This window comes from Budorcas taxicolor, chromosome 12 (assembly GCF_023091745.1).
Source record: "Budorcas taxicolor isolate Tak-1 chromosome 12, Takin1.1, whole genome shotgun sequence".
Classification (NCBI taxonomy): Eukaryota; Metazoa; Chordata; class Mammalia; order Artiodactyla; family Bovidae; genus Budorcas; species Budorcas taxicolor.
Window position 1 is genome coordinate 11827478 of NC_068921.1, and position 71688 is coordinate 11899165.

The 71688-nt window shown below is 46.8% G+C and overlaps 1 protein-coding gene across 1 annotated transcript; it reads left to right on the forward strand.

The window, feature by feature from the left end:
• The first annotated feature begins 22376 nt into the window (after positions 1 to 22376).
• On the forward strand, positions 22377 to 37039 carry RGCC (regulator of cell cycle). Its single transcript, XM_052649951.1, has 5 exons — positions 22377 to 22465; positions 22980 to 23165; positions 32190 to 32297; positions 34906 to 34968; positions 36671 to 37039. Exons 1-5 carry the CDS (start codon positions 22417 to 22419, stop codon positions 36676 to 36678), a joined length of 414 nt encoding a protein of 137 aa, XP_052505911.1. The 5' UTR covers positions 22377 to 22416; the 3' UTR covers positions 36679 to 37039.
• Positions 37040 to 71688: the final 34649 nt, after the last annotated feature.

Sequence of the window (71688 nt, forward strand, 5' to 3'; positions counted from 1 at the left end):
CTGGAGAAGGGAATGGCAACCCACTCCTGTGTTCTTGCCTGGAGAGTTCCATGGACAGAGAAGCCTGGTGGGTTACAGTCCATGGGGTGGCAAAGAATTGGACATGACTGACCCACTCCAGTGTTCTTGCCTGGAGAATCCCAGGGACGGGGGAGCCTGGTGGGCTGCCGTCTATGGGGTCGCACAGAGTCAGACACGACTGAAGCCGCTTAGCAGCAGCAGCAGCAACTAACACACACAGTACACCAATATACGCCTAAAAAAACAGGCTGGAAAGACAGACGCCACGCAGGAGAAGAGACAGTGCAGCGTAAGTGATCAGAAGGCCGTGGGCTTCCCCCATAGCAGCAGATGGAAAGGACGCGAGTAAAAGCAAGCACGACCGACAAACAAGGACTCAGGGAAAGAATGGACTGAAGGATGAAACGTGGAAGCTTGAGTCAGCTCTCAACACCTGAAAGCGGGGAAGATTATGTCTAGAATAAGAAGAATACCAGGTCCAAAGTGGTATAACTGTTAACTAAAAGTGAAAGACTTGGCTGTTCTGAAGAGGACATTCAGTGAGAGTAAGGAACATCAGGAAGATACGTGTTAGATCTAGTACTCAACATTTCTGGGGGCCTACTATGTGCCAGGAGCTGTCCCTTGCCTTGTTTACTTGTTTAGCGTTTTGGCCGTGGCGGGTCTTCATTGCTGCACTCGGGTTTCCCTAGTTGTGGCGAACAGGGGTTACTCTTCGAGCTGCACGGGCTTTCACTGCGGTGGCTTCCCTTCTTGCCTGGCCCGGGCTCTAGAGCTTGGGCGTCAGTAGCTGTGGTTTATGGGCCTGGTTGCTCCAAGCTACGTGGGATCCTCCCGGACCAGAGATCAAACCAGTGTCCCCTGCATTGTCAGCCAGATTCTTAACCACTGGACCACAGGGAAGCCCAGAAGTGCCTTATTTAATCCTTTCCAGAAACCCTGGGACAGGTAAGGGTCAGAAAGACCAGGCGATCTGCTCAAGGTCGCATGAGTATGACGGGGTGGAGCCAGGATCCTGAGACAGTATTGCTAGAGCCCTGTGGCAAGAAAGAAATGACTGGTGACCATAACTTTTGATTGGTAACTATAATTTTTTTCGTTTCTGACCATGCCACGTGGCTTGTGGGATCTTAGTTCCCCTACCAGGGCTTAAACTCGTATCCCCTGCAATGGAAGGTAGGAGTCCAAACCACTGGACTGCCAGGGATTATAACTCTTGGTAATTATACTTTTAAATGATTTTGAACTTAAGCCCCAACAGTGGAGGAAAAGTCCGGCAAACTATGGTATATTATAGATGCCTTATCAGAGTCTCAAAACCAACAATGTTGTGGGCTACTTCTATAGCTAAAAACTGTACATGTGAAATGTCATTAAGTGGAAAAAACAGAACCCAAGATCACCTCCACACAGTGATGAGAGCTCTGCTAAACACATGCGCTCCTATTGACCAAGCGTGGGGATGAGTCAGTATGATATATGTTGATGCATTATCAAACGCGTAACAGGTTTTTCTGCAAGTGAGGAAAACTTCCTTCTCTTGTGCCTTATTTAATGTAACAGTGTATTCTTCTTATATATATTTTGAATGATTTGCTTTCCCTTAGTCATTAAAATTTATATTCTTTCAAATATTTATATGACTTCCAAACTAATAAATTAAAATATTGAATTTTGCCAAATTAAATTCCCCCATTCATTTCAACATTGGTTGAAAATTATCATCCAGTTTTTCTAAACATTTAATGAACTCACCAGTCCAATAGATTAACTCTTATAACTGTTTTAAACATCTAGAGACTTATTCCACATACAATAACACAAAGACTGTACCATTAAAAAAAATAAAAAGGATCATACCATCGGTACTCTTGTCTAGTTTCTTCAGCTTATATATTTGAGATTCGTCTCTGTTGTAGCATATATCAATACTACAGTCTTTTTTATTGCTGAGCACTATTTCATAGTATGGATGGATGTGCCACAATTTGCTTATTCATTCACTTATTAATAAGCATTTGGTAAACAAAATAGTGTCATTTGCCGCAGCATAGATGGATGTAGAGACTGTCATACTGAGTGAAGTAAGACACAGAAAAACAAGTATGATATCACTTTCACTTAAACTTCAGTTCAGTTTAGTCGCTCAGTTGGGTCCAACTCTTTGAGACTCCATGGACTGCAGCACGCCAGGCCTCCCTGTCCATCACCAACTCCTGGAGTTTGCTCAAACTCATGTCCATTGAGTCGCTGATGCCATCCAACCATCTCGTCCTCTCTCGCTCCCTTCTCCTGACTTCAATCTTTACCAGCATCACGGTCTTTTCAAATGAGTCAGCTCTTCACATCAGGTGGCCAAAGTATTGGAGTTTCAGCTTCAACATCAGACCTTCCAATGAATATTCAGGACTGATCTACTTTAGGATGGACTTGCTGTCCAAGAGACTCTCAAGAGTCTTCACCAACACCACAGTTCAAAAATATCAATTCTTCGGTGCTCAGCCTTCTTTATAGTCCAACACTCACATCCATACATAACTACTGGAAAAACCATAGTTTTGACTAGATGGAACTTTGTTGGCAAAGTAATGTTTCTGTTTTTTAATATGATGTCTAGGTTGGTCATAACTTTTCTCCCATGAAGCAAATGTCTGTTAATTTCATGGCTGGAATCACCATCTGCAGTGACTTTGGAGCCCCCAAAAATAAAGTCTGTCACTGTTTCCACTGTTTCTCCATCTATTTGCCATGAAGTGATGGGACCAGATGCCATGATCCTTGTTTTCTGAATGCTGAGTTTTAAGCCAACTTTTTCACTCTACTTTTTCATGTTCATCAAGAGGCTCTCTAGTTCCTCTTCATTTTCTGCCATAAGGATGGTGTCACTGCATATTTGAGATCACTGATATTTCTCCCAGCAATCTTGATTCCAGCTTGTGCTTCATCCAGTGCAGCATTTCTCATGATGTACTCTGCATAAGTTAAATAAGCTGAGTGACAATATACAGCCTTGACATACTCCTTTCCCGATTTGGAAACAGTCTGTTTTTCCATGTCCACTTCTAACTGTTGTTTTCTGACCTGCATACAGGTTTCTCAGGTCAGCTGGGCATGTATTCCCATCTCTTTCAGAATTTTCCACAGTTTGTTGTGATCCACACAGTCAAAGGCTTTAGCATAATCAATAAAACAGAAGTAGATGTTTGTCTGGAACTCTCTCGCTTTTTTGATGATCCAGCGGATGTTGACAATTTGATTTCTGGTTCCTCTGCCTTTTCTAAAACCAGTTTGAACATCTGGAAGTTCACCGGAAGTTCATCTGCTGAAGCCGGGCTTGGAGAATTTTGAGCATTACTTTGCTAGCATGTGAAATGAGTGCAATTGTGCGGTAGTTTGAGTATTCTTTGGCATTGCCTTTCTTTGGGACTGGAATGAAAACTGACCTTTTCTAGTCCTGTGGCCACTGTTTTCCAAATTTGCTGGCATATCGAGTGCAGCAATTTCACAGCATCATCTTTTAGGTTTTGAAATAGCTCAACTGGAGTTACATCACCTCCACTAGCTTTGTTCGTAGTGATGCTTCCTAAGGCCCACTTGACTTCACATTCCAGGATGTCTGGCTCTAGGTGAGTGATCACACCATCGTGATTATCTGGGTCATGATGATCTTTTTTGTACAGTTCTTCTGTGTATTCTTGCCACCTCTTCTTAATATCTTCTGCTTCTGTCAGGTCCATATCATTTCTGTCCTTTATTGTGCCCATCTTTGCATGAAATGTTCCCTTGGTGTCTCTAATTTTCTTGATGAGATCTCTAGTCTTTTCCATTCTATTCTTTTCCTCTATTTCTTTGCACTGATCACTGAAGAAGGCTTTCTTATCTCTCTTTGGTGTTCCTTGGAACTCTGCATTCAAATGGGTCTGTCTTTCCTTTTCTCTTTTGCCTTTTGTTTCTCTTCTTTTCACAGCTATTTGTAAGGCCTCCTCAAACAACCGTTTTGCCTTTTTGCATTTCTTTTTCTTTTTCTGTCTGTCAGATCTAGTCCCTTAAATCTATTTCTCACTCCCACTATATAATCATAAGGGATTTGATTTAGGTCATACCTGAATGGTTTAGTGGTTTTCCCCACTTTCTTCAATTTAAGTCTGAATTTGGCAATAAGGAGTTCACAATCTGAGCCACAGTCAGCTCCCAGTCTTGTTTTTGCTGACTGTATATAGCCATCTTTGGCTGCAAAAAATAGAATCAATCTGATTTCGGTGTTGACCATCTGGGGATGTCCATGTGTAGAGTCTTCTCTTGTGTTGTTGGAAGAGGGTGTTTGCTATGACCAGTGCGTTCTCTTGGCAAAACACTATTAGCCTTTGCCCTGCTTCGTTCTGTACTCCAAGGCCAAATTTGCCTGTTACTCCAGGTATTTCTTGACTTCCTACTTGTGCATTCCAGTACTCTATAATGAAAGGAACATCTTTTTTGGGTGTTAGTTCTAAAAGGTCTTGTATGTCTTTATAGAACCATTCAACTTCAGCTTCTTCAGCCTTACTGGTCTGGGCATAGACTTGGATTACCATGGTATTGAATGGTTGGCCTTGGAAATGACCAGAGATCATTCTGTCATTTTTGAGACTGCATCCAAGTATTGCATTTTGGACTCTTCTGTTGACTATGATGGCTACTCCATTTCTTCTAAGGGATTCCTGCCCACAGAAGTAGATATAATGGTCATCTGAGTTAAGTTCACCCATTCCAGTCCATTTTAGTTCCCTGATTCCTAGAATGTCGACGTTCACCCTTGCCATCTCCTGTTTGACCACTTCCAATTTGCTTTGATTCATGGACCTAACATTCCAGGTTCCTATGCAATATTGCTCTTTACAGCATCGGACCTTGCTTCTATCACCAGTCACATCAACGACTGTGTGTTGTTTTTGCTTTGGCTCCATCCCTTCATTCTTTCTGGAGTTATTTCTCCACTGATCTCCAGTAGCATATTGGGCACTTATCGACCTGGGGAGTTCATCTTTCAGTGTCCTATCTTTTTGCCTTTTCATACTATTCATGGGCTTCTCTAGTCAAGAATACTGAAGTGGTTTGCCATTCCCTTCTCCAGTGGACCACATTCTGTCAGACCTCTCCACCATGACCCGACTGTCTTGGGTGGCACAAGCCCACAAAATAAGAATAAAACCTATAACTGCATAAAGGTCAGCATGTGAAGGCTAATAGCAGATTTATTCATAGTAGCTCTAAACTGGAAACTACTCAATGCTTCTTAAAAAAAAAAAAATTCATTGGAGTATAGCTGATTTACTCTGTTGTGTTAATTTCAGGTGTATAGCAAAGTCCGTCAGTTATCCATACACATCTATCCTCTCTCTCTTTTTTTTTAGATTCTTTTCCTATATATGCCATTACAGAGTATTGGGTAGGGCTCCCTATTTTATACAGCAGGTCCTTATGGTTGTTGTTTAGTTGCTAAGTCATGCCTTACTCTTCTGCCAGCCCGTGCCACCGGCTCCTCTGTCCATGGGATTTCCCAGGCAAGAATGCTAGAGTGGGTTGCCATTTCCTTCTCAAGGGATCTTCCCAACCCAGGGAATGAACCAAGTCTCTTGCATTGGCAGATGGATTCTTTGTCACTGAGCCACCTGGGAAGCCCCAGGTTCTTATTAGTTACCTATTTTATGTGTAGTAGTGTCAATAAACATTGTATATGTCAATCCCAATCTCCCAATTCATCCCTCGCCCCCTTTATTCCCTGGTAACCCTAAGTGTGTTTGCTGCATCTTTGACTCCACTTCTGTTCTGTAAATAATTGTACTTTTTTTTTTTTAGATTCCACATATAAGTGAAATGGCAACCCACTCCAGTGTTCTTGCCTGAAGAATTCCATGGACAGAGGAGCCTGGTGGGCTACAGTTCATAGGGTTGCAAAGAGCTGGACACGACTGAAGTGATTCAGCAGGCAGCCAGCAGCACAGAGACAGAGACAGACTGTGTCTGAGTGTCTCCTGAGGAGGTACAGGTCAGCAGTGGACTGCTGCAAGGGAAGCAGACCTGGGTATGGCATAAGCCCTCTTGGAGGAGGTCGCCATTAACCCCACCATAGAGCTGCCAGAACTTACACAGGACTGGGGAAACAGTCTCTCGGAGGGCACAAAGAAAACCTTGTGTGCACCAGGACCCAGAAGAAAGGAGCAGTGAGCCCGCAAGAGACTGACCCAGACTTGCTGGTGGGTGTTCAGGACTCTCTGGCAGAGGGGTGGGTCAGTGGTGGCCTGCTGCGGGGTTGGGGGCACTGAGTGTAACAGTGAGTGCATGGGACCTTTTGAAGGAGGCCGCCATTATCTTCACTGCCTCCACCACAGTTTAGCCAGGTCAAACAACAGGGAGGAAACACAGCCCTGGCCATCAATAGAAAATTGGATTAAAAATTTACTGAACACGGCCCCACCCATCAGAACAAGACCCAGTTCCCCCTCAGTCAGTCTCTCCCATCAGGAAGTTTCCATCAGCCTCTTATCCTTCTCCATCAGAGGACAGACAGACTGAAAACCACAATCACAGAAAACTAACCAACCTGATCACATGGACCAAAGCCTTGTCTAACTCAGTGAAACTATGAGCCATGCCGTGTAGGGCCATCCAAGATAGATGGGTCATGGTGGAGAGGTCTGACAGAATGTGGTCCACTGGAGAAGGGAATGGCAAACCATTTGAGTATTCTTGACTAGAGAAGCCCATGAACAGTATGAAAAGGCAAAAAGATAGGACACTGAAAGATGAACTCCCCAGGTCGGTAGGAGCCCAACATGCTACTGGAGATCAGTGGAGAAATAACTCCAGAAAGAATGAAGGGATGGAGCCAAAGCAAAAACAATACCCAGCTGTGGATGTGACTGGTGATAGAAGCAAGGTCCGATGCTGTAAAGAGCAATATTGCATAGGAACCTGGAATGTTAGGTCCATGAATCAAAGCAAATTGGAAGTGGTCAAACAGGAGATGGCAAGGGTGAACGTCGACATTCTAGGAATCAGGGAACTAAAATGGACTGGAATGGGTGAACTTAACTCAGATGACCATTATATCTACTTCTGTGGGCAGGAATCCCTTAGAAGAAATGGAGTAGCCATCATAGTCAACAGAAGAGTCCAAAATGCAATACTTGGATGCAGTCTCAAAAATGACAGAATGATCTCTGGTCATTTCCAAGGCCAACCATTCAATACCATGGTAATCCAAGTCTATGCCCAGACCAGTAAGGCTGAAGAAGCTGAAGTTGAATGGTTCTATAAAGACATACAAGACCTTTTAGAACTAACACCCAAAAAAGATGTTCCTTTCATTATAGAGTACTGGAATGCACAAGTAGGAAGTCAAGAAATACCTGGAGTAACAGGCAAATTTGGCCTTGGAGTACAGAACGAAGCAGGGCAAAGGCTAATAGTGTTTTGCCAAGAGAACGCACTGGTCATAGCAAACACCCTCTTCCAACAACACAAGAGAAGACTCTACACATGGACATCCCCAGATGGTCAACACCGAAATCAGATTGATTCTATTTTTTGCAGCCAAAGATGGCTATATATTGTCAGCAAAAACAAGACTGGGAGCCGACTGTGGCTTAGATTGTGAACTCCTTATTGCCAAATTCAGACTTAAACTGAAGAAAGTGGGGAAAACCACTAAACCGTTCAGGTATGACCTAAATCAAATACCTTATGATTACACAGGGGAAGTGAGAAATAGATAAGGGTCTAGATCTGATAGACAGAGTGCCTGATGAACTATGGAATGAGGCTCGTGACATTGTACAGGAGACAGGGATCAAGACCATCCCCAAGAAAAAGAAATGCAAAAAGGCAAAATGGTTGACTGAGGAGGCCTTACAAATAGCTGTGAAAAGAAGAGAAACAAAAGGCAAAAGAGAAAAGGAAAAGACAGACCCATTTGAATGCAGAGTTCCAAAGAATACCAAAGAGAGATAAGAAAGCCTTCCTCAGCAATCAATGCAAAGAAATAGAGGAAAACAACAGAATGGGAAAGACTAGAGATCTCATCAAGAAAATTAAAGATACCAAGGGAACATTTCATGCAAAGATGGGCACAATAAAGGACAGAAATGATATGGACCTGACAGAAGCAGAAGATATTAAGAAGAGGTGGCAAGAATACACAGAAGAACTGTACAAAAAAGATCTTCACGATAATCACGATGGTGTGATCACTCACCTAGAGCCAGACATCCTGGAATGTGAAGTCAAGTGGGCCTTAGAAAGCATCACTAAGAACAAAGCTAGTGGAGGTGATGTAACTCCAGTTGAGCTATTTCAAAACCTAAAAGATGATGCTGTGAAATTGCTGCACTCGATATGCCAGCAAATTTGGAAAACAGTGGCCACAGGACTAGAAAAGGTCAGTTTTCATTCCAGTCCCAAAGAAAGGCAATGCCAAAGAATACTCAAACTACCGCACAATTGCACTCATTTCACATGCTAGCAAAGTAATGCTCAAAATTCTCCAAGCCCAGCTTCAGCAATATGTGAACGGTGAACTTCCAGATGTTCAAACTGGTTTTAGAAAAGGCAGAGGAACCAGAAATCAAATTGTCAACATCTGCTTGATCATCGAAAAAGCGAGAGAGTTCCAGACAAACATCTACTGTTTTATTTACTATGCCAAAGCCTTTGACTGTGTGGATCACAACAAGCTGTGGAAAATTCTGAAAGAGATGGGAATACCTGCCCAGCTGACCTGCCTCCTGAGAAACCTGTATACAGGTCAGAAAACAACAGTTAGAAGTGGACATGGAAAAACAGACTGTTTCCAAATCGGAAAGGAGTATGTCAAGGCTGTATATTGTCACCCAGCTTATTTAACTTACGCAGAGTACATCATGAGAAATGCTGTGCTGGATGAAGCACAAGCTGGAATCAAGATTGCTGGGAGAAATCTCAATAATCTCAAATATGCAGATGACACCATCCTTATGGCAGAACATGAAGAGGAACTAGAAAGCCTCTTGATGAACATGAAAGCGGAGAGTGAAAAAGTTGGCTTAAAACTCAGCATTCAGAAAACAAGGATCATGGCATCTGGTCCCATCACTTCATGGGAAATAGATGGGGAAACAGTGAAAACAGTGACAGACTTTATTTTTTTGGGCCCCAAAATCACTGCAGATGGTGATTGCAGCCATGAAATTAAAAGACGCTTACTCCTTGGAAGAAAAGTTATGACCAACTTAGCATATTCAAAAGCAGAGACATTACTTTGCCAACAAAGGTCCATCTAGTCAAGGCTATGGTTTTTCCAGTGGTCATGTATGCATGTGAGAGTTGGACTATAAAGAAAGCTGAGTGCCGAAGAATTGATGCTGTTGAACTGTGGTGTTGGAGAAGACTCTTGAAAGTCCCTTGGACTGCAAGGAGATCCACCCAGTCCATCCTAAAGGAGATCAGTCCTGGGTGTTCATTGGAAGGTCTGAGGTTGAAGCTGAAACTCAAATACTTTGGCCACCTAATGTGAAAAGCTGACTCATTGGAAAGGACCCTGATGCTGGGAAAGATTGAAGGCGGGAGGAGAAGGGATGACAGAGCATGAGATGGTTGGATGGCATCACCGACTCAGTGGACATCAGTTTGGGTAAACTCCGGGAGTTGGTGATGAACAGGGAGGCCTGGCGTGCTGCAGTTCATGGGATCTCAAAGAGTCAGACACGACTGAGCCACTGAACTGAACTGAACTGAACTGTCTAACACTTTGAAATGAACTATCCAACAATACACACATGCCGACAAAGCAACAGACTTTATCAGCAAGGGGGGCCTGGGCAGAGAGTAGCCGTGTGAGGGAGCCCAGGACTGCTCCACCTCCTGGTCCGCAGTCTCGGGTTTTAAGGGGGTGGGATTAGCTTCCGGGTCGTCTCTGGCCAATCACCGTGACTCAGGGTCCTTCCTGGCGACACACGCATTCCTTAGCCAAGATGGATGCCAGCAAGAAGGATTCTGGGGGGACAGATGGATTGGCCTCTGCTCTCTCCTTTTATCCTTTCCCAGACTCTTTGAGTTGGTGGGAGCTTGTTAGTTCCTTGTCCCTGACCAGGACCTCCTGCTGTAATATAACTCATGCACATGGTGACTCTGGTGCCTGGCCAGGGTGAGCGGTTTCAGTCATTGTTCGCCCTAATAGTTCCACCTGGTTTTCTCAGTGGGAATTTCAAGTCTATTCCTTTCTCATAGATGATGAAACTTGGTGTCTTCCTCGGAAGGGATGTCGGTTTGGGTTTCACATGGCTGATGTTGCCGAACTTGTTGTCTTGCCATTATTGCATATTAACCTTGTTATTAATTGAAAATATATCACTGCCCTAGGAGTGTGTGAACATCTTGTCGGAATGACACATTTCGAGGTCTTTTCCCGAGACAACGAGGCACCAAGTTAATTCTCTTCTTTGGGCCATTTCACTAGTTTACCGTCTTTGAACACAAGGATTTGATGAATTATTGTGCTCTAAATGGTGCTGACTGAGGACTGGATTTCTTTCTATAATGCTATTAAGTTCTTCCTGCTTTTGGTACAGTTTCTACTTTTCCTAGAGTTGTTTCATTAACTTGTGGATTTCTACTCATTGCTTTTACAGATTTTAGAAAGACTATGCTTTATAAACCAACATGTACTTCAAAGGAAGATACAAACATCCATATATATTAATAAACATAATTTTTGTATAACTGCCGTTCTGCACATTTTATAATTGACTTTTTTCCTTTTGGGTAATGGAATGGTGCTCATAGATGCTCACAGAATCACCCAGTTCAGCTAAGGTAAGGTACACCAGTGGTTCTCAAAGTGTGGTCTCTGGACCGCCAGCAGCAGCTTCACCTGGGAATCTGTTAGAAATGCAGATTCTTGGGCCCTGTTACAAACAGGCTGGATTGGAAACTCTGGGGTGTGGGCCCAGTGATGTGGGTTTTAACAGCTCCACATGGTTCTGAGGCTCTCTCCAGTGTGAAAACCACTGATCTACATTGTCTATGAAGAAGATGATATTAAACTGTCATTACATGGCCAGGGAAGCCCACTCTGAGTTACTCCATGGCAGATGTTTTTGAAAAGCGTCCTTGTAAACAGTAAGGTCTTACTGTGTAGCACAGATAAATATACTCAATATCCTATGATAAGCCCCTTGAACAGCAGGGAGATCAAACCAGTCAATCCTAAAGGAAATCAACCCCACTATTCATTGGAATATTGCTGAATGATGCTGAAGCTGAACCTCCAATACTTTGGTTACCTGATGCAAAGAACTGACTCATTGGAAAAGATCCTGATGCTAGGAAAGATTGAGGGCAGGAGGAGAAGGGGATGACAGAGGATGAGATGGTTGGATGGCATCACTGACTCAATGGACATGAGTTTGAGCGACCGCTGGGAGATGGTGAAGGACAGAGAAGCCTGGAGTACTGCAATCCATAGGGTCACAAAAAGTCAGACATGACTGAGCAACTGAACAACAACAATGATAAACAATGATAAACCATAATGGGAAAGAATATTTAAAAAATGTATATATATGTGTGTATGTGTGCATAACCAAATCACCTTGCTTACAGCAGACATTTTTTAAAAGAAGAAAAAGAAAATTAGAAAGCATTTTTGCTTACTAGAAACAGCAAGATGATCCAGATTCCCTTTTCCCTGTTACTCAATAAACTCTTCTCCAAGGAGTCCTTTTTCCACTCAGTGAAATTAGAGGACAAAATCCTGCTGTTAGTTATGTTTGCATGTTTTGGGAAGGATCCAAAGAACAGCTGCGGACGTCGGGACACATTCAGTGAGAAAGCTTAAAGGTTCGATGCTCACACTGATCATTTTTTCCCATTGTTACTGGATTCTACTTACAGTATGAGGTTTTATTGAATGCAAATTTTTCTACTGTGTTGACAACATAGAACCTGCTTTCATTGATTCTTTTTCATGCAAGGTTACCCAAACTCTAAATTTTTAAAAAGTTAAACTGCATTTCCTTCTCGAAAAGTCATCTTTTCGAAGTATTTCAAGAGGGTGAAAGTATCATCTAGAGAGAGAAGAGGATAGCTTTATAGCAAATTCGTCTCCACAGAGTGGGGTCATGAGTAATGTTACTTTTGCTGCCCTGGGAACCCTGTAGCTGGTCTGTTTTTTTTTAAATTATTGAAAACCTATCACTGCCTTATTTATATTTCATTGCAATTAATATGATTATTTTGAAGTTTTCCCTACCAGGGGATTCTGGTAAAATCAAAAGGAAATTTTGTATTCTTCTACTTTTCTCCACATGTACAGTGCTGGTGGTGTGTCTGGTAAATTTGTGTTTCTTTATTTATTCATGTCTTTCTTTCATAAAAATTTACCATCTTAACCATTTAAATGTATTCATTTCTTTATTTCGCTGCTTTGGGTCTCAGTTGCCACAAGAGTGATCTTCGTTACCTCATGCAGAGTGTTTCGCTGTGGCCTGGAGGCTCTCTAGCTGTGGCACGCGGGCTCAGTAGCTACGCGGCAAATGGAATCTTAATTCCCGCAGCCTCTGCATTGCAACTGCTAAGTCGCTTTAGTCGTGTCCCACTCCTTGCGACACTATGGACCGTAGCCTGCCAAGCTCCTCTGTCCATGGGATTCTCCATGCAAGAATAATACAGTGGGTTGCCATGGCCTCCTCCAGGGGATCTTCCTGACCCAGGGCCTGAACCCACGTCTCTTACATCTCCTGCATTAATAGGCAGGTTCTTTACTATTAGCGCCACCTGGGAAGTCCCCAGGGATTCCCTGGTAGCTCAGTTGGTTAAAAATCTGCCTACCAATGGGGAAGATCCCATTTATTCATTTCTACCCATGTGAGATTTTGTGTTAAAACACAGGAAAGAGCCTACTGACCCCGTTGGAATGTACAAAACAGTGTGATGGAATGTAGAAGATGGAGAATCCACTGTCCAGACCTCAGAGGGGCATCACTTGTCACTTCCCATCTACAGTCATGTCCCCTAACCCCAACCCAGATCAAATGTTCATCTAAAATAAACCCTGGGTATTGGGGATGGCCTAGTCACTCAGTCATGTCCGACTCTTTGCGACCCCGTGGACTGTAGCCCGCCAGGCTCCTCTGTCCATGGAATTCTCCAGGCAAGAAAACTGGAGTGGGTTGCCATTCCCTTCTTTAGGGGATCTTCCTGACCCAGGGATACATGTAAAAAAAGCCACATTGTATGACTGTTTTTATTTGCTAATACATTCATATTACAAAGTAAATTTTGTAAATGTAGACATTTTTAAAAGGGGTTTTGTATGTATCATCTTATTTAAATGCCCCCAAAGCTAAAGACATCGTGTTATTTTCTTATCTTATGTTTAAGGAAATTGAAGCTCAGGAAAGTTCCATGTCCTTATCACAGTACACAGGCAGCTTAACAGCAAGACAAGCACTGGAGTCCAGGCCTTCTGAACCCCTAGTTCATTACTTGCTCCTGCCCTGAACCAACTGCGTCTCTGTGTGACTGTGTGGTAGTCATTTGCTTATTCAAATGCAAATTGAGTGCTTACCAGGTGCCTGATGCTGGAATTAAAAAACTCCTCTACAACTTGCCAAGCTGGTTTGGGTTTAAAAAAGAGTGCTAGCTCAATTCCAGCATTCGAAGTTCTTTTTCCCTCTGTAACTTTAAGATGCTACAAAGCGCTGGAGAGTAGGTTTATGCCCATGTTCTTGCTCCTTCCCATAGAGTTATGTTTGTGGCTTTAACCACTCAAATCCACCTCTATAATCAAGTTAGGGGCTTCGCAGGTGGCACAGTGGTAAAGAATCCACCTGCCAATGCAGGAGATGCAGGACAGGTGGGTTCAACTCCTGGGTTGGGAAGATCCCCCTGGAAGAGGAAATGGCAACCCATTTCAGTATTCTTGCCTCGGATATCCCATGGACAGACTCTTTGCAACCCCATGGCTATAGTCCACGAGGTCGCAGAGTTGGACAGGACTTAGTACAACTAAGCATGCGTGAGCGTAATCAAATTAGGCAAATGGCTTATGAATGGGCAGTGGGCTATGGTTATGTGGATAGGGGCAACATAGCTAGAGAGATCAGAGAAAGCAGGACAGATCTTGGTCCCGGGAGTGAACTTATGAGGACAGCTGTCTCCTCTTTTTGCTCCCCAGTTGGTGGCAGCAGAAAATCACAGTATCTGGCAGTAGGGAAAGTCCTGTCTTGAGACTGCCCGAGACTCGCTGTGTCTTGTCTTGGTTTAAAATCATATTAAAGTGCTTTTCTTTCTTTAGTAGTTAAAAGTTCAATGTATACCTACCTTATGATCCAGTCTTTTTACTCTGAGGTATTTCTAAGAGAAACAAAACCATCTGCCCATACTTGTGTACCAGCTTTGTTTATAATACTCAAAACTAGAAACAACCAAAATCTCCATCAACTGGTGAAGAGATAAACTGTGGTATATCCATACAGTGGAATATTATTTAGCAATAAAAAATGAGTGAGTGATTGATACACACTGCAACATGGAAAAGGCTCAAAATAATTACAGAAGGAGGGTACACACTGTATGATTCCATTTATTTAAAATCCTAGAAAATGGGAACTAATCTAGAGTGCCAGAAAGCAGATCAGTTGCCTGGGAATGGGGCTGGAGGGGATGACAATGGGGCAGGAGAAAACTCCAGGGGTGGTGGCTACGTTCCCTACCTTGCGAACAAAAGCCCAGACTTATCAGATTGTTCACTCAAAGCTTGTGTAGTTTATTGTATGTTGATTATCCTGAGATAATTGAAAAAACTCACACAGAGGTAGGTAGTTTTCTTCCTTTGAAAGATCCCTTGTTTCTATGCTGTGACTTCACTTACTGTTTTTTTTTTTTTTATTAGACTTTGTTATGAAGAATGATTTAGGTTCACAACAAAATGTGTGAAAATTTTGAAAATTTACAGAAATTTTTCGTTACCTCCTGCGCCCACACAAGCACAGCCTCCCCCCATTACCAGCATTCCCTTCTGCCACGTGGTCGCAGGGCTTAGAGCTGGATGTCTTTGAGGGGCTGTTATTCCACCCGCTGTAGCATCCTTTGGCGAGCACCGTATCTCTAAGCTTTGTCCACGTTGTTGAGTGCCTCAGTAGTTTGTTTCTCCTTTGCTGAGCTGTATTCTGGTAGACATACACAGTTGTGTGTCTATTCTGTTGACGGTCATTTGGGTTGTCACCAGTGTTTGGTTCTTATGAATAAAAATTCATTCCTACGTATATTTTTTCCTTGGACAAAAATGTATGAGAATTGCTAGATCACAGGGTAATTCCATGTTTGACTTTTCATGTGTTTATTAGTCATTCCTATATATTTTTTTGTGAGATGTATGTTCAAAAGTTTTGTCCATGTTTTGTTCCCCTAGGTTGCTTATCTTCTTCTTAGTTTGTATTAATAGATGATCTTCCTATGTTCTAAAAGCAAATCCTGTGAGATGTATAAATTTCAATATTTTCTTTCAGTCTGTGGCTTGCCTTTTTCTTTTTGTAATGGTATCTAATGAACAAAATTTTAAAATTCTGATGGCCTGATTTCTCAATTAAAAAGTGATTAGTGCCTTTTATATACCATTTAAAAATCTTTCCCTATATCCAAGACTTGAGTGTACATGCTTATGTTTTCTTCTAGAAGCTCTGTAGATGTAGCTTTTATGTTTAGGTCTATGATCTATCTCAAGTTAATTTTTATATAGAGTATACAGTATTATTGTTCATTTTTCTTCTGTACAGATATCTAGTTATTCCAGCACCACTTGTTGAAAAGATTTTTATTTCCTTGTTGAATTGCATTGACACCTTTCTCATAAATCAATTAACCAAATATATGTGCATTTATTTCTGAACTTTTTTCTGGTATTGGCAATCCTTGGCCAATAATACAATTTTAATAACTGTAACTTTAAAGGAAGTCTTAAAATCAGATAGCGTAACTTTAATTCCTTCTATAAGATGATTTTCACTACTATAGGCCAATTTTTTACTTATATTACTGTTGTGAGTTGAATTTAATCCCCTGCTAGCCCCCAGCGATATGTTGAAGTCCTCACCCCTCATACCTGTGAATGGGACTTGTTTGGAAATAGGCTTTTTATAGATGTAATCAAGGTAATACGGAGCTTCCCAGGTAGCACAAGTGTTAAAGAATCTTCCTGCCAATGCAGGAGACACAAGAGATGTGGGTTGGATCCCTGGGTTGGGAAGATTCCCTGGAGTAGGAAATGGCACCCGGGTCCAGTATTCTTGCCTGGAAAATCCCATGGATGGGGGAACCCGCTGGGCTACAGTTCATGGGGGACTGCAGTTGCTACAAGACTGAGCACACACACACACATACTGAACTAGGGTGAACCCTAATCTAATATGACTGTGTCCTTAAGAAGATGAGAAGAGACACAAAGACACACAGGGGAAAGGCCATGTGAACATGGAGTCAGAGATCAGAGCGATGGATCTACAGACCAGGAATCCCCCAGAAGCTCTCGAGAGGCGTGGGACTGATTCTCCCTCACAGCCTTCAGAAGGGACCAACCCTGCTGACCCCTTGGTTTTGCACTTCTGGCCTCCAGAACTGTGAGATAATATAATTTTTTTGTTGTAACCACCCAGTCTGTGGTATTTTGTTATGGCAGCCCTAGAAAACTAATATAGTCAATGAAACACAATCCAAACCTTCTTAAGCAATAAGGAAATGCCTATCTCTTACTCTTCCAGAGATGAGGGAGGGGCTCCTGGTGAGATTTGTGTGAAGTATTAGGTGTTAGGATGAAGTTCAGCTATAAGGGTCAGAAATCCCCACAGTAGTGGCTTACACGGATGGACGCTGTATTCTGTTTTCCTCTCATGTAGGTGTTGGTATTCCTGGATTCGGTTGGTATGGGGGAGGCAGGAAATAAGACTCTGGAATTCTTCTGTCCTTTCACCACCATCCTCAATATAGGGCTTCCACCTCCTCATGGTGTGAAATCCAGCCTCAAGCCTGTCTTGCATCCATCGGGGAGCAGGAAGGACAAGGGTGCCTGTCCCCTGCCCTTGAGGCTACATCTCAAAGATTTGCATAGAATATCTGCTCAGAACCTGTGGTGCAGAATTAAGTCACATGACCACTCACAACTGCAAGGGCAGTTGAGAAATGCAGTCTTTATTTCAGGAATCCACAGGTCTGAAGGGGAGAACCAACATTAGGAAACAAAAGTTTCTTCCATATAACATCTGTAAAGGAATGCTAGGAGTCTTTTGGTGACTGGATTTAAGAGACTTAAGGAGAAAAAAATCTTGTCTGGAGATAAAAATTTGAAAACTTATAAATGTTAGTTACAATCTTGATAGGGGATGAGATGGCCTAGCCAGAGTATAGGTGAGAAGAAAGAGTTGTAGGGGATTCAGCCTTTAATAATACAGTAGAGACAAAACGGTTCTGAGAAGAAATGGAGAGGTGGTCAGACAGATATGCAGAAAAAACTTTCAGAAGAGAGTGGTTACCAGTCTGCAAGGGGAAGAGATGCCAATTAACATAGAGAACTGGTCTTTAAAAATGTAAGAAGTTGTGATTTCCTGTTTCAGAATTATAAGCTACCTCAAGTCTTTCTCAAAGCAGACGTGTGTGACCGAATGACCTCTGGAACTTGACATATATGTAAACTATAGTGTAAAATGAGTGTATTGCCATGCTTAGTTGCTCAGTCGTGTCCAACTCTTTGCAACCCCGTGGACTGTAGCCCACCAGGCTTCTCTGTACATGGAGATTCTCCAGGCAAGAATACTGGAGTGAGTTGCCATGGCCTCCTCCAGGGGATCTTCCCAACCCAGGGATTGAACCCAGGTCTCCTGCACTGCAGGCGGATTCTTTACCATCTGAGCCACCAGGGAAGCCCTCAGAGTGTAAAGACTTCATAGCTAATTTAGGTTCAGGGCTCATGAAAGACAAGGCTCCCCAGCCCTCCTCGGTGAGAGACAAGGTCACACCTGAACAATGTGGTCACTTACCATCTTCATCACTAAGGTCAGGTGACTGAGGACCACAGGGCCCTGGAATAGAAAACGAAACCTGGCCAGGAGGCTCGAAGGAGATAGGGTTTAACTTCTGCCTTCTGTATGGTTCTAGAAAAGGATTCACAGTGAAAGCAGAAGGGGACTCGCATGCTTACACTAAGAGGCAGGTAAGGGCAGCTTAGCTAAGTCCTGTGAGAGACAGAGAAAGACTGGAAACAACCCTAAGTGTCTATCAGCTTGAGAGTGGATAAACACACTGCTCTGCAGTCATCCAATAGAATTCTATTTGGCAGACTTAATGCATAAACTAGATCTGTGTGTATCAACTTACGTAAAAACTGCTGAATGAAAACGAAGCATGTTCAGCATTAGTTATGTAAATTTTAAAACCACACAAAGCAATACTATTTTTTTTTTTAGTATAAATATGATTTAGTTGCACAAATATGGACTGAGAGGGTGCTTCCCAAATTCATGGTAATGTTGATGTCTGGGAGGGAGAGGATGGGACTTGGAAGGATGGAAAAGGAGTTTTCAACTGTATCTGTATTGTTCTACTTCTCTTGCCAAGAAATGTTTGAAGCATATGAAAAGGTGGTTAGTTTACTTACTTACTAGGGAAATATGAATTAAAGTCACAGGAAGAAGAAAAAAGAACCCACAGTAAGATACTAGTACACAGTTACTGCTATGGCTAAAAAGAACAAGTATCATGTATTGACCCAAATATGGAACAACTGGAATTCTTCTACATTGCTGATAGTTCATTCAACTACTTCAGAAAACTCGCTGGCAGTATCTTCAAAAGCAAAACATACACCTATCATGTGATTCTGAAATTCCCTCCTAGGTATCAACCCAAGAGAACTGAGTGTTTATGGGCAGCAAAAGAAATGTACAAGCTGTACATAGCCGCTTACTTATACTAGCCAGTGGCTAGAGATCCTCAAGCCATTTTGGTTATTCCATTTCCAGATACATATCCTATAGACAATGATTTTGTATACCGGTAGACAGGTGCAAGAATACTTGTTACATACATTACAGTAGCAACAACATAACAACTCACATCTCCACCAACAGGAGGGTGGGTTCATACTGCAACAACATGGATGCATCTCATGGTCATAATGTTAAACAAAAGAAGTCAGATATAAAATAATACATACAGTTTGATTTTAGTTGGCAAAAGTCATTCCTGCTGGCAGAATTCAGAAGAGGAGTTACTGTTCTGAATAGGAGTTACTTTTGAGGTGCTATTGACTGGAAAATGGCATAGAGACCCTTCTGGGATGATGACAAACTACTGTCTCTTGATCTGTTTAGTAATTACACAGGTGTATGCATAGGTTCCCTGGAGGTTCAGATGGTGAAGAATATGCCTGCCATGCAGGAGACCTAGGTTCGATCCCTGAGGTGGGAAGATCCCCTGGAGAAGGGAAAGGCTACCCACTCCAGTATTCTTGGGCTTGCCAGGTGGCGCTAGTGGGAAAGAATCCACCTGCCAATGCAGGAGATGCAGGAGACGCAGGTTTGACCCCTGGATCGGGAAGATCTCCTGGAGAAGGAAATGGCAACCCATTCCAGCATTCATGCCTGGAAAACCCCATGGACAGAGGAGCCTGGTGGGCTACAGTCAATGGGGTCACAAAGAGTCAGACACGACTGAGAGACTGAGCATGGACTGAGCACGCGTATAGGCAGGAATTTACCAAACTGTGCACTCAAGATTTGCATACTTCACTGTATACAAGTTACACCTCAAAAAATCTGAAGCAAGAATGACAGAACGTTAACATGTGTTCGTTTTCAGTGGTGGGTACACAGTGCGATTACATTTATAATTAGGAGAGAAAGGAGTAGTTCTCCAGAATGGAAGTGACCCCATCCTAGAGGAGGTGATACTTTGAGTTGAGACCCCTGCCCATCCATCTCCCCAGAGCTTGGGCGAGGGATTTCCCTTACAGTAGGGTGCAGAAGATACCAACCAACCAACCAACTTCTGGTAGAGGTAAGGTGATCCTCATTGTCACCGTCTTAGTAAACTGGCATAGTCACTAAAAAGTGTTCTGTAGGCTCTTGGACTGCAAGGAAATCAAACCAGTCAATCCTAAAGGAAATCAACCATGAATATTGATTGGAAGGACTGATGCTGAAGCTCCAGTACTTTGGCCAACTGTTGTGAAGAGCCAACTCATTGGAAAAGACCCTGATGCTGGGAAAGATTGATGGCAGGAGGAGAAGGGGATGACAGAAGATGAGATGGTTGGATGGCATCACCGACTCAAGGGACATGAGTTTGAGCAAGCTCCGGGAGATAGCGAAGGACAGGGAAAGCCTGGTGTGCTGCAGTCCGTAGGGTCACAAAGAGTGGACATGACTGAGCGACTGAATAACAACAAGGTTCTTTAAAGATTAGCTTAACTGTTCAGCTGAGAGGACCTGACCTCCGAGCCGTCGTGCAAGAGCTGGGCTGGGATGTCCACTGCCCTGCTTCCCAGCCAGGCCAAAGAAAGAGCGGGCTGCTGCATTTGTAAAGCAGCCCTCTTTGCCTCAGCTCCCAGGTGGGCGACTGCTCCTTTATCCTGGGGCATCCCCCCGTGGGTACCACAGCAAGTCAAAGAGTATGAGAGAGGGAAAGAGATTTTTAAAAAGTAATGAAAGTGGCAAAAGGAAGAAAAAAGATGTGTACGCTTTGCCTTGTTGTATCAAGAACCTGGGTTCACTGCACCCTTAACTGGAGCCTCTTCCTCCTGTTCGCTCCATTCTCTACTTTGCTAGAAGCCCTGAGCAGCTCTGAAACCAGACAGACCTGCCTTTCCATCACTAGGTGACTAGCATGCTACTTCAGCTCTCTGTGCCTCAGTTTCCTCACGTGTAAACAGAAGCAGTAATTCTACCTCTCAGGGCTGCTGCGGGCCTGAAAACGGTGCATGCCAAGACCTGCCCAAGGAGGCCTTTGACAACTGGAGCAAGACACCTCCCTTCCCTCCGAGGCTGGTTTGCGGGCAGACACCCTGGCAGCACCGTCCAGCAGGACTTTGAGTGAGGATGGCTCTTAAGCACCTGATAGGTGTCCCGAGCAACTGGGGTACTGAATTGTTCATCTTATTCTACTCTATTTTAGTTACCTATGGGCTTTCCTGGTTGGCTCAGCGATAAACAATCTGCCCGCAATGCAGAAGACCCGGCAGGAGCCCTGGGTTCGATCCCTGGATGCGGAAGATCCCCTGGAAGAGGGCATAGCCACCCACCCCAGTATTCTTGCCTGGAGGATCCCATGGACAAAGGAGCCGGGCGGGCTGCTGTCCATGGGGGTCTCAAAGAGTCAGACACAACTGAGCAACTAACACGCTCAGTTGCTTTACATTTAAGAAGCCACCTGTGCCAAGTGGCTACCGCCTTGGGGCAGCGCACCACGTAGGTCATTTAGGGTCAGGACTGGTCCCCTGCCAGGCGGCTGGGCGGGGTGGCTCAGTGTGGACCCTGAGAGGCGCCGGCTTAGCGCTGCATCCACGTAGTAATTTCTTCCCTGAACAAAGTCCTACCACGAAGACCCAGGACTGGAGTCAGGCCCCGGGCGCCGGGACGGGAACAACTGTAAAACCGCGGACTCTACCGACGTCTGTCCCCCTTGCCCTCAGCACTCCGTGCACCCGAAGTCCTCACGGGCCTTGGGAGCAATGGCGAGGGAACGCGCGGGAGGGACCCCTGCGGCTCCCACGAGGGTCAGGGTCTCCCACGGCTCCTGGCTGCTTTATTCTTCGCATCAAAGCCGGAGGGCTAGGCACTTCCCTTTCACAGATGAGGAAACGGAGGCTGGAGGAGCTTCAGGGCACCGGCAGGGAGGCGCAGCCGCAAATCTTGGGGATTCTGGTGGTGTCGCCAGAGCCACGTCCGTGGGGGCCCGTCGTCAGGGCGCGCGGGGGAAGCGGCGCGTAAATATTTGGGGCTGTAACCCGGGCTCGGGCGACTGGGCGTCACCGCGGTTCCCCGGCGCGCGCGTGGCGAGGGCGGTGCCCGGTGCCCGGGGTGGGGACGGAGGCGTCCGAGGCGCGGCGGCGGGGACAGACCCGGCGGCCCGGCTCCCGCGGCCCCGCCCCGGCCCGCCCCCGCCCGCGGCTATAAGACCTCGGGGCGCTCGGGCCGAGGCGACCCGGGCAAGGGCGGGCGGGCGCGCGGTGCCGGCAGCGGCGCGGCTGGAGCACTGCCGGGCGAGGGGCCGGACTGAGCGGGGCGCTGCCCGGGGAGGGGACGGCGCGAGCAGCACGCCCGTCTGCGCGACCCCGCGCCCAGACCTCGCAGGATCCCGGCCCCCCAGCGACGCGCGCCGGCGGAGCCCCCCATGAAGCCGCCCGCCGCGCAGGGCAGCCCCGCGGCCGCCGCGGCCGCAGGTGAGCGCCGAGGGCGGGGTGGGTCTCCTTGAACCCGGGCCTTGCAGGGGGCTGGGGGCGAAAGAAGCAGGGTCCCGCGTAGTCTCTCTCCATCCCTCCCCCTGCCTCCCCTCTGCCCCCGCCGGGCTGGGGGGCACGTCACGGGCGCCTCCTGACTCAGTCCTCCCGCCGCCCCCGGGGCCGCGAGCGCGGGGACCCGTCCACCACCCGCAAGAGCTCGGCCTTGGGCTTAGCGGCGTGACCTTTGACTTGCAACTCCCCCGGCTGGAGGCTCAGTTTCTTTATCTCTACAATGGGCGCGATGCTAGCGCGCACTTCAGGGGGCGGTGGAGAGTCGTGAACCGTAACAGCCAGCGGCCGGCGGCGATCGCGGGCTGCCCCCCACCCCCCGACCCCGGGCGGAGCGCAGCCCCGGTGGGCTGGCGACCCTGCGGTACCCCGCGGGCGCGGCGGGACGCGGGCCGGGGCCGCGGCCCGGCCCCCGCCCTCACCCGCGCCCTCCGCCCCTGCGCAGCCCCGGCCCTGGACTCTGCGGACGCGGGGGACCTGACGGACGCGCTGTGCGAGTTCGATGCGGTGCTGGCCGACTTCGCGTCGCCCTTCCACGAGCGCCACTTCCGCTACGAGGAGCACCTGGAGCGCATGAAGCGGCGCAGCAGCGCCAGCGTCAGCGACAGCAGCGGCTTCAGCGACTCCGAGAGTGAGTGTGGCGCCGCCTCGGGAGCTGTCGCGCCCCGGGCAGTCCGGGCGCCCGGCCCGCGGGGGAGCGCCCGCGGCTCGGGGTTCCGCGTGCTCATCGGGAAAGCCGATGCCGAGCGAGCCCCGAAGCCCAGCGCCGTCTCTAGGACTCTGGGAGTCTCCGGGGCCGCAGGGCCGGCAGGGCCCAGACCCCGGAGGGCGGTCCCCGGAAGGCAGGCTGCGCTCCACGCCGCCCGCCGGCAGGTGTCGGGACCCAGGAGGGCCTCCCCAGGGCGCCCTCTCCCCGCTCCTTGCCGCTCTCAGCGGCATCTTCAGAGGGTGTGGAGACAGCGCCACAGGCGTGGGGTCCAGGGTCCCCGGGAGGGCGCAGGATGGATGTATTGGTGAAACCGGGAGAGGTTTCTTAAGCTCCCGTTCTTGGGGTGTTTGAAACGCTTCTTGCACTTTCTCCTGGCCCTGACCCCCCCCCCCGGACTTGCTGTTACACTGTGCGCAGTTTTGAAAGAATCCTAGCACTGCTAAGTCCAAGTATTTAGAGAGTGTCCCTCATCCTTCAGGCAGGTCCATGACGTGAACTGCTGGCTCAGACTCCCCACCCGGTCTGGGGCTGGGGGTGGGGAGGAAGAGGGCGGGAGGGTGGGAGAGGGCCGGGGCGGGGGCGGGGGCCGGGGCCGGGGCGGGGGGCCGGTAGGGAGCAGATGGACCCAGAGCTGCTTCCTGCTTGCTTTCTCATGGTGGAGACCACCCCCAGGGTCTGGCTGCCCTAAATCACCTTGTTAAAAAGAGAGGCCACTTTTTCCAGGACCTCAAATGTCCTCTAAGGATTACGGATACTTGTTCAGGTGTCAGACAGCAAATTGGGTGACTTGTCAATCATCTGTGACTGTCGTTTTTCCCAACCCGGATGACTTACTATTTTTCGGAGTGAATTTTGAACACTTCTGGATAATTCTTGAGGCTTCATTCCCTAAATGAGTTACCTGCCTAAATGTCACTCCCTTTGCTGCCCTTGACTCTGGAAGTAAAAACAATAAGCTTTCCTTGTGATTCCCTTCTTTTGCGATCTGAAGCTCCTCCTTGTTACAGGGCAAAGATACAGTCTTGGACTTACACATGAGCTGTCCTCCTGAGAAGGAATAAAGAGCACTGGCCATCCAGTTCAGGCTTGGAGTCAGAAACTTAAGAGTTCCAGCTTGACTTGCCTTGGCAGCCCTGCCCAAGGGTTAGATCTAATTGCAGCTTTTGAGGTGAAAGGGAATGGAATCATCTGCTGTTAATTTTCCATTCTGTATGTTTGGACTTTGTTGCTAATGACCAGACCGCTTATTTTCAATTTCAAAGGGAAGTCGAACAAATTTTGAAATTTGTCTCAATGTACGCAGCCAAACTTAAATGTGTCTCCTTCTACTGGGGTACATTCATCAAGTACAAATTCTCTCCCCCGTGGGAAAGAAAGCTGGCACAGTGTGTTCAGGGCTGCTGTCTTGCAAAGAACAGCTCCATTCTAAACCACAGCTGCACTTGGCTAGAATAGGGCCTGAGCTCACTCATTCATGGGTGATTGCAACTCCCTCTGGGTAGGATTTCAGATCTGGGATCCGTTTTCGGGGGGCCTCAAAGAAAAGGCACTCGAAACACATTCTTAACAGCTTCTGGGGAGGTTGTTTGGAATGGTCTGTAGTTTTTCTTAGGGTGTGTGGACTTTGTTTTTTGCCTTTATTGTTAACTGTTAAACTAACCCTTGGTTTGGTGGTTAGAGAAGTAAACGGGAGGGTATGAAGAAGGCTTGGATGACATTAGTCTTTCCTATAAATGTGTAGTTTGGCCCTCGTGAGGCTGGTTAGAAATAGTCTTGGCAGAAGCGGTGTGTATCTAAATAGTCATTTCTTAAGGATGTGTAATACATGTCTTAATTGCCGCCAAGAGTGGATCACAGACATTTGCTATACTCATTTATCTGTTCAGTGCTTTTCTGTGGAAGAGTATTTGAGAGAGGTGGATCCTACTGAAATGGAGGGTCTCCCCAGCAAAAAGGAGACACCCTAGGATGATGAAAATAAGAACAGCTCTCTCTTGCCAAGCCTTTCCTGTGATTACTGTTATTATCTATTAGTCCACCATTAGCAAGCTCTTTGGTTTGCCTCGAATGTGCTATCTCCTACGTTCCCTACCGCAGTCCAACAATGCAGACCCCGTTGTCTCCTTTTTTTCTGATTAAATAGTGGAACCACTTGGACTGTCTCTAAGGTTTTGCTCTGTCACCGTGGCTGGTTGGCTGGTATGGAAACCAGGTCCTCCTGGATAGACTTGGACAAGGATCACGTGCCTGTTTGTCAATCATGGTCATGTTTGAAGGTGTCTCTTCAAGGCCGTGGCCCCCTTGCCGGGTCCATGGAGCCCAGGCTGAGCTCTGTTGGGGCCCTGCATGAGGAGTGGGCTTCAGTTTCTCTAGCTGTGAAATGGAAAGGATTCTATTTAATGATGCTGTTAGCCACCCGCTGCAGTATTCTTGGGCTTCCGTTGTGGCTCAGCTGGTAAAGAATCTGCCTGCATTGTGGGAGACCTGGGTTTGATCCCTGGGTTGGGAAGATCCCCTGGAGAAGGGAGAGGCTTACCCATTCCAGAATTCTGGCCTGGAGAGTTCCATGGACTGTATAGTCCATGGAGTCACGAAGAGTCGACATGACTGAGCGACTTTCACTCACTAGAAACATCCATAAGCTCAGGATTAGAAAGAAAATATTTGCCCTGTTTGATGTTTTTAAGAGAACAATAAAATGCACATGCCATGGTGTGTCCCATAGGCCAGATACATTTGGGCCAGTGTCTTGCATGAACATGTTATGTATGAAGCTCCCACGAAGCTCTGAACCTTTGGGACTTTGGTTTCTCGCTCTGTGCTTTACAACTCCATCACTCTGAAGACGTACCCACTGCACTCCTGCTTTTTTGAAGAACCTTTCTTTTTCTCTTAAAAAAATTTAGAGGGAAAGACAAATGTTATATAATATTACTTATATGTGAGATCTAAAACTATAGTACCAATGAACTTATTTACAAAACAGAAATAGACTTACGGACATGGGAAACAAACTTAGGGTTACTGAGGGCGGGGGAAGCAGGGAGAAGGATAAATTAGGAGTATGGAATTAACAGATACATACTACCGTATATGAAACAGAGAAACAGTAGGATTTATTGTGTCGCACAGGGAACTATATTCCATATCTTGTAATAACCTATAATGGAAAAGAATAAAAAAAGAGTATATATGTGTATCTGAATCATTTTGCTGTACACTTGAAACTAATACAATATTGTAAATCAGCTACACTTCAATTAAAAAAAAAATCGGTTGCTAGCATCCAAAGGAGAAAAACTAGACATTCCTTCTTTTAACCAGAGAAGCAAGTTACTTCCACTGGAGAGAAGAGCGGATGTTTAATAAGGAAATATGTCTTCCTGTTTCTACTTACAGGGAATCCTCCTAAGACTTGAAGAGGACCAACATAACAGTGGCAAGACAACTTCATGTTAGGAGTGATTCAAATCGGGGTTGATGAGAATTGTTCTTTTCTTCTAGATTTTGTTTCCAACAGATAACACCAGGCACTTTCGTGAGAGCAGTTTCAGCTTTAGCAGTGGAAGGCAGTTTGGTTAGAAGCCAGGGAGGTGAGGTTCAAGCCTGATCTTCAGACATGCTGCAGGCATGATGAACATCTTTGGTTTGAACTTAGCTTGAAAACCCTGTGGTTCTTTCAGTATTTTCAGCACTGTATGTGTATGTACATCATGACTTCTCAAATGTGTTCAATAACATTTTAACTCATCATATACTAAATTTTAACCAAGGTGTTAATTTATGATTCCACGGATTGATTTTACAGGAAGTTTCTCATATTAACTGGCACTTTAAAAGGTGATGTGAACTCACATCTTTGATGGCTTGGAGGTTCCTTTTTCCTCTGAGGGGGAAGTTTTTTGCTTCTTAACAGAAAAGGTCCAAGGTCTACTCTGCATGCTGGGGCTTTTATGATTTTGTTGGGCCATTGGAGGGAATGAGAAATTGGCTTCTCTAGCTTGTGCAACGGAGAAGGCAATGGCATCCCACTCCAGTACTCTTGCCTGGAAAATCCCATGGGCAGAGGAGCTTGGTAGGCTGCAGTCCATGGGGTCGCTAAGAGTCAGACACAACTGAGTAACTTCCCTTTCACTTTTCACTTTCATGCATTGGAGAAGGAAATGGCAACCCACTGCAGTGTTCTTGCCTGGAGAATCCCAGGGGCGGGGGAGCCTGCTGGGCTGCTGTCTATGGGGTCGCACAGAGTCGGACACGACTGAAGCGACTTAGCAGCAGCAGCAGCAGCTTGTGCAAGACCTGGATTGTCTGTATTCTTTGCCTCGACTGTTCCAGCTTGGCCCTGGGAGAGAGGACCTGGGGGGCACATGTGACAGGTAGCCTACTAGCTGATCTGACGTAAGAGCCACTGAGGCCAGAACTTGAACTTGTTCAAGCCAGGTTCGGAGCCCTCAGGGTGTCCTGGTGTGAGCAAGTGTCACTGGTGGACGTGTATGCATGTATGTGCTGAGTCGCTTCAGTCGTGCCTGACTCTTTGTGACCTTAGGGACTGTGGCTCGCCAGGCTCCTCTGTCTGTAGGATTCTCCAGGCAAGAGTACTGGAGTGAGTTGCCGTGCCCTCCTCCAGGGGATCTTCCCGACCCAGGGATTGAACCTGGGTCTTCAGTGGCTCCTGCACTGCAAGCACAGTCTTTACTGCTGAGCCACCAGGGAAGCTCCGTCACTGGTGGACACCTGGAGGCATATAGAGGGACCGAGGGGCCCCAGAAGAAAAGCTGGAACAATAGTGGTGAGACTGAGAAACAGTTTCTTATTCTATCAGTGTAGCTGTTGGAATTTAGATGTTGAGTGGGAGAGCTGACCCCCTCCCCCACCCCGCACAAACCATTCCCTGTGGCGAAAGGGAAACAGGTCCAAGGCTTTCTTTTTCTCAGTTAATTACTATGGTTTGCTTGCCTGAAACATGTGGGATTGTTCTATATTTACAGGAGCTCGGGGCCACGGTTACTGTCTGTGGTTTTCCTGCCCTCTGGAGTAACACACGCTGGTGCCAACCCCCAAATTACCTTTCTCCCCACCCCCAAACGAAAACAAGAAGTCTACCTTTTAAACAAGTCTTTGTTTTTGTAGCCAAGTTTTCCAAGCTTTGTGGGTGCGCCTATGGTTAAGATGTTCAAATATTTAATATGCTCACATTTCTTTTGATGATGTCTTAGCAAACTTGCTCCCTGAATTTGAGGTTCCTGGCTTCAGCGTGCCAGGTTGGCTTGCCAAGGACATTTCTGATGGGACTGCAGAGCTGATGGCGGTAGATATTGCCCTGCAATATCTAGTCTTGCCACCTGCTAGGGGTCCCCAGATCATCACTGCTGTATGTCCCCTTAGCCCTTATTAATGGCAGCGACTGATGCTGGGCGGCAATAATACATTACTATGCTATCAGCCGGCAACACGTTGCTGTCACTTGTCAGACTAACTGGCTGTTATTTTGCCAGAAATCGAGTTCTAGGGGAGTGAGAAGAACAGGAAGGCAACCTTTGCTTCCCTTTTAATTTACACTTAGGGTGCAGTCTTATTCACTGTGGAATGAAACTTCATTGGATAAAGGGTTGAGAGAGGTTGGATTACTTCTGTGTTGGTGGGATTGTTCTCGGGAGGTTTGTTCTAGGGAGCCTCTGAAGAAAAATTTTTTTCTTAAGAATTTTACTACTCTCTAAAGAAGAGGAAGAAGCTTGGCCCCAGAATCTGGAGTCTTTCTATTCCCTGGGGTGACCTTTCTTCTGAGCATGCCTTCCTCCAGTTTGTTGAAAAAATAAAGCCTGAAAACCATAGGCAGCATATGGAGCACCTGGGTTTCTTATCCCCCTTTCTTAAGAAAAGAAACTGAAGCTCCGAGACGAAGTGACTCGCACAGGGTCACACGGCTTCAGTGCCACACGGCTCAGGGGGACAGCAACTAGGATTTTTTTCTTCCCCCCTCCGTCTCATTGTAAGAGTAGCCTGACCTCATTATCAATGAGAGGCAACTCCTGATTATTTGAAAGGTTGGCTCAGTAGTTTGCAGCTGAATCTGCCAGTCAAGGAATAGTCAGCTTGTCTATATATTTCCTGAGGATGAGGAAAATACTTAGGTCAAAAAGGAATTCAAGCCTCAGGCTCTAAAGTGTGAGTGGTGAGCCGTGGTGATGCCCTGGTACAATGCGACTCTGCAGGTCCCCTAAAGCAACCGAGTTACCCGAGGAGTCATGAAGCCTCACCGGATTCCTGTTCCCTACCATTTTGCAGGGACCATCTCCACGTCTAGTTCATTACTTTCTCCCAAACTCAGTAGCACTTGGTCTACTTGGTGTGTGAAGCAAACAAATTGTGTGTGTGTGTGTGTGTTTTCCCACCCCCAAGGGGTAAGTATACGTCGATGTAAAGTTTCAAGGGAGTGCGGGCAGGACAGAAGTGAGGCCCAGGGCCAGGGCCCGGGTGCAGGACGGGGTGCAGGAGGGGGCAGAGAGGCAGGGTGGTGATGGTGGGTGGAGGCTGGGGTGCCGCCCGTGGCCTCGGGAATGGGGCGATGCTCGTGGGGCCCTTTGGAGCTGAAGGTACTGTCGCAAAGGCCTGCATGCCTTCCTCCTGGCTCTTGGGTCCGGGCTCAAGGCCTGCCTCCCCTGGGCTCTATGTGGTTTTCCTGCCCCTCGGGCTCGCTTCGTCTTTTCCCCACAAGTCTCTGAGGTTCTATTTGTGGCGATTCCCCTGCCTATTAACGAGGTGACAGGCGGTGACATGACGTGGTGGGTCTGCAGGGAGCACGACCGCTCTCCCATGTGTAGGGGAAAAAGGCCTTCCCTTGAGAAAACCGGCATCGCTCCAGAGTGGGCTCAGCTGACAAGCCAGCACGAGGGCTTCCCACTTTGAGTTCACCAAGTGCAAGTGTCCCGGGAGATAATAACAGAGGTGCCACCAAAACAGTGTCCCGTGGGCAAGTGAAACCGCCAAATAGGGCTAGGCCGGCTTGTTTATCACAAGACATTTCAGGCACGTCGGAGTTTCATCAGAGGACCCTCCAAGGGGCTCGGTGTGTCTCAGGGTCCAGGGACCATGCAGTTCTTCTCAAAGGACCACTATTCTGGGAAATACATTTTTGGGGAAATGTAAGCCTAACATTCAGAGTTTCAGATCTCAGTAGGTGTTGATCATCAAAGCCGCGAAAAAGGATTGTGGTCCTTTTAGGTGGCCCGGACTGGACCTAAGAAGGAAGAATCAACCTTGAGGGTTGTATGTGTTTGGAAAACTGAATGCGATGGGTGTGTCGGCCAGGAAGACAAGATGGCCTGGGACCACCTCCTCGGCCGTGGGGGACCTGTGAGGTGCGGTCTTTAGGGATGAAGAGGAATTCTCTTGGGGCCAGAACCCCCTGTTTCTGGAAGCCCTTTTTTATTCTGGCTGTCTCTTTTGTCACTGAGTCCTCTTCCTTTGAGTTAAGAGGAGCAAAGAAAGATGGTTTGCCTCCTACTGAGCTGGAGGCGATTGAATGAAACTGGGTGCATCCCGAGGAGGACAGGGAGCCTGGCCGACCATTGTAGCTCAGCTGCCCTCTTGCACCTGAGCAGCCTTCCCAGAGCGCGTCTGTGCTACCCCCATGCCAGGCTTTGTGTTTTGTTTTAACCAGGAAGGCTGTTCCTCTGTGACCTCAGAGGCCACATCCTGCTTCCACCGCCGGCTCTGCCTCTGAGTCTTTGGGTTGGTACAGCTCAGCCAGCAGCGCCCTTTCTGTGTCACCACCAAAGGACTGGGCTGGTTGGAGTTGGTTTCCTCTTCCTTGGCAGGACTCAGAAATAGGATCTCAGAACTTCAGAGCTGGAAGGGACTTGAAGGATCATTCAGTCCTCCTCCCCATTTTACAGATGGGTAAGCAAAGGCCCGTCTGTATAATGGCAAGGTGGACTGAGTCATCCTTCAAATCTATTCTGTAAGCAAACCCACCCCCACCCCACCCCCCCACCGCCAAAAGGAAATGGCAACCCACTCCAGTATTCTTGCCTCAAGAATCCCATGAACAGAGGAGCCTGGCAGGCTACAGCCCACGGGGTTGCAAAGAGTTGGACTTAACTGAGTGATCAAGCACACACATACAAGCAAGGGCCCAGAGACGTTGTCTTGTTCCAGGGTTCCCAAATGCTTTGTAGCTGAGATGATTTCCCAGATGCTCAGCTCAGCCTTGCTTTTCTGGGACCTTGCCTCGCTCTTGTTTTCAGGAGTAGGGCAATGGAACCACCCAGTCACCCAACGTATCTGTAATCCACAACCTCCAGGAGAAGAAATCTTTGTCTTTGACCCTCTAGCTTATCCCCAGAATACAGGAGCTCAGGAAAGACCATGACAAAGACTCTCTCTTGAGCAGTCAGGGAGGATTATTAAGTAGTGGGATCCAACCTTAACTTTGTATTTTAGGGGGTTCAGAGGGCTGAAGGGACATTTTTCAGGAAAGATGGTTCCTATGTCTCACATTCCAAGCCACCCTCCTGGCCTCCATCAGCCAAGCATTGGCTCAGCTGTCAGACACCTGGGCAGTGGGCACCTGTGTGTTGCAAAGGAGGCTGGTCTGGTCATGATGGTCCTGTTGACCCTTCTTTTTCTAGGGAAGCAAAGGCCTTTGGTGTGCCTGATTGGAGACACATACTCACACATACACAGGCATACTCTCCTGTCTCAAATTTGGGAGCATAAATATAAAATGGGCATGAACTTGGGCAAACTTCAGGAGATAGTGAGGGACAGGAAAGCCTGGCATGCTGCAGTCCATGGGATCACAAAGAGGCGGACACGACTTAGCAACTAAACAACAAATATAAAATCTGGAAATCAAAGTTTTTTTTTTTATAACTTTGCTCCCTTTAGAGATGAACAGGAGACTGATGAACCATTTCTAATGAGTTTTGTTTTCTTTCCTGAAAGGTGCTGAATCGCTTTATAGGAACAGCTTCAGCTTCAGTGATGAAAAACTGAATTCTCCAACAGACAGCACTCCAGCTCTGCTCTGTCCTTCTGCTCCTGCTCGGAAAGGTAAGTCTACTAATTGGAATGTGAGTTTTTTGGCTTCCTGATTCCCTCTTCTCCTCAGCCTCTTCTCTCTTCTGTCTTACCCCTAACCAATCTTTCCCAGATGTGCAAAACAAATAGAGAAGACTAGTATCTTCATATCTTGGGTCGCACAGAGTCGGACATGACTGAAGTGACTTAGCAGCAGCAGCAGTATCTTTGTACAGTACAGGGTGGAGTAGATTTTGTTATTTCTCAGAATTTTGATCAGCATGAAAGTGAAATTGGGTAACGGGTGGGTGGCAGGGGATGGGTAGCTCAGATGGTACAGAATCTACCCGAAATGCGGGAAGATCCCGTTTCAGTCCCCGGGTCAGGAAGATCCCCTAGAGAAGGGAATGGCTACCCACTCCAGAATTCTTGCCTGGAGAATCCCATGGACAGGGGAGCCTGGCGGGCTGCAGCCCATGGGGCCACAAGGAGTCGGACACGACTGAGCGACTAACACTTGCACTTTTTTATTTCAGGAAACCATGTAGAGAAACCATGGGAGGAAGAAAACGTATAGACTGTAGACGTTGTTTTCTCTTGTGTGTTGTTATCAACTCGATGCTAAATGATAATGCGCTCCTAGACTGGCTGGTTCTAGAATGTAAAACTCAGCAGTTAGGATTTGCAGAAAGTTGGGTTCTTTTTTTTTTTAATTGCACTAACTCTTATAAGAACGCTCTCAGATGACCAATTTAGCAATTAAATGGGGTCATCATTATGAAATAAGTGATGATCTAACATAATTCAAAATAGCAGCTTCAGCCTGCCTCTACTGTGATATTAATAGAGAAAGAAGTTTTTAAAGATGCATGAGCAGTTTCTTATATTCTGGAGCTAGAAAATAGTCTCCAGCCAGAGAGCTGAATGTTCTATTGGGCAAGTGCCCTTTGAAAACAAAAAGAGTTTTTTTTTCCCCTTAAGAAACGTTACAGTCACTGAAAATAGTTGCAGAATGCAATAAAAATGGAACATAGTTAAAAAGAAATATGAAGATTTCATCATTTTCTCACTCAGGCAGGAAGGCAGAATTTCTCCCTTTTTCAAAAGAGACCTTTTAAAGTTCTCCCCACATAGCGATGCTAGCAGCCCCTGGGAATTCCGCCATTGTCCAGCCCTCCGTCTGTAATGGATCTGTTGAATTGAGAGAGACAGAACAGTCTAGGAAAGTGGCTTAAAACAAGCCCATATTTGCTACCTGATGCTCTAGAGGTAGAAATTAAAGAGGGGGAAAAAAGCCCTAGTGGCAAATTGACTTTAAAAGCTAAAAACAGTGAGTTATTTGTAGCCAGCTTCCTAGGTGGTGCAGTGGTAAAGAATCCGCCTGCCAAGGCAGGAGACACAAGAGATGTGGGTTTGATCCCTGGGTCAGGAAAATTCCCTGGGTCAGGAAATGGCAACCCACCCCAGTATTCTTCCCTGGGAAGTCCTTTGGATGTAGGAGTCTGGTGGGCTCAGTCCGTGGGATCGCAAAGAATCAGAGGCGACTGAGCTCGAGCATGTGCTACTGAGGGGGCTGATTAATAAAGACATGCATCCAGAGAAGGCGTGAATGATGAGCTCTGGAGGAGAAACCAAGACACACAGAAAGAAGGACAAATCTTAGGATGCGGGTGGAACAAATGCACGGTGGGGCCTTGTTACCCTGTGTTGGCACCTGCAAGGCCACCCAGACCCAGGAGCCTCCTGTTGCCTTCCCTGTACCCTTTTGACAAGGAACAGTAGCGCTTAGTTAATTCCATCCTGGGGGCACCACGTGGGCTGAAGTATTGCCCTGGAGTGATAGTGTGAACAAGACTGGGTCAGAGAAGTTGAGCAGGAAGCAGGGACTCTGGGTGTGGATTCCACACACTGCCCTGCTTCCCGAATATTGTGGCTGCTAACTCAAATCCTACACAATCAGAGATTTAAAACTTTTAATCTTCCTTCCCTGCCCCTGTCTCACTGTACCTTTCAACTTGTTTGTTTGCTTCTCGGTTTTATTTATTTCTGGCTGTGCTGGGTCTTCGCTGCTGCGCACAGGCTTTCTCTCGGTGTGGTGAGCAGGGGCTCACTCTCCAGTGGTGGTGCGGGGGCTTCTCGTTGTAGGGGCTTCTCTTGCCGTGGAGCAGAGGCTCTAGGGACGCGGGCTCAGTACTTCTGGCTCGTGGGCTCCAGAGCCCAGGCTCAGTGGCTGCAGCACACAGGCTTCATTGCTCCGCAGCACGTGGGATCTTTGTGGACCCGGGACCCACTCGTCCCCTGCAGTGGGAGGCAGATTCTTAACCACTGGACCGCAGGGAAGCCTGCACCTCCCAGCTTTTAAAGTAGTGAAGAGAGATACTTCTTCCAGGCTGCTGGGATATGGGTGGGGCATGAGGGGATGATGAACTACAAAACCCAGAAAGAAACGTTTAGGCTAATCTGCAGAAAAAGCTTCTGAGTTGCCTGTAAGCAAACATTGGAGCAACCACTTAGGGTTTGTACAGGACACTATTTAATAAAATCTTGGCAGACAGAGAGATGGGGGTCATATAATTCTGGAAAAGTCAGATTCATCAGCTGTCTTGAATATAGAAACTGAACCTGAACTCTTGTTTTTCAGCCAAACTTGGAGATACGAAAGAGCTAGAAGCCTTTATTGCTGATCTCGACAGAACCTTAGCAAGTGAGTACATGCCTGGCAGTTTAAAAAACAAAACCAAACCAACCAGCACCACTGATAAAGTGCAGTAATGTTTACCAGCTTGTCTGCGGCAGGAAGTTATATCATAAGATGTTTTTAGGTTCAGAAGCAGGACCCTAGTGGCTCAGAAAGAAATCCTGAGGATAAGCTGGCATTGCAGTTGACTGCCTTTTCAACCAGTGAGAGCTTGGCCCCCAGAAAACAATGGCATTTTGTTTGAGAAGTGGAGAGTAAAGTAGTAGTTAGAGTGAGATTGGAGCCTTCCCAGCATGGTGGCCTCCCAGGCTTTTCAGAAAAGAAATCAGCTTATTGACCACCAAGTATTATACTGACTGATAAAGCTGACTCATCGGAAAAGCCCCTGATGCTGGGAAAGATCGAAGGCAAAAGGAGAAGGGAGTGAGACAGTTAGATAGCATTACTGACTCGGTGGACATTAATTTGAGCAAACTAAGGGAGAGAGTGGAGGAAAAGGAGCCTGGTGGGCTACAATCCATGGGGTCGCAAAGGGTCAGACACAACCTAGCGACTGAACAACATTCTACTGACAAACCAGAGGGTTCAATCTCAGGGGCCAGAGAAAACGTCACAAGTTAGATCCAGGGGGTTGATCTGACTTCTAGAGGGCTGGGTTCCCAAAGAGAGTATTGGCTTGGGGAGACCTTATAACCAAAGACCCACACCAGTTACTGAGAGACCTGGATTAGGTACGTGGTACCCTGTTTCCCATTTGGCAATTGCACTAATGGCACCCCATTCTCTGTGACCAAAATTTTTGAGAACCGAAGGTATCAGATCATAATTGCCATGGGGGTGCCTGGAAGAAAGGACCCTGAGAATCAATCCACACATTCTATTTCCAAAGAACAGGATCACAAGTGCCAGAAGGGTCAGGTGGAGTTTCCTGGATGACAGTTTCCACAACTTACCCTTGGGGGGCCTTTTTCAGTCACAGAGCAGCCCTGGAGAATTTCATCCTAGCCCCTTCCATTTTACAATGAAAGCGTCGGTTTTCCATATTTTATGCTGTGCTATGCTAAATAGCTGGATAGGATCTGAAAAAATAGACCCAAAACTGGTTACTTAAAAAGAATTCCGTTCTTAAACAAGGTTTCAGACAGACCTACTTAACATTAGGTGGAAAGTTCTTCTGCAGTTTCTGTTTACTAGAAGACTTTATCACCCATACCATCCTCCAGAGAAGACCAAGGTCTGTTCTGACAGAGATGATTGTAATTGCAACAGAATTTGTGTTAGACCCATGGAACATGCTTGTTGGTGTCAGGAAAATTGCAGCAGGCTGCCCAGTCATACCAGTTCTTCAGACGTACGTTACGGGGGAAGCCTGCCATTAAGTTTGGTGCTTAGAAGCCTGTCTGAGAGGTGTGCTCTGGTTAAGCATGTGTGCTAAGTTGCTTCAGTGGTGTCTGACTCTTTTTGATCTTATGGACCATAGCCCGCCAGGCTCCTCTGTCCATGGGATTCTCCAGGCAACAATACTGGCATGGGTTGCCATACCCTCCTCCAGGGTTCCTTCCCGACTCAGGAATCAAACCTGTATCTCTTAGTCTCCTGCCTTGGCAGGGGGGTTCTTTCCCACTAGTGCCACCTGGGAAGCACATGGTTAAGCATAGGAATTGTCAGCTTTCGCGAGTGGATCACCTTCTCTGTCTCCTATTGACAGGCATGTGAAACACGAAGTTCTGGGTCCTTCCATCCTAAGGGAGAAGTTTCAGAAAGCTCAGAAGACCTGATGAAATCGGCTACAGAATATGCTGCTGGAGGGGGCAGAGATGTTGCTCACCCACCACCAGGCTCGTCCTAAAAATACACTTTGGGTTCATCTCTGGGCCGGTTAGAGACTGACTTTGTTTACCTGCTTGCAGCGTATTAGAGCAGATGACTCACGCTAATGTTGTATTTCCTCTTAAAACATAGCTTCTCTGTAATTTAAAATGCTTTTATGAAAATATTTGTAATTAATTATATATAGTTGGAAACAGTAATATGCTTTCCCCATTATAATATATTTTTGTATGCAAATAAAGTTTGAACTGGAGTCTGTCTTTTGGAAGCCTTCCTTTGTTTTCCCTCTTGGTTTCTTTCAATATGTTTCCATCCAGGTAGTATTCAAGTGGAAATAACATACCTCTTGACTTCTAATGGGGACTCTGGGTGCTACCACGTTGCACTAGTCAGTAGGATGATTAGTGGGAAAAAGTGTTACTTTGAAGCTCATTCTGCACTCTAAAGGGAAATTCTGGCATACGGTTGGTGGGAAATTTTATTTATTATTTATTTTATTCTTTTTTTTTAATAGTTTTTTATTTTTTTAATTTTAAAATATTTTTTAATTGTAAAATGGTGGGAAATTTTAATTTGAGGGTTGTGGGGTTTTTTTTAAAGCTTTTTATTTTGTACTGGGGTATAGCCAGTTAACAATGTTGTGAGGGTTTCAGGTGAGCAGCCAAGAGACTCAGCCATACCTATACATGTATCCATTCTCCTCCAAACTCCCCGGCCATCCAAGCCCCCACATAACACTGAACAGAGCTCCCTGCGCTACACAGGAGGACCTTGGTGGTCCTGTTTTAAATATAGCAGTGCGTGTATGTCCGGCCCAAACTCCCTGTCTCTGCCCTCCATCCTTTGAAGACTGTGGATTTGATGGAAGCTGGGTTTCTCTGCTCTCTTCTCCCCATTTCTTAGCACCTGTTTCATCGCCATGGGCGCTTTCCTTCAATTAAAGGAAGCACCATGGGCGCTTTCCTTCCTAGGAGCACTAAGAATCCAGGGCAGGTTGGGGCAGCTGGAGGACTTCTAAATGGTGGTGCTCTCGCAAGACCTGTGTGCTGAGGCAAATTTGATGTACTGGCCTGGGTGCTAATGTCCAGGAGCTGGGAGCTGGAGGGGTCCCAGTGGAGCTGGGGGGTCCAGATGCAAGGTCTCCCATGCAGTAGGCTTGTTTGTAGAAGCCAATAGCCCCACCTCCCACCCCCTCCCTGCCTTTTATGGAGGATGGGGTGAGCCATGAAAACAGGCAAATCCGTAGTTTTCTTGTCTATGCTTTTCTACCCTTAAAACATCTGAAATAACCAGGCATTGCTTTGACACACAGAATCAAGTTATGTAAAAACTCCAATCCTTATGTTCCTATAGAACACAAATCCAAAACATAAGTACTTCTAATTTTACAGAAATCCATAAGGCCTTATGACTTTATTGAAACTTTCAAAAGATAACTACTAATTTGATCTGTTTTTTAGGGCATTGGCAAACTAAATTGCCTTTTCTTTAAAACTTTTCCCCAAATTTCTGGGAAACCTTTTGGGTTGAACCCAAATATTTTCTTTAATTCTTTTTTTTTCTAACTTTTAATTTTTTAGAAAATTTTATTTTATACCAGTGTATAGCTGATGAACCAGTGTTGTGATAGTTTCAGGTGGACAGCAAAGGAACTCAGTCATACATATACATGTATCCATTCTCCCCCAGACTCCCCTCCCATCCAGGTTCTTTATTTCTTTATTGAGATATAATTTACACACCTGAACATTCATCCTTTTAAAGTGTACACTTCAGTAGGTTTAAATTTTTTAGCCATGCTTTCTGGCTTGAAGGATCTTAGTTTTCCAGACCAGGATTGAACCTATACCCTCTGAAGTGAAATTGCAGAGTCCTAACCACTGGAAGCGTTGACTCATTGGAAAAGACCCTGATGCTGGGAGGGATTGCGGGCAGGAGGAGAAGGGGACGACAGAGGATGAGATGGCTGGATAACATCACTGACTCGACAGACGTGAGTTTGAGTGAATTCTGGGAGTTGGTGATGGACAGGGAGGCCTGGTGTGCTGCCATTCATGGGGTCGCAAAGAGTCGGACACGACTGAGCGACTGAACTGAACTGAACTGAACCACTGGACCCCAGAGAAATCCCACTTCAGTGGTTTTTAGTACCTGTGTTCACAGAGTTGTGCAGCCATCCCTGTCTAACTCTCTGTCTCTGTGGATTTGTCTATTCTGGATATTTCATACAAATGGAATCAGACAACATACAGTGTTTCGTTTCTGGATTCTTTCCTTTGCAAACTGTTTTCAAGGTTCATCCATGTTGTATGTGAATCAGTACTTCATTCCTTTTTATGACTGACAAATAGTCCACTGTATGGACATACCATATTTGTTTATCCATTTATTAGTTGAGGGACATTCGGGTTATTTCTACTTTTTGGCTAGTGAATATTGCTGTCATGAATATTCACGTATAAACTTTTGTGTGGATATATGTCTTAATTTATTTTGGGTATACAACTAGGATCAGAATTGCTCGGCCGGAATGCTCGACTTTTTGAGGCATTACGACCTTTGCACAGCTGCTGCACCGTTTTACACTCCCGCCACCCATGTATGAGGACTGCAGCTTCTCTGCACCCTTGGCAACCCTTGTTGTTGCTCATCTCTTTGAAGGTAGCCAGCCGAGTGGGTGTAAAGTGGTATCTTTTTGCGGTTTTCATTTGCATTTCTCTGATGACTAACGATCTTGAACATCTATTTATGTTTTTATTGGCCATTTGTATATCTTCTTTGGAGGAATGTCTGTTTACAGCCTTTGCCCATTTTTAAATGTTGTTCAGTCACTCAGTCGTGTCCGACTCTTTGTGACCTCACGGACCTCATGGATTGCAGCACGCCAGGCTTCCCTGTCCATCACCAACTCCCGGAGCTTGCTCAAATTCATGTCCACTGAGTCGGTGATGCCATCCAACCATCTCATCCTCTGTCGTCCCCTTCTCCTCCCGCCTTCAACCTTTCCCAGCATTAGGGTCTTTTCTAATGAGTCGGCTCTTCCCATCAGGTGACCAAAGCTTCAGCTTCAACATCAGTCCTTCCAATTAATATTCAGGACTGATTTCTATTAGGATTGACGGGTTTGATCTTGAAATCCAAAGGACTCTCAACAGTATTCTTTATTATTGTTGAGCTGTAGGAGTTTTCTATGTATTCTGTATACAAGTTCTTTATCAGACATATGATTTGAAAATAACTTCTATTTTGCAGGCTGTCTTTTCACTTTTTTATTAGTGTCCTTTGAAGCACTAATTTTATTCCACTGCTTTGTTTATTTATTTTAATTTTTATTGGAGTACAGTTGCTTTACAATGTCGTGTTAGTTTCTGCTGTACAGCAAAGTGAACCAGCCATTTGTATACATATATCTATCCCCTCTTTTTTGGATTTCCTTCCCATTTAGGTTGCCACAGAGCATTGGGTAGAGTTTCCTGAAACACTAAATTTTGATGAAGTCCATTTTATCTGTTTTTTCTTTTGTCACTTATCAAAAGTCCACTCTTGGTGTCATATCTAACCATTGCCTAACTGAAGATGACAGTTATTCATGTATTTTCTTTTAAGAGTTCCATAAGATTATACAGATCTTACATTTAGGCATCTGGTCAGCTTTGGTTTAGTTTTGTATGTGATGTGAGGGAGGTATCCAGCTCCACTCTTTCGCATGTAGGTATCCAGTTGTCATGTCATTATTTATCAAAAAGACTATGTTTTTCCCCTTGAATTGTGTTGATACTCTTGTTAAAGATCAGTTGATCCTATGTGTATGGGTTTGTTTTTGGACCTTCAGTTCTGTTCCAGGGATTTCTATGTCTGTCTTTATTTCCTGTACCACACAGTCTTGATAACTATAGCTTTATGCTAAGTTTTTAAATCAGAAAGTGTAAGCCCTTCATCTTTGTTCTCTGCATAATTGTATTGGCTAGTCTGAGTTGCATGCATTTTCAGATAAATTTTAGGTTGAGTTTGTCAACTTCTGTCACAAAGGCAATTGAGTTTTTCATCGAGATCTGTGCGTCAATTTGGAAAGTATTGCCATCTTAGCAACATCAAGTCTTCCTTCCAATTCACAAACATGAAATGTCCTTCAGTTTATTTATGTCTCTTAATTTCTTTCAACTATGTTTTGTGGTTTTCAGTGTGTGACTCTTGCACTTCTTTTATTGAATTTCTTCCTTTATTTAAAAAACTTATTTATTTGACTGTACCAGGTCTTAACATCAGCATGTGGGATCTTCCCTGGGGCATGTGAGATCCTCTTGTTCAGTTGCGACATGTGGGATCTAGCTCCCCGACCATGGATAGAACCTGGGCCACTTGGGAGTGGAGAGTCTTAGCCACTGGACCACCAGGGAGTCCCTGTCAAGTTTACTTCTAAGCATTCCTTTTGATGCTATTCTAAGTAGAATTGTCCTCTTAATTTATTTTCAGCTTGTTCCTTGCTAGGGTGTAAAAATACCCTTGATTTTTGTCTATCGATTTTGCTTTCTATACTTATTAGTTCCAATAAGGTTTTGCGTGTGTATGTGTGTGAGGAGTTCTATATACAAAATCATAGCATTTGCAAATGGGAATAGTTTTATTTCTTCCTTTCCAATCTGAATGCCTTATAAATTCTTGCATCACTGCCCTGGCTAGAGCTTTCAGTACAATATTGAAAAAAGTGGTGAGAGGGTGCATTCTAGTTTCGTTTCTGATCTTAGAGGAAAACTTATCAATCTTTCACCACTAAGTATTATGTAAGCTGTGAGAATATTTTCCTTTTTCATCAAATGAGCCCTTGATTTTTTTTTTTTTTTTTGTAAACATAATTTTCCCATTACCTGGAACTGTTTCTGTTTCATACTTGGGAATCTGTATCTGTTTTGGATAAATCTTCTCCCCCCGTCCCCAGCTCCCCCTGGGACACCGGTGGTGGCTCACTGCCACTCTGCCTTCTTATTACTAGCCTCTTTGGGATCTGAGACCCCACCTCATTTGGCAGGAACCTGGGCGCCCAGAGTTAGACATGCAGGGTATGCAGCTTTGTGGCCTTTTGAGAGGATAAGGTCAGTGGTTTGGAGACAAGAAGTGGATTCCTTTAAAAAAAAAGTGTTGGAAGAAGGATTGTTTGTGCTATAACTTCTGTTAGGCGAGTAATTGGGGACAAACAGGCTGTGGGCTGAGTCACAGCTTGGAGTTCTGGGAATGTTGAAAAAAGTGTTTTCTGTGTTCCCCAAGATGCATTTCAAGGAGCACGTTCCTAAGCTGTTTTGAAGACTAGGTATTAAGGTCATGTACTTGCAAAGGGCTGCATGTACTTTACTTAGAGATTTATTATGCACATAAATTACTCAGGGTTCAGTCTAAGGTGGTGGATCAGAAAGTCCCAAATATAGTGACTTAAACAAGATGAGAGTTTCTTTTTCACCAGTAGCCCAGAGGTGATCAGTACAAGCCTGGGTGAGTGGCTCTCTGGTTCAAAGTGGCTGCTCCTGCTCCTGACATCACATTTCATTCCAGCCAGCACAAAGGAGAAAGAGCAAGTCAAGACAGGCTTATTTCTTTCAGTGACGTGACTAGAAGGGACACAAATTACCTCTGCTCACACTTGCTAGTCCAGATCTTAGTCAGATAGTCATTCCCAGCTGTAACAGAGGCTGGGAGAAAAAAGTCTCTTGCTGGGCAGATGAGTGTTCAACTAAAATTTGAGGGTTCTGGAGTTCCCTGGCAGTCCATTTAGGACTCCACACTCTCACTTCTGAGGGCCTGGGTTCAATCGCTGGTCGGGGAACTAAGATCCCACAAGCCAGCCACAAGTCATGGCCTAAAAAATAAAGTTTAAAAAAATAATAAAAATAAAATTTGTGGGTTCTGTTATTAAAGAAAGAGAGAATGGGTATTGGAGGATAACTAGTCATTTCTGCCACAAAAAGTCAAAGACTTTGAGAAATCCTGCAGCCAGAAGACTTCTTGTGTGTGTGAAAAAGCTACCAACAATCCACAGCCATAATCCATGAGCGTTCTTTGGAACGAGCCTTGGGAAATGCCATTGTAGGGACTCTCACTCCACTGGGTTCCACTGAACTCCACTTCCTCCAAGACCTGCATGCCTACAGCGTGGCCCTTGCAAACTGCTTGACTGTTCCGTGGAGAGTGTCAGCCAGGGGAGTTTTCTGGAACAGAATAAGACCAGATTCTGAGGATGCAGAGCTGGTAGGATGTGACTAGTATGTTGCTGGGTTTGGGGATTTTCTGTCCTAACTTCTGGGAGGGATCACTAAAGCAAAACAAAATACATGACATGTGCCCAAAGTGAGAGGATCCAGTACCAGCTCACATGTCCAGACAGCAGCCAGCCTCCGGGGCGGGCCGGGGGAGCCGAAGATCCGTCTCCTTGAGGAATTATGGCTCTGGCGGGCTGTATCGGCACCTCTGCCCCGAGTGTGAGGAAGGACGTCCGAGCTGAGGGGCAGTAGGTGGTGATGGGTGGTCTGCAGACAATCAGTGGAGTGGGGACCCTGAGGATAGAATGTGCAGAAACCTCCTCTGGGATGGGCTGGAGGAAGGGGGAGAAAGTACAGGCTTTCAAACTAGACCATCTTAAGATCCCACCTAGCCATCCTGTATCCGGCTGATCTCCGGCACAGACGTTTTATTTCCTCACTTATAAAATCAGGATGTGAGTCCTTATTTTCTGGGTCACTGTGAAGACCAAATAGAGATGATGTAAAGCCTCTTCCTCCTCCTCGTAACACAAGGACACTGGGTTCCTGTACCCAAGTCAAAATCAAGAATCACGGTAACTCAGATGGTAAAGATGGAGAAGGAAATGGCAACCCACTCCAGTATCCTTGCCTGGAGAATTCCATGGACTGAGGAGCCTGGTGGGCCCCAATCCATGGGGTCACAAAGAGTCGGACAGACTGACACCATGTCTGGTGAGCCCAGAGGGAGCGAGCGGGGCAGGGAGAGAGCACCAAACGAAGGGCCGGGAGGGGGCCTAAGCCTCATCCCTTTTGGTGGTGGGCTCTTGGCCCCTCTTTGGGGCCGGTTTCCTCCAGGTTAAACCCAGGCAGGGGACTGACGTTCGTGAGGCTCTTCAACCCCTATAGTTGAGTGGGCTCTGGTCCCGACCTTAGACTCGCAGCTCTTCTCTGAAAAGCAGATGGGGTATTTTTGGCTTCTCGGTATGTGTTTCTTCCACACCCTTCTCCAAAATGTTTTCCTGTGCTAATTTATTTGGCCAAGGAGGTTTGTGGTGAGAGACACCAAACAGGAAATAGCTGTCATAGCTGCTGTCTGCAACGTTTGTTTTTTTAAGGCTTTCTCCTGTCTAGCTCACCTTCTCTGTGTCGCTCAGTATTGATTGAAGGGCAGGGTAAGTGGAAGGGGAAAGGGAAACACATTTTTAGAAGGGAACATTCTCCTTCTAGCTCAAAGTTTACTGAAGGGTAAGGATTGTTATGCACTATGGCAGGATTAGGTGGCTCCTTTCCGCCACAGGGCCTTTGCACATGTAACTCCCTCCGCTGGAATACCTGTTCTTCTGGTTTTTGGTTAGTTCTGCTTCTTTGGGATCAGCTCGATCACCACTTGCTCAGAAGGCCTTCCAGGCCCCCAGTCTAGGTTGGCCCTTGGTGCTTTTCTCATAGTGCCCTCCTCGAATGCACTCATCTCGGTTTACAATGACGTGTTCACTTGGGTGATTTATTTTTCATAGGTTTTTTCAGATTTATTTTTTTGGCCACACCTCTCAGCCAGGTGGGTTCCCTGACCAGGGATTGAACCCATGACCCTGCATTGGAAGCATGGAATCTTAACCACTGAACTGCCAAGAAAGTCCCTGGGTGATTTTTTTTCAGTTAATTTCTCTCCTCTCTCTTACAAGCAGGCCATAAGCCCCGCGAACGCAGGGACCATGCCTAGCTTGGCATCCCATGTGCTCTAGTGCACAGCCTGGCGGCAGGCACACAGGGAGTGCCCAGATCGTTTCTGTTGACTGAGTGAGTGAAACGTCTCACCTCTCACAGGCAGGCAGGCAGGCTGGGCATGACACAATGTCTGGGGGGCGTGTTCACCTAGTCCCCTCTGCTTGATCGCTGGGCCACCGTCCTCTTGCAGGTCACTTCTGCCTTCCCTTCTCTAGGGCCTTGCTTTCATCCTCCAAAGCATCTGAAACATTAACCCAAGGCCAAGACTGGTGCTGGGGGTCCATTAGAATGCTTTCCCCAGCTCCTTATGGTTTATTGGGGGAGAAGAGATGTCTGAAGACAGAGAACTTTGAGGCAAGAAGGAATGACTCTCTAACGGGGGAACCTCAGCCACCGTGATTGGCAGTGAGGGGAAGAGGAGAACTTCCTAGCTACTCCAGGGAGATAGATGTCTGCTGCTAGGCCGACTCTGATCCTGACACAATATTTACCTTTTCCTAGAGCTCGGATTGGAGTTGGTGATGGACAGGGAGGCTGGCGTGCTGCGATTCATGGGGTCGCAAAGAATCGGACACGACTGAGCGACTGAACTGAACTGAACCGAGAACTCGGCTTCTTAAGTCAGAGAAGTCTTCTGAACCCTGTTGCGGCCAGGACGTGGTGTCAGCACACCGTGGGTGTGTGTGAACGTATGTGGTGCATGCGAGCTTGTGTGCACACGCCTTTGGGCTTATGTGTGCTTGTGTATGCATATGTGTGTGGGTGTGTGTGAATGTATGTGGTGCATGCGAGCTTGTGTGCACACGCCTTTGGGCTTATGTGTGCTTGTGTATGCATATGTGTGTGGGTGTGTGTGAATTAAAAGGAAGGAGATAAAGACATAGGCTTCCCAGGTGATGCTAGTGGTAAAGAGCCTGCCTGCCAATGCAGGAGACGCCGGTTCAATCCCTGGGTCAGGAAGATCCCCTGGAGAGGGGCCTGGAAACCCACTCCAGTGTTCTTGCCTGGAAAATCTCCATGGACAGAGGAGCCTGGTGTGCTACAGTCCATGGGCTTGCAAAGAGTCAGACACGACTGAAGTGACTTAGCACAAGCATGCAGGCACAAAGATAGGAGTCCTGGTGTGGAAGACTGGAGGAGGACACAGGGCCTGCGGAGGGTCTGAGGCTGAGTTATTAACGGCACGGTCTGTCTCCTGGGCAGGAGTGGCCCTTCCTCTGCTGGGCCTGTCTTTGCTTGTCAACATTTCAAAACAAGATTACCTTTGTAATTGCATTTTCATGCGTCACGTGGAAAAGGCCCATTCCCATGTGCTACCAGGAGGCGTGTGACCCTCTGTCCTGGGCTCAGGGCCAGAGCCTGTTCTGGGACCAGAAGTGTCACAGCCTGGCTTCGGAGTCTAAGCCAAAGGAAGCCCCAGCCAGCCAAGAACAGGTCTGGGAGGGCCAGGCCGGAGTGTGACCTCTCACTTGTCAAGGGCGTCTAGGGGGCAAGGCGTGGGGAAGGGAGCGCCCTAGGCACCCGGCCTTGAGTGAGGAACCTGCCCTTTTCGGGGTTGGGGAGCGTGGAGTATATTTTGGAGTGAGCTGTGGTAGCCAGGGAGGAACTTGGGAAACAGGATAAATTAGGCAGTGAGGTTTCTGGTAGGTGAGCAGACTCAAAGGGAACGAAACTTAAAAGGACACACGGAAGCCTATGGCCGATTCATGTTGATGTATGGCAAAAACCATCACAATATTGCAAAGTCATCATCCTCCAATTAAAATAGTAATAATGAAAAAGAACATGGAGTTCAGATCATTCTGGAAGGAGGGTTGGCAGCACAGTCTCCTAAACAGAAGAGGGGCTGGCATCTGGCACCCTGACCCCGCTCCTTGGGTTGAAACACAAAACTTGCCTTCAGTCAAGCGGCCTTGTTTCAGACCCAAGAAAACTGATCCCGGGGCCAAAGCTTTAAGTGACCAAGCGTTGTATCTCAGACAATAAAAAGTTTCAGGAAGGTGAAATCAGAGACGAGAATGTCCTGGGATGGGGGTAGGGGGAACGAGAGCTCCCCAAACCCAAAGTATAATTAACCATTGTAATCTCCAGTGATTGGGGACTGATGGAGAGATTAGCTGTGTCCAGAAGGACATTCACTTATCAATTGCTGGTGCGCAGATAAGAGAAGTTGCGTCAGGCCAGCAGGCAAGGGAGCTGGGGAGCCGCGGCGGCGGAAAACATTCGGTAGGGAGGTCACCTTGATCTGAGGAAGCCCATTGTACTTGGAGCCGGTCTCCAGAGAGGTTATGAAACAGCGTAGGGCCACCGCCCCCTGGGTCCTAGGGCACATGGCAAACTGACAGCTGGATCCTTTCCTTTTTTTTTTTTTAACTGAAATATAGTTATTCACAATGCTGGGTTAATTTTTGCTGTACAGCAAAGTGATGCAGATATGTATATGCATGTGTATATATATATGTATGTATGCATGTATGCAGTCTTTAAAAATATTCTTTTCCATTATGGTTTATCACAGAATATTGAATATAGTTCCCTTTGCTGTACAGCGTGTGTGTTAATTGCTCAGTCGTGTCCAACTCTTCGTAACTCCATGGACTGTAGCCCACCAGGCTCCTCTGTCCGTGGAATTCTCCAGGCAAGAAAACTGGATTGGGGAGCCATTCCCTTCTCCAGAGGATCTCCCCGACCCAGGGATCGGAGCCAGCTCTCCTGCAAGGCACACTGTTTACTGTCTGAGCCCCCAGGGAGGTCTCCAGGGAAGCCCTGCATAGTATGATCTTGTGTACAGTATGTACGTGCGTGCTTAGTCACTTGAGTCGTGTCCGACTCTTCGCGACCCTATAGGCTGTGGCCCACTGGGCTCCTCTGTCCGTGGGAGTTTCCTGGCAAGAGTACAGGAGAGGGTTGTCATGCCCACCTCCAGGGGATCTTTCTGACCCAGGGATCAAACCTGTGTCTCCTGCGTCTTCTGCCTTGTAAGCAGCTTCTTGGCCTCTGAGCCACCAGGGAGGCGCACACAGTATGCACGCAGTGTGCTCGACGGAAGGACCCTATTGTTCATCCACTCTCTACATAATAGTTTGCGTCTGCTAATCCCGAACTCCCGGTTTACCCCTCCTCCACCCCCTCGCCCCTTGACAACCACATCTGTTCTCTATGTCTGTGAGTCTCTTTCTGTTTCATAGAAGTTCATTTGCGTCATATTGCAGATCCCTCCAATTTTCAATCTCGCTTGAGAAAGGGGAAGAAACGGCTTCTGCTTGGCTGGCGGCTGGATGGTGTTTTTAGACTGCACACGACTGTGATCTGAAAGACCACAGTGGTCAGTTTGCCTTCATGAGAATCCTGTCTTCTCAATCCCACCACAGCCGCAAGTCCAGGATTATTTTCAAGGCGTGTTAAGCCCCGTTTTTGAAGGCAAAGCTATCTCGACCCCTATCAGGAAGAGACAGAGGGGCGCTAGCACGGCCGAGAGGCTGCACGAGCGCTTCCCCGTCATTAAGACTGCGCTCGGCCGCCACTGCTTCCTCTCTCTTAAGATGACCGGCACCTGGGCTTCTTTGTTCGGAGCTGAGCCACAGGAAACCTGGGGACGGTCTGAGGGGAGGTGGAGGGGTCGGGAAACACAACCCCTCAGCCAAAGGGCTGGGGTTCCATTGTCCTGCTTCCCCCAAAGACTAAATGGCAATTGAGTGTGGCACCTCTGTCCGTATGACCAGGAGATCTGGGCTGCGCTAAACAGTAACAGGAGGTGAACGTGCAGGAGGTTTGGAGTCCGCTTTCTCCTGAGGTATTTACACTTTCCAAGGGCAGATTCTCGTTCGTCGGAAGGGTGTAGGGAAGACCCTCTGTGCAGGAGGGGGATGTGTCCGTGGCCTCTGAAGGCTTCTCTGACCTGGCCCGCAGCGGTCCCTCCCAGGCCTCCGGTCCTCCCGGCGGCCTCCTGAGCTGGCCTACGTCAGGGCACTAAGGCTCTGCATGGTTGGCCCAGCCCCGCCTGCGGTCCCCATTGCAGCTGCATGTCACCCTTGCCACGGAGTGCGGGGACTGTCACGCGAGCTGCACCCTTTCCAGGGACGCACAGTGGCCTCCGAGGTCACCCTGGGGTTTCTGAAGGCGAAGACATCCTGTTCTGGGATTTAAATAGACAAGTCCTGCATTTAAGGAGTGTGATGTAATCTAGAGGGGTGTTTATGTGAACCAGATACCGAGTGAATCCTGGCCAGAACTTTTAAAGAGACTCTCTGAAAGGTCTTCTCATGGCGGGAAGTCAACCCCAGTTATAACGGCACCAGGGGTGAGGCGTCTAGCAAAGGTGCTCTCAGCACATTCTTGGGGCAGGTCTGCGATCCAGCGTCATCATTCCCGGCCTGCAGACAGGGGACCGAGGCTTCCGTCCTGGCCATGGAGAGCCGCTGAGATGGATCACTTCTAGGCGCACCTGGGTTAAGCGCGTGTTCCTATCACACCAGCTGGTCCCTGGCAAAGATCTGGGTTTGTTGGCCTCCTGCCCTTCAAGGCTGAGCATGGGCTCCTTGGGACTGTGATTGGGAGATTTCAGAGACTTTGCCCCTTGTCAAAGAAACCCCAGGTTTCTTCCAGCTGGTGCCTAACAATCTCAGGACCAAGGTCAGTGTTGTCGTGGGAACACATGGCTTCCAGAGGAGGAGCTGAGGAGTGAAGTTCCAGCCTCCCCTTGCTTCCCAGTCCAGGCCCAGGGAATATGTGGAAAAGAGGAACCAGGAATTACCAGGAGAAAGACATAGAATGAGTTTCTTTCTACAGGAGCCAGCAATGCAGGCAGCCAGCCGGGCAGCTTCCCAGCTTGGTTCCCAGAACAGTCAAATTTATTTAGGGATGAAATTTGTCATCATTGTGCTTAGTTGCTCTTTGCTACCCCACGGACTGAAGCCCGCCAGGCTCCTCTGTTCAGGGGACTTTCCAGGCAAGAATACTGGAGTGGGTTGCCATGCCCTTCTCCAGGGGATCTTCCCAGCCCAGGGACTGAACCCGTGTCTCCTGAGACTCCGGCACTGCAGGTGGATTCTTTACTGCTGAGCCACTGGAGAAGCCCCAGAACACGGCATTAATAGCTCCCAGTTTTTAAACTAGCTTGGGATAACAGGAATATACCTGAATTATGAGCTAGGGGAACTGATTCAAATCCTGGCTCTCCTACTTCCTACTTGGATGATTTTGAGCAAGTTATTTAATCCATTCAAGTTTGAGTTTCTGGCATAAAACACGTGTCCTAAATAAAGTGAGGCTTAGTCAGAGAAAGAAATGAGATCACATAGATGAAAACACGTGGAGGTTAGGGAATGGATAAATTGGAGGTTTGGGATTAACAAATACACACTACTATATATAAAAGATAAATAAGGATTTACTGTATAGCACAAGGGACTATATTTGATATCTTATAAAAATCTATGACAGAAGAATATGAAAAAGAATATGCATTACACACACAAAAGAATGCACACAATATATACATTACATATTATATATATAACTGAGTCACTTTGCTGTATACCTGAAACTAACGTAGCATGGTAAATCAACTGTGCCGTGCTGTGCTAAGCTGCTTCATTCACTAACCCTGGCTTGTGTAGCCCACCAGGCTCCTTTGTCCATGGGATTCTCCAGGCAAGAATACTGGAGTGGGTTGCCATGCCCTCCTCATGAATCAGTTATACTTCAATTAAAAAAAGAAAACATTTATAAATAAGAAATACATGGTAAATAATTTTGTGCTATTAAAAGTATACATATTGAATAAATCCAGTTATTGTAGCAAGGCTAGGGTTTTGCTTTGTTTTCTGGTACAGTCTTAAAGACACAAATACACACACTGTCTCTCCTTCAGTCATTATCTAAGTCAAAATACAGAACATTTTCAGCAGCCTAAGAGGCTCTCTCGGGGCCCTTCACAGTCATCAGCTCCCCAAAGGCAACTGTAGACTGGACTTCCCTGTTCTCCAGTCTTGGGATGGTGCCTGAAAAGTCTTGCTTGACTCGTCTCTGTAACGCCATCTCCCTCTCCCCACCTTTATTCTGTGTGTCCACTGAGATTTCTCATCCAGGAAGTTACCCCCTGAGCTGAGGAATGCACAGCCAGACCCAGGGCCCACAGACTGCGGCGTCCTTCCAGACTGGAAGTCCCTCTAGAGAGCCTCCGGTGGCTTCTCTGCATCCCTCACCCCGGACACAGGGGCATCCCTCACTCAATGCACGTCTGTAAACTCACCCGTCTGCCTCATTCTCTCTCATCAGCCTATGAGCTTCCTAAGAGCATAGATGATTTTCCTATTTAGTCCGTATCCCTTGGCCCCTGGTACACAGTAGGTATCTGTGAAACCCAACCGAGTTGTCGAGTTTGCTGTAGGGCAGGCATCAAATTAGGCAGATACTGTTTTCCTGCCTGTATCACTTTTGTGCTGATGCAGTTGTGTCCAATTCTTGGTGACCCCATGGACTGTAGCCCGCCAGGCTCCTCTGTCCATGGGATTTCTCAGACAGGAATACTGGAGTGGCCTGCCATTTCCTCCTGCAGAGGATCTTCCTGACCCAGGGATCAAACTCGAGTCTCCTGCATTGGCAAGCAGATTCTTAATCGCATAGCAATCCACACAACATCATTCTCTGCTATTCCAAGGATATGTAAGTAGCTTTCCAATGTGTACATAAAACTAATAAGTACTTTAAAGGAAAAATGACCAAGTTTCAACCGCAGAGCCAGCAGCCAGCACTGCACAGGGCAAATGGTCAGGGATGAGAACTTTGGAAACTTGCTCCATGTTTTGGTGATGAAAAGACAGACAGGCTGGAGATGAGTTTCGGGGCCAGCAGCAGGAGCCACATGAGGGACTGGGCAGCTCCTGAAGTATAAGGAGCAGGGCTGGAAGCTGGTCTGGTACTTCTCAGGCTCTGGGCATGTTTGTTTGTTTCTTGGCTTCGGGATCTTAGTTCCCCAACCAGGGATGAGACCCAGGCCCATGGCAGTGGAAGCGCTGAGTCCTAATCACTGAAAGTGAAGTGAAAGTAGTATTCGTTCAGTTGCGTCTGACTCTTTGTGACCCCGTGGACTGTCCTGCCAGGCTCCTCTGTCCATGGGATTCTCCAGGCAAGAACACTGGAGTGGGTTGCCATTCCCTTCTCCAGGGGATCTTCCTGACCCAGGGATTGAACCTGGGTCTCCTGCATTGGAAGCAGACTCTTTATCACCTGGACCAGGGAAATTCCCTCTGTGCATGTTTTGCTGGCATAACATAGAAGATGTGGTTTTACAGGGAAAGCTGCAAAGCTGGTTCTGTGCTTTCTCCATTTTTTTTTTTTTTGGTCTTTCGACCCAGTGTTGACTCACCTGGGGTGGGTTAATTCCAGGGCCTTAGTTCAGCTACTTGCCTCGTTTCACTGGGAGGACCAGGCTCTACGCTCTGTTCTTCATCCTCTTCCATCCACTGCTGACATAATCACCAGCATCATTTTTCACCATGTCATCATCATCTGCTTGAAACCCTTTCATGCTTTCCTTATTGTCTTAAGGATAGATTTTTAAAAAAATCTGTGAGAGGTAGAATTCACATACTACAGAGGCCACCCTTTTAAAAAGTATAATTCTGCTTTCTTTAGTATATTCACAGGGGTGTGCAACCCTCCCCACCATCTATTTCCAGAGCACTGCCATCTCCCCAGGAAGAAACCCTGCGCCCACTAGTCCTCACCCTCCGTTCCCTTTTCCTTCCGGCCTCTGACAGCTACTCACCTACATCTGTCTCTTTGGATTCGTTTATTTTGCGTATTTCATACAAATGGACTGACACCATGTGTGGCCTTCTGTGTCTGCTTTCTTTCCCTTGGCACAACGTTTTCAAGGTCCATTCAAGTTGTAGTACAAATCAGTACTTCTTTTTATGGCTGAGGACTATTTCACTGTATTGATTTACCACCCTTCATTTGTTGGTAGACATTTTCGCTGTCTCTACTTTTTGGCTGTTGTGAACATTTTGTGCGGACATAACTTTTTTTTTTTCCTTTTTGTTCTCTCTCTCTTTTTTTGGTGTATATACCTAGGAATAGAATTTCTGGGTTGTGTGGTGTGTGTTCTCAGTTGCGTCTGACTCTTTTCGACCCCATGGACTGTAGCCCGCCAGGCTCCCTCTCCATGGGATTTCTCAGGCAAGAATACTGGAGTGGGTTGCCATGGAATCTTCCTGACCCAGGGATCAAACCTGCATCTCTTGCACTGGCAGGCAGATTCTTTACCACTGTGCCACCTGGCAGTTGGCTCGTGTGGTACTTAAGGACATATCTCAATTCCATAGCCTGAGGCCAGGGCCCTGCCCATTCTGGACGCTTCACCCAGGCTCCTACCACGCCCTGGCCCAGACCACACCCTTCTCTTGCCTGAGTAGGCAAATGCGGCTCTCCGAACACACCGTGCCCTGACACATCCTGCCTTTCACATTCCATCTGCCGTTTGGCCTGGCCTTTCTCTGACCTCTGCACCTGGGTGACTCCTCCGAGTTTCACTTTGGGCATCACTACCAGCTGGGGATTCTTCAATGAACAGAAACAAATCCTTGCTCTCACGGTGCTCATGTCGGAGTGGGGGAAATAGGCAAGAAATTTAAGTGATGTATGACACACATACACCTAGCTAGCTTATGCTTAGGAATTGATGCAGGAAAGAGGACTCCAGATTCCTGCCTTCCTGGTACCCAGGAGTGGCCACGAGATTAATTCTTGCCAGTGGACTGTGAGTAGGTGGAATCTGTTGGTTCTGGGAGGGGGCTTCTAAGAAGTGGATGGGTTTTCTCCAGGTGGCCCAGTGGTTAAGAATCCGCCTGCCAATGCAGGAGACACAGGAGACACAGCTTCGATCCCTGGGTCAGGAAGATCCTCTGGAGAAGGAAATGGCAACCCACTCCAGTATTCTTGCCTGGGAAGAGTAGCCTGGTGGGCTACAGTCCATGGGGTCACAAAAGGGTTAGACAGGACCAAGCATGCATGGGTTTTCTCCATGCTCTTTCCCTTCTGTAGTCACGGTTCAGGACACTCTGAGGCCATTAGGGATGATGGGTCCCCAAGAAGGAAAGAGCCTGGGCGCCTAAATCACCATGTGAAAAGAAGCCATAGGCTGATCAGGAATGTCGCACTAGGCTAAAACAGGATTGACACTTCTGTTGTTTTAGGCCCCTGAAATGGCCTCCTTTTTCCTACATGAAGCATTTACATGTCTCAACTCACCCTCTTACTCCCAGTCACACAAGTGATCTTTCTCTGAATCCACCCTCAAACAATGTAGAGCAGGAGGTTTATAAACACCCACAAAGTTGTTTCATAGCAAGAACTCAAGCCTACTTTCATTCTTTCTCTGCTTTAAGTACCCATGACATCTGCCACAGTGTAAACACTCCACACATCTTTACTGAATTGAATCAAGGGTGCTAGGAAATATTTTAAATATACTAAAAGGAGGTTCATTTAGAAAATGAAGCTGTGGAGGGATAAATTAGGAGTTTGGGATTTACAGATACACATTAGTGTATATAAAATAGATAAACAACAAGGACCTACTGTATAGTACAGGAAACTCTACTCAGTAATTGGTATTAACGGAACAGAATCTGAAAAGTATATATATGTATATCAACATATCTCAATAAGAGTGTGTGTGTGTGTGTGTATATGTATATATATATACCACTTTGCTGTACATGTGAAAGTGAAAGTTGCTAAGTCGTATCTGACTCTTTGTGAGGAGTGGGTAGCCTTTCTTCTCCAGGGGATCTTCCCAAACCAGGGATTAAACCCACGTCTCCTGCATTGCAGGTGGATTCTTTACCAGCTGACACCAGAGAAGCCCAATAACTTGGAAATCAACTATACTTCAGTTTTAAAAAACCAGCCAAACAAAAAAACCTCCACAAAACAAACAAACAAACAAAAGTGAAGTTGTGATGACAGCTAGTGTCTTAATCAGCTGCATGAAAAGTTTGTTGATCTACCCAGTGATGCAAGAAGACACAGCAGGTTTGTGCCACGTGGTGGAATCTAGCAGACACCAACAGGTGTTCCTGGCTTGTTGCTGGGTGACCGTTGTTTCATGTTTAAGTTACTGGCCACAGACACCTGTGTTTTTGCAAGTATGGCTCAGACCGCAAAAATTCCCACTAGAACGTTTGAGTACCCAGGAGTGGTTAACTCCAAACTGGCCTGAACACTGTCCTTTTATCTCCATGGTGGGAGCCAGTCTTTTAAGTTTTTTAAATACTGTAAACATGAGATTCATGATGCGGGGTTCTGCTCCTCAGAGCTCACCAGGGTTGACTCTCTTCCCACTGGAGGTTTGTGGTTTACATATCAAGTTGTTACAGCTGCAGTTGACTGAACATGGACCATGTGGCAGGCACTGTTCTGAGCACTTTCATATCTTATCTCATCAGATCCACAGTAGTCCTATGAGGTAGCCATTGTTATCAGCCCATTCTACCCATGAGAAACCTGAAGTGAATCCAAAGTCGGTCAGTCATGTCCAACTCTTTGCGACCCCAAGGACTGCAGCCCACCAGGCTCCTCTGTCCATGAATTCTCCAGGCAGGAATACTGGAGTGGGTAGCCGGTCCCTTCTCCAGGGGATCGCCCCAACCCAGGGATCGAATCCAGGTCTCCCGCATTGCAGGTGGATTCTGGAAAGCCCTGGAGCCTGAGGGGTTAAGCGATTTGCCTAAGGTCACATGGTAGGTGAGAAGAGGAGACAGGTGTCTGTTCAAGTCTATCTGAACCTAAAGTCAAGTCCTCTCAACAACTGTATTTCAGAGCAGAAGGTAAAACTGCTGACTTTCGTGAACAACTCCAGTATAATGTGGGAATGCAAATTACTACTGTCCTTGCTTGGAGTCTGTTAACAGCCCATTGACTAAAACAAGTCACATGGCAAGCACAAAGTCAAGGACAAATAAATTCTTCCCCTCTTGTGGAAGGAACTGCTGAATCACAGAAAAGGGCGTGAATACAGGGACAAGAGAAGAATGAGTCAATGAATCAATCTACTACAACCAGGAAAGACAGAAAAGCACGGAAAATGCACACAGGAAAGGTGGAAATTATTTACAAAGAGTAAATTTCTTCCATCAAAATCAAATCATGGACAGCTCCTATTCCTAGTTATTAACACTTTCTCAGCACCTCTGTGGAAACCGAACCCCCAAAGCTCCTGTATTCAGTCCTTGAGAGCTATCTCTGGCCCCAAAGCTCTGAGTTGAACTGATTTGGGCCTTTGCTGGACATTCAGGTCACCATTGGAAGTGGGCTTGAAAGGAAGGGGACAGAGAGGGAGAGAAGAGAAAGGGAGGAAGAGATTTTCGGGCTGTATTAAGCATATTCTAATGGCATTAAGGGGGCTTCCCTGGTGGCTCAGTGGTAAAGAATCTGCCTGCCAATGCTGGATATGTGGCTTCTGGGTGGGGAAGATCCCCTGGAGTAGGAAATAGCAGCCCACTTCAGTGTTCCTGCCTGAGAAATCCCATGGACAGAAGGAGCTTGATGGGCTACAGTCCATGGGGTTGCAGAGTTAAGACAGGACTCAGCCACTAACACTTACGCTTTCATAGGGAAGATTGAAGAAGTGGCCCCTGTACCTGTTTCCTCATTACCCTGAGGGGCTTTGGGTTGCAGGGCAGGCGGGTGACCTTGAGGCTGGCTTAGAGGGAGAGGCTTTCGTGTCTGGTGTTCCTGGGATAGAGAAAAGCCAAGGTGCGAATTTGTTCTCTAGAATGATGCCCACTAACCTGCTGACCCACCTAGACTGTACCTCTGGCTCCTGTCTCTCCTCTGGAAGAGCTGGGGATGAGAAATGCTCAAGGACTGAGTATTGGAGCTTCGGGGGTTGTTGGGTTTCCACAGAGGTGTTGAGAAAGTATTAACAGGTAGGAATGGGAGCTGTCCGTGATTCGATTTTGATGGAAGAATTTACTCTTTGTAAATTAATTTCCACCTTTCCTGCTTGCACTTTCTCTGTTTTGCTCTCTTTCCTGGCTATAGTAGGTTGATTTATTGGCTCATTCTCTCCTTGTCCCTATCTTCACATCCTTTCTGTGTGTGATTCAGCAGTTCCTTCCACAAGAGTAGAATTTGTTTGTCCTTGACTTTGTGCTCGCCACGCGATTTGTTTCAGCCAACGGGCTATTATCAGACAACAAGCAAGGACTTGATGTGTGCTTACCTGGTTGGGCTTAATTTTTTTTATGCATGTGCCATCATCATGAGAACATGCCAAACTAGCCCACTGGTCCAAGGAGGATGAGACAGTTGGGGCAATTTTGGTCTCAACTTTCAAACTAGAGCTGCCGGGTCAAGCTTGGCCTATATCACATTGGTTCCATCGAATACCCAAGTGCATGAGTGAAATGCCTGCTTATTACTCTTGTGTGCTACTGACCTTCTGGGGTTATTTGCTATGCAGTGACAGCTGACCGGTACGTGAGGGAAAGTTCCTTTTGAGGTATTTCATGGCTGAGTTAATTAATTAATTAATTTTTAAATTTATTTTTGGTTGCTGTGCACAGCATGGAGGATCTTGGTTCCCCAATCAAATCCATGCCCCTTGCAATGGAAGCACAGAGTCCTGACCACTGAATGGCCAGGGAATTTCATGAATTTACAAGAAAAAGAGTTTTATTTCTTTTGCTTGGAAGACTAATTTCAGAAAATATTGTTGCTGTTCAGTAACTGAGTTGTGTCCGACTCTTTATGACCCCACGGACTGCAGCGTGACAGGCTTCCCTGTCTGTCGTCATCTCCCAGACTCTGCCAACATTTACGTCCATTGAATCGGGTAGTGTTGCTAGTATTTATGTCAGACAATGCTTGGCCTAGGTTCTCTTTTAGGAGTTTTATGGTATCATATCTTGTATTTATGTCTTTAAATCATTTTGAGTTTATTTTTGTATCTGGTGTGAGGGAGTATTCTAATTACTATATATAATATTGCTCCTTAGAAGAGAAGCTATGACCAACCTAGACAGAACATTAAAAAGCAGAGGCATTTCTTTGCCAACAAAGGTCCGTCTAGTCAAGGCTATGGTTTTGCCAGTGGTCATGTATGGATGTGAGAGTTGGACTATAAAAAAGGATGAGCACCGAAGATTTGATGCTTTCTAATTGTGGTGCTGAAGAAGATTCTTGAGGGTCCCTTGGACTGCAAGGAGATCCAACCAGTCCATCCTAAAGGAGGTCAGTCCTGAATATTCATTGGAAGGACTGATACTGAAGCTGAAACTCCAATACTTTGGCCACCTGATTTGAAAAACTGACTCATTGGAAAAGAGTCACAAAGATCTGGACACGACTGAGTGACTGAACTGATATATAAGGTAGATAAGCAACAAGGATTTGTTGTGCAGCCCAGGGAACTGTATTCAATATTTTGTAATAATCTATAAAGGAAAATAATTTGAAAAAATATATAACAGAATCACTTTGCTATACCTGTGAAACTAACACAATACTGTAAAGCAACTATATTTCAGTTTAAAAAAGAGTTTTATGAACCTTACTTAGGATATCTGCTGGAGTCTAAATGTTCCTGAGTCCCGAAGACTATCTCCAAATTCTGGGAAGGGCTGGTTCAAATCTAGAAAAAAAAAAGAAGTTAGGAGATGCTAATCAATCCAGAATAAGAGTGCCTTCAATACATGCTGCTGCTGCTGCTGCTAAGTCGCTTCAGTCGTGTCCGACTCTGTGAGACCCCAGAGACGGCAGCCCATAGTTCAGTGTAAATGAATTACTCCACTTTCTCTTCAGGTTAAAGCTCTGGAGTTTGCCTCATCAACTCTGATAAGGTAAACTGAGGCTGCTTGGGAGTGAATGTTTGGCTGTGCCTCCAGTTTGCACAGTGTGAGATGTGAGACTACAGGGACAAGTGACTAGAGAGAACCCCAATATCTCAAATCCATCCTCCTGGTTTAAGGATGGACTATAATTTTAAGCATAGCATTTTTGTTCTGGTTGATTATGATAAAAATACTCATTTTGAAAACTACAGAAAGCAATAATGAAGAAAATGAAAATCAGATATAACCTTACTATTACTCAAAGATAATTACAATGAACATTTTGGAGTTTTCCCAGTGACTTCTAAAAATGCATTTTATCCTATTTTTAGTAGTAGCTATAAATTTATATCTTATGATTTGTTCATGTTGTTAAAGACTCTTGTGAACATCTGTTTCAGTGAATGCTGATCTTTCAGAGATGGTTATCCTGTTATTTTCGTGACCCCTCCCCTCATGTTAGTGATTTAATTGTTTCCAATTTTCCCCAAGTGTAAATACTACTTCCACAAATATCATTGTGTGCATTTTTTTGTTCTCTTATTAGAATATATTCGTAGAATGTAAAATAAATATTTTTAAGTCTCAGGGAATCATTTCTCAAATTAATTGTACCAATTTACACTCTTAGGAGATACGTGAAAGAGTTTCTATTTTACTCTTTCCTGGTATCCTTTGAGGATACTTTAAACATATTTGCTATTAAAGTGAATTTTTTTGAAGATGGCGTTTCATCTTTATTTGCATTTCTTTGAAGTTGGTGTCTCTCCTCCATGCCTGCTCGAGATTGCCGAAGGGGCTGCAGAAACACACATTCCCCCACCGGCTGGTTTCACTTAACGCTGTATCTCATGTGGCCCTAGGTTTGCCCAGTAACCTGACTCCATCTTCCTCTCTCCTAAACTGCCTTTTCACACTTTCTCATCTTTCTTCCTCCTTTCTCCCTCCTTTCCCTCTGTCTGCTGATGACCTGGCTCTGGGCTTCACTGGGAAAGTGAATAGAGCTTCCACATGCTCCCTCCACCATCCTGCTTGAATTGGTGCCCGTTTCCTCTGCCCTCCTTGCTGTGATTAGACCAATATCTGGGATCAACCCCTCCAATGTTCTAGATCTAGCCTTCTCTGGTCCACCTGAACACTTCACACTGACAGTTCCTGCATCGTTCCTGCATCGTTCCGATCAGCATACGCAAACCCACCCTCATGCCTCCTGTCTCATTAACAAACACAACCAAACCCCAAACTTCCATCGGCTCCATATTTCACTCCAGCTCCTGCATCCCTTTTCTCCGTTGGATCAAAAGTCCTCAAAAGATTTGTCTCACTCTCTGCCTCTGCTTCCTCTTCTCCCATTCTCTTAGAACCTGTGTATGTATCTGTGTCCGACTCTGTCCACGGGATTCTCCAGGCAAGAATATTGGGGTGGGTTGATTTCCTTCTCTAGGGGATCTTCCTGTCCCAGGGATCGAACCTGCATCCCCTGCTTGGCAGGCAGAGTCTTTACCACTGAGCCACCTGGGAAGCCCTGACCCCACTTAAACCAGTCTTCACTGCTCTGCCAAAATAGCCATGGTCAAGGTCAGCAGTGACCCCCATGTTGCCAATGCATACTCTTGACCTTGGCAGCATTTGAAACAGTTAGTTGTTCCTGAAGGCTTATTTCATCTTGGCTTCTGGGACCTCATTGGTTCTCCTCCTACTTGTTGTTCGTCTCTGTATCTCTCTATCTGAACATTGGAGGCCTCGAAGCTTAGCCCTTGGACTTCTCTTTATCCACTTTCATTCCCATCTGATCTACTCAGTCGCTTGACTTTAAATGACGTCTACATACTGATGACTCTAAGATTTATATCTCTAGGCTGACCCCGGACTCATGGCCCTAACTGCCAGCTTGGCTGCTAATTGGCTAAAGTTATGTCTCAATTAACCTGTCCAGATAAACTCCTGATTCCATCTTTATCTCAAATATGCAAACTTCCTGAGGCCAACTCCCTCCTTCCACTTGTTAAGGCCCCAGACTTTGGAGTCAGCTTTCTTTCTTTCATATTCCTGATCCAGTCCTTCAAGGGTGATATTGACTGCCTTCAAAATAAATCCCATTCACTTCTCACTACCTCCAGCACTTCCGTGCTGGCCTGAGCCATCCTCCTCCTCACCTGGATTATTGCAAAGCCTCCCAGTTAATCTCCTTCAGCCAGCTAAACATTCAGCCTCTCTCACTTCCCCTTTCCCCCACACCTCTCCTCCATAAAGGGGACTGAGTGATCCTTTCAAAGCTGGAGTCAGATCATGTCTCTCCTGCCCACACACATGGCTTCCCATTCACCCCACCCAAAGCACAGCCAGAATTTTGGTCTAGGGGGTCCCCCGGGATCCAGTCTTCACTATTCTCTGCCCTCATCTCCTCCCACTGCTGCCCGATCCCTGAGCTCCAGCCAAAGGGCCGCCTCTGTTCCTGGGACGTCCACACTGTGCCCCCACTTCAAGGCCTTTGCCACCGTTCCCTCCACCAGGGTGTTCTTCCTGTAGACCAACCAGACGACAGACGCACATGTTCTCATCAAGGGGACTGTAAGAGAGTCCCGTTGACTGGGGATAGGTACTAAGAACCCATGCCCGTCTCGTGACACGAAGGCAGATTTCAACACCTCATTCCAGAGGCAGCAAAGTCAACTCATAACAGGACCTGATGAGAAAGTTGGCCTCTTCCAATGCCCCACTTCCCTCTTCTCCCTGTTTCCCCACCCTCTGGCCCAGGAGGGTTTAGAAATGATGGTTAGCAACATGGTGAAGAGAAGGCAATGGCACCCCACTCCAGTACTCTTGCCTGGAAAATCCCATGGACGGAGGAGCTTGGAAGGCTGTAGTCCATGGGGTCGCTGAGGGTCGGACATGACTGAGCGACTTCACTTTCACTTTTCACTTTCCTGCATTGGAGAAGGAAATGGCAACCCACTCCAGTGTTCTTGCCTGGGGAATCCCAGGGATGGGGGAGCCTGGTGGACTGCCGTCTATGGGGTTGCACAGAGTGGGACATGACTGAAGCAACTTAGCAGCAGCAGCAGCAGCAGCAACATGGTGAAGGATGAGTAAACATTAAAGTTGGAAAAACAGATGAAGAAAAGAGAAAAGCAAATTATATCTCTCTCCTGCACTACAGGTTTTCTGCCTACATAGTGTTGAGCCGAGAGTAAGGATCTCCACTGAATCTTTAAATGAAGTTGGCCTTCGGCTATTATAAGGTTCTGGGCCTTCTAATTTCTCACTGGAGAGCCAAAAGAATCCCGAGACTTGCCTGAGTTTTCATCCAGGGCAGGAGAACTAGTCCAACAGGATGGTTGTAAAGGCAGGCTGGCTTATGATTTTGTTCCTTGAGGCTTGCTCATTCTATGTATATACATAAAGCACCAAGCGCACGGTATACCACCCACAATGCTTATAATTTTTCTTCTCTTTGCTAGGGCTTGACTTTCCATCCTGAGCCAGAATAAGCAGCGAATGTGCTACTATATTAAAAGCAAAAAATTCCAGCAACCAAGGTAAAGGTGAGCTTTAGTTTTCTTTGCTTTTTGTTTTGGTTTGTGAGGTGACGTCCAAAGCTGTCTAGCAGCTATGAGCTGGGGTTGAGTGTGCCCATTCCTGTGAGTGCACAAGGGCTCTCTGAGGGTTAGGTAGGAGAGAAGGAAGAACCAGGAAAAAAGCAGAGGTGAGACCAATGAGGAACAAAAGGGAGCATGAGGAAACAGAATAAAAACTGAAAAACCATAATATAAACTTACAGGGGTCGGTTAATTACTAACAGTGGGCTTCCTAAGTGGTGCAGTGGTAAAAAAAAAGCTGCCGGCCAGTGCAGGAGAGGCAGGAGACACAGGTTCGATTCCCGGGTTGGGAAAATCCCCTGGAGAAGGACATGGCAATCCACTCCAGGATTCTTGCCTGGGAAATCCTGTGGATAGAGGAGCCTGGCGGGCTACAGTCCATGGGGTTGCAAAGAGTCAGAGACGACTGAGCGACTGAGCGCGATTACTAAGGGTAATTAAGTAGGGTAATTAACTTTCTCTGTAGATTTTTATGTACTCACCATTGAAGATTCAAATATGCATTTCCATTATGCTTAAGGAAATTGAAAATGTTGTTGATCTCCCCACTCACTAGGTGTGAGGTGAGCAACCTCAGGAGTCATTTCACCTTTTTATTCCTTAGACAGCTGCCACGCCAAAGTTGTAGGAGTCTTAGAGTTTAACATTTAATAAAAAAAAAAAACATTAAAAAAAACTTTTCTCCATTTGTTCAGTGATCTCATACTTTCAGGATGGTTATTTGTGTTTATTTTAACATTAAATAAGTTATAATTATCTTTGAAAAGAGACTCGCTTGGGAACAAAGAATCACACTTTTAAAAAATGGTTTATGTATTTGTTTTTGGTGCGCTGGGTCTTGGTTGCTGTGCTCGGGTTTTCTTTGTTGCAGCGAGCTGGGGCTACTCTCGTGGTTCATGGGCTTCTCATCGTGGTGGTTTCTTTGGTTGCAGAGCACGGGGTCTATGGTGAGCGAGCTTAGGCACTGCAGCTCACGGGCTTAGTTGCCCTGAGGCATGTGGGATCTTCCTGGACCAGGGTTCGAAACCATACCCCTGCATTGGCAGGTGGAAGAATCATAAGGTTTGAATGATAATGTTCCCACTGCAAAGCGTCCCAAAGCTACTGATTTTCTTGAGGTGTTTATCCTTTCGGGACAGGCTGTGAATAGAAAGGGAAAAATCTCCCAATTTTAGTGCAATTCAAAGTGTATGCCAGAGAAAGCTCAGGGCCTTTGCCTCAGACCTCCCTTTGCAAAGTAAACCTGTGGAGCATAGCAGTGCTTTAGGGGTTCTAATGTGACCAGTGCCTGCAGCTCACGGATTGTAGAGTGTCACCCTGGGTCTGTACCCACCAGCCCCCTGAGCTTTGAAATCTACAGGACGAGGTTCTGCCAGGACCCTGAGTTCACAGCTGGGTGGCTTCCTGGGACGCCCGGCCCCACCCTGGGTTCTTCCCGCCCTTTCACTCTCCTCTGGGTCCATCACAGGCGCCTGGCACTGAAGCAGCCCTTCCCTCTGCACCTCCCCTCTCTCCCCGCCCCTCTCCATCCCCTTGTGTGGGCTGGGGCTGGGGGAGGGCAGGTGAACTACAGCCAGGGGGCCACACGTGGCCATGGGTGTGGGAATAGGAAGGGCAAGGCAGCCGGCAGTCAGCAAAACCATGAAGTTACAGCAAGTCCTGGCCCGTGGACAGAGCGAGGCCGCAGGATGAGGACGGTGAGCCTGGTGGCGGGGACGCAGGCCCAGGACTAGCTCCCTCCTCCCCAAAGGTGATCCTGCGCCCCCCTCTTGGCTCCACGGAGGCTGCTGTTTCCTGTGGTGTCCCTTCCAGGGCGAGACTTTCATGCACCCCAGATGCACGGCTTGTCTGGCATTTCCCACCAACCGACTATGGAGACTCTACTTGGCATCCGCTGTCTGCTCCTGCAGGAGAGGAGGGCCTGGGGTCAAAGAGATGGTGGGTGGAGAGCGAACTCGAGCCACTTCCCTAGTGGTCCAGTGGTTAACAATCCATCTTCCGATGGAGTGGATGTGGGTTTGATCCCTGGTCAGGGAACTAAGAGCCCACGTGGAAAGGGGCAACTAAGCCCGTGTGCCACAGCTACTGAGCCCCGACCTTAACTAGAGAGCCGGCATGACGCAACTAGAGAAAAGCCCTCAGACTACAAGGGAAGAGCCCACATGCAGCAACGAAGACCCAGTGCAGCCCAGAACTAAAGAAGAAAATAACTGAAACAAACCAGTCCACCCCCTCGAAAAAAAAGAAAGAAAACCCATATGAAAACAGAGAGGGACCTCGTGTGTCCTCAGCAGCAGGGAAGCTGGAAAAGATGTTGTCTGAGGCCACCAGATGACTGGAAGGAGGTTCAGATTTTCCTCAGAAGGGTGCTGCTGCAAGGACCCTCATTGACGTCAGAGCCCCCAAGACTCTGAGGAGATGAGGTGCTGGGGCGTCTCCCTGGGACTATGAGCGTCAGAGCTAGACTCCAAGACCAAGAGGCTGCTGCTCTGCTCCTCATCCATTCCGAACTCTCAGCCCTGTTTCTGGTGGGGCGAATTCAGAGGAATGGCAAGGTCAGCTCCCTCGAGGTTTCCAGCCATTTTTCTCCTTTAAGCCCCTTGCTAGGCTGCAGGCTGGTCCAAAGAGCCCCACGTACAAATCCCAAGCGTTTTCTCCACGTCACGCCCCAGAACACTTGACCTTCTGCTTTTGCAGAAGGTCTGAAGCAAGGTCCCCTCGACTGTCAAATGAAGAGCTGGGGGCAGTCCCAGAGCCCTACACTTTGACAGGCCGTAGTTTGGGACTGGGAGAGGGAGAGACATCTGTGGAGTCGGAAACAAGAAGGCTAGAGCATTCCAGAACCTCTCGACCCCAGGAGAGGAGGTGAAGGGAGGCTGGGGTGACCACCCCCCACAGCTCAGCTGGGTAGCGTTTTTCGGGCCTCATGGGTACCTCCAGCGTACTCCCGCTCCACAAACCCTACCCTCTGTCCAGCCTCGTTGTTGGCAGCCCCGCGGGTGGGAAGATGTCTCAGCTTTGGTGTAGACCAGTCTGCACTGTGGACGTCTTCATCGTCGACTGGTGTGGGCCGGTTCTACCGGGAGAAGCGGATCAGTGGTCCCCAACCTGATGAACTGAACAACACACGTCTTGTGTGAAGAAGAAGCCACTTCTGGGTGCAGCTAAAGATGATCATCCTAAGGGACTTGAGTCAGAAGGAGAAAGACAACTAGCGTATGATAGCACTTACATGTGATATCCAAAGTATGATGCAACTGAACGGAGCCACGGAACAGAAACAGGTTCACAGACATACAGAGCAGACTCGCAGCTGCTGGGGGTTGGGGGCAGGATGAACTGCAAGTCTGGGGTGAAAATAGCGAGAATAAGCCACTTCTCTCTCTCTGTTTTATAAGCCACTTCTCTTCGAGGGCAAAGCTACACTATCTTTTCTTGGTCTAGATTTTAGTGATCGTAACTTTGCCTTGGTGTGTCCTTGTGGAACATTGTGCTTCCAAAGAATGCTTCATTTAATGGCTGAAAGAGGAAGAAGAAATGGAGGAAGTGGGAGCTTTTATCCACCAAGGGATAGGCACAGTGGATGATGCCATCCACGGTGATGTGGGCAGACGAGAGCTGGTGTCAGGGGGCCCTGAGTTGGCATAGTTCTGTCACATTGAAAGTCCCTCCCACTCTCTCTATGCCCCACTTTTCTCAAGGAGATTACAAAATCAGTGATCAACCTCAAGGGAAATGGTGATACTTCAAAGGGATAAGTCATGTGGCAAAAGAGTTCTTGGGCACAGATGAAAACTGGCCCCAGGAATCTTATGCCAATGGGAGCAGGGCAAGCACAGAGTATACCCTGCCGTCTGATGCTGGTTGCCCTCAAGTTGCAGAGGCAGTAGGAGGCTCCCTCAGAGACCACACAGGCAATTCGTATGGGGAGCCTTCTGGGAAGGCGTCAGGCTTCTGAGCCACAGTCACATGTGAAGGGAAAGACCCGCCGTATGGAGACTCAGAGGACCGAGGAGGCGGCGCCAATGCGCGGTTTTGGCATTTATCAGGGTCATGCTTAGAAATCCGTCCTGGCTGGTCTGTTCCATTGCTTTGGGATCTGCGCCAAGTGAGGCTGGAGAGACCACTGAGGATTCCCTACATCTACAGGGGTCTGATTCATCCTGCATCATCCCAGGGTGATGACAGACACGGTCTGATTTCATGCAGAGAACGGCAACCCGGTGTTAATAAGAGGCAAACCTTCAAGAGGCTTCTGAAAGCATTTCAACCTGGGTGCTTCCCTTATCTCTTTTCCCACACTCCATGGCAAAGTAGTTAGAAAACCACAGGCTCCAAGGAGTCCCTGGAGAAGCAGCGGTGGTGGGGAGCGCTGGTTTTTTAGAAAGCCAAGATAAGTGGGGAGCAGGCACACACATCCAGATTGGGGTATTTTGCTCCAGGGGCAATGAGGTGGCCAAGGTCTTGGGACATTGGAGGTCTTAGATGGCAGGGCTGAGGGACAGCCTCAGAAGGGGGCCACTGGGAGGCTGTTCTGTCCGCAGTGGCCACTGGCCAAGGACACTGCATACTTGATATACCCTCGAGAGGCGGAATTTGAGCAAGACGGCAGAAAGGAATCTCCTCTTTAGCCAAGAAATTGCAAGATCCTTTTTCAGTCAAGGTTCATGACTGAAAGCAAAAGCAACTGACCCTGGCTGATTGCACAGAGGGAGAGAGTTTATTAGATGCTGGGCAGCTCACAGCACCTCCAAAAACAATGGGGCTACCAGGTAGAGCACCCTGACTCCCGCCAAAGGACCTGTGTGGTGAAGACGTATTTCCTCTGCTTTAGGGCTCACCGCCAATATCCCAACACTGGGCTCTGAGTTCTGTTCGGAAACGGAACCCCCGAGGACTGAAGGAACTGGGGTCTCACTGTCTTGATCACCATTGCCCACTGCCAGGATACTTCCTGAGCTCTCCCAACTTTTTTTTTTTGAGAATTAAATAAATCTTTATTTACAAAAGGATTGGAACAGAGCCTGGAACATAGTGTTTGTTATAAATAAATGAAGGAACAAGACAACTTTTCTCCATATTCACAGATTTTCAACCAAAAGAATGCGTGCGTTCCTTCTATTTACCCAAATAGACTGAATTACAAGCAACAGAATAATTTGTTTTTCAAGGCAAATGATCAGTTTTTCATTCGCCAAGCTTAGAATACGTAAATTTGGCCCCAAGTTGAACCAACACAGTAGAACTTGGGTGTGAAGGTTGCTCTGTCTGTGCTTCATCCCAGCTTCTTCTTGTGAGGGACGGAGCCGGGCCACATGTCTGGTCTACCTACCAGGGAGCTGGGGGAGCCAGCATCTGATGCTTCGGGTTTCTGTAGGGAGAGGTTCACTCTGCCTCACAAGGTGGGTGTGGGGCACGAGCCAGAAGATATAGGTCCTTAGTGACCAAACACGGTAACTGTCCTCTATGAGGCGTGCAATGATAGGAACCGACTACAACAGCTTCTGATGCTGCTTTGCTCCTTTCCCTTGTGTTGACAAGGTGGAAGCCACCAGCATCTGGCCTCGTTCACTGTGATTTCACTGGAGCTGCTCTTGTTCATGTCCCTCATGGGCTTGATCTTGCTTAATCCCGTGGTCATATCTTTGTTTGCATCTTAGGCAACCTCTTAGCAACAACTGTCACCGTTGGCCCCTCTGCTTCTTGAAATACTGTATTCTTGCTTTTCGTGACACCTCTCCCCTCTGGTTTCCTGCCACCCACTTCTTCTCTGCTTCTCAATGGGCTCTTCTCTCTCTGTCTGGTTCCTGACACCAGTGTTTCCTGGCTGTGGGCCTGGCCATCCTCTTCCTCTTTGAGGCTGTCTCCTCCAGTGGCTCTTATCTGTTTTCACGACTTTAAACACCACTTATGTCCTGAGGGCTCCTGTATTTGTCTCTAGTCCAATTCTCTCCTTGGAACTCCAGGCTTCTATATTCAATTGCAATTTTTAAAAAACCTTTTTTTTTATTTGGAGATAATCTCCAAATTTATAGAAAGTTTTCAAAAAATAACATCAAACCACCTGTATTCCCTTTACCCAGATTCACTCATGTGAATGTGGGTAATGTACACATATATCATTTGTGTGTATGTACCAGTGTGGGTGTGTAAGTGTGTGCGTGTGTGTCCCACACACACGCACACACTTTTTTCCTGAATCATTTGATGGAAAGTTACAGACGTCATGGCCCTTTCAGTGTTTTTAAGGGTGAAGTGTATTTTCTTAAAAACCATAGTATAGTTATCAATCTCAGTAAATTTTACATTGCTACAATACCACCATTCACGTTTCAAGTTTGTCACTTCATTTAAAAATTGTTCTTTATAGCATTTTTTTTTTTTTTTTTTGACCTTCAGTACAGGATCTAGTCTGGGCTTCTCTGGTGGCTCAGCAGGAAAGAATCTGCCTGCAAATACAGGAAACATGAGTCCTATCCCTGGGTCAGGAAGATCAGCTAGAGAAGGAAATGGCAACCTGCTCCGGCATTCTTGCCTGGGAAATCCCATGAACAGAGGAGCCTGGCAGGCTGCCATCCGTGGGCTCGCAAAGAGTCAGACACGACTTAGCGACTAAAACGACAACAGGATTTAGTCTAGGGCCAAATATTGCATTTGATTGTCAGGTCTCTTTGGCCTCCTTTAATCTAAAATATTTTCACAGCTTTCCTTTGCATTTTAAGACATTGATATTTTTGAAGAATACAGTCCCTTTCTCCTTTTTTTTTTTAAATAAATAGACCATTTCTCAGCTGGGGTTTGTTTGCTGTTTTCTCATGGTTAGATCCAGGTTATTTATACTCTGCCGGAATTTGTCCGAGGTTAGGTAGTATCCTGCTCAGAGTATCACATCTGGAAGTGCACACTGTCCCTCACTGGTGATGTTAGTGTTGAGCGCTTTGTCAAGTTGCAGTCTAATCTCTCCACTGTAGAATGCCTGTTTTCTCTTTTCTTTTTACTGTAACTAACACACAATTTGTGGGAAGACACACTAAGACCATGTAAATATCCTGTTCCTTATCAAGATCTCCTTTAATATTCATTGATGATTCTTGCCTCTTCCAATCTTTACTAAAGTGTTAGTAGCTCAGTTGTGTCTGACTCTTTGTGACCTCATAGACTGTAGCTCCGCCAGGCTCCTCTGTCTGTGGGATTTCCCAGGCAAGAATACTGGAGTGGGTTACCATGCCCTACTCCAGGGGGTCTTCCTGACCCAGGGATTAAATCCATAGCTCCTGCATTACAGATAGATTCTTTACCATTTGAGCCACCAGGAAACCTTTATTGCTGCTGCTACTGATGCTAAGTCGCTTCAGTCGTGTCCGACTCTGTGCGACCCCATAGACGGCAGCCCACCAGGCTCCCCCATCCCTGGGATTCTCCAGGCAAGAACACTGGAATGGGTTACCATTTCCTTCTCCAATGCATGAAAGTGAAAAGTGAAAGTGAAGTCGCTCAGTCGTGTCCAACCCTCAGCGACCCCATGGATTGCAGCCTTCCAGGCTCCTCCGCCCATGGGATTTTCCAGGCAAGAGTACTGGAGTCGGCTGCCACTGCCTTCTAGGATGGTTGGAAAATGATGCTTTTTCCATCTCCAGCGCCCCCTCCAGGTTGACCAGCCCACCCTTGACATGCTGCTGTAAGAGCCCTCCTCCACCATCCATCGCTCCCTTCTCTTCTCTCCTTCCTCCCTCCCTCTTCCTTCCTTTGACTTTATTATTTTGAAAACAGTTTCAGGTTCATAGCAAAACTGAAAGGAAGATACAGAATGCCCATATACCTCTTATTTCCTTGGAAAATGGCTTCTCTGGAAAAATGTCTATTCAGATCCTCTGCCCCAAATGGAATTGTTTGTTTTTCTCCCTACAGAGCTGCGTAAGTTCTACACACTTCAGACATTATCCTCTTATCAGATACAAGATTTGCAAACATTCTCTCCCATTCAGTGAGTCGCTTTTCATTTTATGGATGAGGAATTCTTACTGGCAAAATGATACACGCAAAGCTCAATACCGTCTGCTTTTTTTCCTGGCCGTGGTTATTCATTTCATTATCATGATGAATATAATTTCCCTGTATGCACGTGTGCTAAGTCACTGCAGTCGTGTTCGACTCTGCGGTCCCACAGACTGCAGCCCACCAGGCTCCTCTCTGCATGGGATTCTCCTGGCAAGAATCCTGGAGGGGGCTGCCATGCCCTAGGAGGTTCAGAGTGATCAGCTCCAGAGTCCAGTATAGCAGGTTGGTCACCGCAGGCGTGTTCCCCAGTTTTCACCTCGGGGCCTCCTCACTCTCAAGCTGAAGGGACAGCTGGCAGGTGTGGCTGAGAACACAGCCCAGAGATCACCAGCAGGATGGCTGGTTTCTCCTCAGGCAGCCTTCCATCCAACACAGCTCAGTCCCCCCAAACCCAGGCTGGTTGATGACTCAGACTCGCCGTGACCGTGCCCACCTGGCCGTGGAGACCACACAGGAAATCAGCGAAGCTGCCATGCTTGTCTGTACTTGCCGTCTGCTTTTACTTTCAGACTCATTGCCTTATTGTGGCCACTGGGCTGGTCCTCTCCCACAGTCCAGAGACCAGATGCATTGGTGGTCTCTCCACATCCACACGGCTGCCACCAGCGTCTCCCAACCTCAGACAAGCATGAGATGCTGCCCCCTGAGCTGACCATGGGCTGGGTGGTACCGATGTCTTGGCCGCACTCTCCAAGGAGAGTAACAATCCTAGATGATACTTTGACACGGTCTGGAGTAACTGAGCCAGCCTCATAAAAACTCCAACACCAGATGCGTCGTGCAGGTGGGACGGAGGACGTTGGGCCAGGTGCCTTGGCTCGGTGTTGGTTCAGTTCTGAGTTACACCTGTGACTTCAGGTGGGTCAGCCCAAGCTCATTATTCCCATCAGGCTCATTATTCCCGTCAAGCTCATCATCCTTCTGGGGCCGCCCACTCTGGGAAAGAGCCCCCGCTTATTGGGAGTGTGATCGCTTTATAACGTTGCCCTGGTTCGGCTGTACAACGAAGCGAATCAACTATACGTGTTCATATGTCGTCTCCCTCGTGGGCCTCCCTCCCATCCCACATTCCCACCCACCTCGGTCGTCTTCACTGGAGCTCTTCACAACGATGCTGAGTCAAGGGGATCACATTTGTGAGTGTGCTGGCATGATTCAAACCAGCCAGGCCTCAGCTGTTCATCCCGCTCTGCCTTGCCTTCCCTGTGGAAACCCCAATAAAGGCCACAACCTAAGCTCTTCCTTCACCCTATTTTCTGCCTCCTGACTGCAAGGTTGCATCCTGATGGCCTCCCTCTCTGGGGCTCATGAATACGGTAAACTTTGTTTCCCTGAGCTGCTTCCGTGTTGTCTTGTGACCACACCTGACTGCCTGTTGCCGGAAAGAACACAGGATAGGACTTCCCCAGGGGTCCAGGGGATAAGAATCCACCTGCCAGTGAG

Excerpts from the sequence above, each read along its gene's own strand:
- RGCC (XM_052649951.1), top strand. The coding sequence starts at position 22,417 with ATGAAGCCGCCCGCCGCGCAGGGCAGCCCCGCGGCCGCCGCGGCCGCA. Across the intron at positions 22,466-22,979 it reads CGCGGCCGCCGCGGCCGCAG|CCCCGGCCCTGGACTCTGCG; the intron begins GTGAGCGCCGAG and ends GCCCCTGCGCAG. Across the intron at positions 23,166-32,189 it reads CGGCTTCAGCGACTCCGAGA|GTGCTGAATCGCTTTATAGG; the intron begins GTGAGTGTGGCG and ends CTTTCCTGAAAG.